Below are 72,089 nucleotides of genomic sequence, written 5' to 3' on the forward strand. Positions count from 1 at the left end.
GGCAGCCATCTTGTGCCTTGCAGTGATAATCAATTTGCATATTACTCTTTTTTAAAAAAATATATTTTATTGATTTTTCACAGAGAAGAAAAGAGAGAGATAGAGAGTTAGAAACATCGATGAGAGAGAATCATCGATCAGCTGCCTCCTGCACACCTCCTACTGGGGATGTGCCCACAACCAAGATACATGCCCTTGGACAGGAATTGAATCCGGGACCTTCTAGTCCGCAGGCCAATGCTCTATCCACTGATCCAAACTGGTTTCGGCTGCATATTACTCTTTTATTAGATAGGATTAGTTTATCTGGATATCAGATGGGCTGAGCCCCCAAATGGCACCAGCTCCCAGGAGCGGGGAGTCAGAGATTTTAAAGGACTCTAGGCAGACTTTTTCTGGGCGGAGAATTATCTGGGTGGAGAATTCTCTGGGCGGGTCCTATGGGAAAGATAATGGTCTTAGCAAGTGGAATGTGGTCTAAGCAAAAGGGAATGAGCCTTGTGAAGTGGCCTAAAGGGGTGACCATTCATTTATTTGACCAGACCCAACAATGGGGAGAAAGGTTCAGCAGTGACACTCCCCTGAACTGCCTGGTGGCCAACATCCTAGACCAGTTCCAGGTGAATCAGTGGCCCCGTGTGCAACCTTGGGCTCCCCTGCCACTTCTTATGAACCCCAGTTCCCCATCCCAGCATTCTGCATCATCTGCAAATGCTGCATGGAAAGGGCTCTGCCTTGATGTGAGGGAATGATCACCAACATATTGTTTGGGTGAGAGGAGATATTGATTTAAATAAGTACGGTATGATCCCCACTCTGTAACAGGAAATGTAAATGCATACGTGGAGAAAAAAACAACACTAGAATAGCCCACTCTCCAAATGCAATAATTTCCTAACCTCCTTTGAAATGGTACTTTTCACATGTACATGTGAGGAAACTGATCAGATTTTTTTTTTTTTTTCAACAGCCTAAAGAAGGTATGTGGTGTGCTTATCTTCCGGTGATCTTTTTTAAGCCAAGTGAGTTAAGCAGGTTTCGTTTTTGCCATTGCAGTTACATTACAGAACTAAAAACAATTGCCAACAGATTCCCATCCCAGTGGATGGGACAAATTTCTGTTCTTTTTGTATTAAAGCCATGGATTCATGTTCATCAGAACTTTTTTCTTAGTATCAAGATGCTTTGGTTGATGAATTTCATAATACTGCAGCATCATTATACACTCCATCCATATTAAAAATAGTAATCATAGCTATTATATTTTGAGCACTTACAACATCACAGGCATGTTCCTAAACCCTTTGGCTGGACCATTTGGCAACAACCCTGAAGTGGGCACTAGTCTCTCCATTTGCCTTTGAGATTTACTTGAGTTAAAGAGGGTAAGTACTGTAGAACCTCTCATCCCCAGATTTGCTCTCTGAGGGTTGTTATCTTAGTCAATTGCATGGTCAAAAAATATTAAATGGAAAATTCCAGAAATAAACACTTCATAAGTTTTAAATTGCACACAGTTCTGAGTAGAAAGGCAAAATCTCTCTCTGCCCTGCTCTGTTCTGCCTGGCACATGAATCATCAGTCCCATGCTGTGTTCGCTCCTGATGTATTAGTCACTTAGTAGCCTCTTGGTTATCCGATGGACTGTCCCAGTATTTGCATCACAGTGTTCAAGTCACCCTTATAGTAGCCTAATGTTATATCACAATTCCTATGTCATTCACCTCACTCCATCTCATCACATAGGCATTGTATCATCTCACATCACCACATGAAGAAGGGTGAGTATAGTACAAGAAGATATTTGGAAAGAGAGGCCACATTCACATAATTTTTATTATAGAATATTATTATAATTGTTTTGATTTTATTATGTTATTGTTGTTAATCTCTTTCTCTGCATAATTTATAAATTAAACTTCATCATAGGTATGTTATATGGGGTGGGGGGAAACACCTGTAGTTTATGTAGGGTTCAGATACGGGGATTACTGCAATGTGTCCAAGAAACTAGATTCTAATCCACTTCAGTCTGACCCCAAGCCCAAATTAACCACTTCCCAAATCTACCTCCTGCAGCGAAGGCAGCTCCATGCACAGCTGGGCTGACCCCCGGCCAGTTGTGCAGCACCTTGGATAACGTTCCATCCTGGCCTCTCTTTTCGAGGAGGCTGACTTCCCTTCTCAGGCGCTAGCCTCTGGCCTCTTCTTCAACACATAAATGGATTTTGAGCATGACTTGACCTGGTCTTTATATTTGTAATCTTTTATCTCTAACTGGGATAGGAAAAGTTCAAAAGGAATTTCATCCACCAGAGACAGAGATGTTGGCAGGGGACGGGGGCAGAGGAGGGGGTACCAGGTCTCAGAAACGAAATACTAGTTTTGCCTATCCTTTAGGTAAACCAGCTTTAAATCCTCTTGCGATCTTCAGACACCCAGAGAGATCTCCTGCCTCCTCTCTTCCCTCATTCTGGGTGGGATGATGGGTGTGTGGACGCACTGCTGGCAACTTAGCTTGGATTTCCCAGGCACATTCCCTTAACTGCTTCAGGCCTGTTCCTAAGGCACCGGTCACTTCTCATGAACCTCGGTTGCCCATTAACGTTCTCTTATTATATTTTCCCATTGATTTTTTTTTTCAATAGAGTAGAAGGGAGTAGAAGAGACACAGAGAGAGAAACATCGATGTGAGAGAGACACACTGATTGGTTGCCTCCTGCCCACACCCTGACATGGGATCAAGCCTGCAACAGAGGTTCGTGCTCTTGATCAGAATCGAACCTAAAACCCTTCAGCCTGAGGGTCGATGCCTTATCTACTGAGCCAAACCAGCTAGGGCCCTAAGATGTTTTTAAGAATGCAGCACAGATTTGAGGTCCATGTAAACACTCTCCCCACAACAGGAGTCCTCTGCCCAGAGCCTGCAGGCTGTAGCATGCTGGATGGAGCCCATTTTTTCCTGCTCACAGAGCCAGTATTCAACTTTCAGGATCTGTGAAGGCTGGTTCTTAAACATGGTCATTATTAAAAATGAAATTATATAAAATTTCAAGTAAATAAAATGTATATTTAAAATAAAGGTAATAAATATTAACCACTTACTACTTTCTGATTGTGTAATAAATTTTATTGTTTTCTAGGCTCTTTTAAAAAATATATATATTTTATTGGTTTTTCACAGAGAGGAAGGGAGAGGGATAGAGAGTTAGAAACATTGATGAGAGAGAAACATCGATCAGCTGCCTCCTGCACACCCCTACTAGAGATGTACCCAAAAACAAGGTACATGCCCCTGACTGGAATAGAACCTGGGACCCTTGAGTCTGCAGGCTGGCGCTCTATCCACTGAGCCAAACCGGTTAGGGCATTTTCTAGGCTCTTGAAATGTCTCTTCTATCTGTGTGGTGGAAATCTATAATAATAAAAGCATAAAATGCTAATTAGACCAGGTGTCCTTCTGGACTCCCTTCTGGGACGAAGGTGGGGCTGCAGCCGCGGGATTGAGGCAGCCACCTCAGCTGGGAAGAAGGGATCCAGGGCAGCCACGGCTGCGAAGGCCTAATCTTGCACGAATTCATGCATCGGGCCTCTAGTACTATATGACATGTTCCTCTACATTGCTTTCCAATATGAGGCTCCTGCATCGGGGGCCTCACCTTGGTAACTTAACATAAGCTGTGGTGGGAGTATTTACACCACAGAAACCAGCAAATGCTACAAGTCAGGGAAGAGTTTTCAGAGAGTTGGTTGTCAAATGTTTATCAGCCCTCTACTGTCTATAGGTAAATGTGATGTTTTCAGGCATTTTTGACACATTTTAGGTTATTAATTTTGTCTTTGTACTCTTATCTTTTCTGATGTTCATTAATAATTCATATTTCTCTTATTTCTACCCATGGAGAAAAATCTCTGACAATGAAGGGTGAGAGACCTGAACTGACAAGCAGATACTGTCTGGGTTTAGGATCAGTGTTTCCTATTAGCCTCATAGGAATCACCTGTGGAACTCACGTCCTCACTAGTTAAGTATACACTTTTACCTATATGTTCCCAAAAATTCTAGTTTAGCACTTCTTAGTTGGGATTCAGGAATCTGTATTTTAACAACTCCAACTCCAACAGGTGATTCTCATCATGAGAGAAGTTTGGGAAACACTGCTAGATGGAGGCCTGGATCCCTGAGAGCTGGAGTTCAAAAAGGGAACGTGCATGGGAAATCCAGGGCAGGTTAAGAGCACTTTTTGAATTCAAACCTCTGCTTTGACACTCTCTGTCCATGTGACCTTGGGCAAATTACTTAAATTCATAGAGCCTTAAAGATTTTTTTATTTATAGAAGGGGGGGAAATTAAAGGTACTTCATTTCCATTTACTTTTTATACTATCAAAGTTTTTAGCAACCTTTGACAATAGGGGAAAAGGCAAATCAATTACATGTGTTTATACTGTACTAAAATACTTCTGAAAAACATTTACTTGTTAGTCATTATCACTAACATAATAACCCTGAAAGTTGCTGAAATTAGCCTTGTTTTAGGAATCTGAAGTTTAGAGATAACTGTGCTAGGTACTCTGATAATATACAGTGCCAAAGTTTTAACCCAAATTTGTTGCTTTCAAAGTGATATAGCCATTGTATTATTATATTCTTGAACATATCAGGTGCTAAGTCACTCATTGGCTCGGTGGACAGAGTGTCATGTCAGCCTGTGGACTGAAGGGTCCCAGGTTTGATTCGTGTCAAGGGCACATACCTCAGTTGCAGGCTCCTCCCTGGCCTGGGCCCTGATCAGGGCACATGCAGGAGGCAACCAATTGATGTGTTTCTCTCACATCAATATTTCTGGCTGACTTTCCCTCAATCTTCCACTCTCTCTAAAAGTCAATGGAAAAATATACTCGGGTGAGGATTTAAAAAATAATAACCAAAGATGCTTATGGGGATCTATAGGCTCCAGGGATACAACCCACATTGTCCATCTGCTGCTCTTTACTGTCTGTGAAGCCACTGGCCAACGCTCCTCACTTCTGCCCGTAGCTCTGTTCTCTCTCACCTTCTTGTTTACTCAAAGCCTGCCCTGTGGGTGATTCTGCCTAAGTAAACTCATGGCCAGCTGCCCTGCTCTACTCATGAGATCCAAGATTCATGGAGGCACAGGCCTCCAGAGGGTCTGGAATAAAGAGATCTTATCTCCAGTTAATTAAAAATAGGGAAGGTCCTGATGACCCACGAGTTCCATAAGCACACCCCCCCCCCCCCATCTCAAATGCACAGGTTATAGCTTTAACTGCCCCCAGAGAAAAAAACAGAGTTTGGACTTTTTTAAAAATTTAAATCTAAAAAATTTATTTAATCAATAAAAAATTTTAATTGCAGCCGAAGCCAGTTTGGCTCAGTGGTAGAGCGTTGGGACTGAAAGGTCCCAGGACCGATACTGGTCAAAGGCATGTACATTAGTTGCAGGCACATCCCCGGTAGGGGGTGTGCAGGAGGCAGCTGGTCGATGTTTCTCTCTCATCGACGTTTCTGGCTCTCTATCTCTCTCCCTTCCTCTCTGTAAAAAATCAATAAAATATATTTTTAAAAATATTATTAAAAAATTTTTTAATTGCAAAACAAATCAATAAAGACATTCTGGAAAAATAGGGATAATGAAATTTATCCTCTGTTTTACTCGGATCAGAGGTAACATACTGTCAACATTTCAGTGAGCATCATTATGCTTTTCTTTGTAATGCACGGAAATTAAGATTTTACTGTCTTTATCTCTGGTAACTGCTTCTAAAATTAACTTTGCAAGTGAGAGGCAAAGAATAACCACCACATCATTTTAAAGGCAATCTCCTCACTCATTCACTCAACAAATATTTGAGTGTTTTATTAAATGCCAGTCATGATTCCAGGTGCTACAATAGAAAATAGGAGGTGACAAGCTCAATGGCCTTCAGGGAGTCTATAGCGTGGGGAGAGACAGACACTGTACAAGTAAATACATAGACGACTACAACTTATATCTGTAATACTATCAACAATAATAAAAAGAAAGACTACAGCTCGTGACAACTTCCTTCCATGAAGGACGTGAACAGGTGCTGAGAGATGCTATGGACTGGACCTTCCTCAGGCCAGAGAGGGCCTCCCTGCGAATGTGCCCCTCACAGAAAGGAGGAGGATGAAGATCACAGCAACCTGTTATAGGTCAAAAGTCATTGATTATCACTTAATCTATGCTTCAATTTTGTTGTGAGTTGATGTGGATAGATTCTCAAAGTAAGCAAAGATCTTAAAAGTGATTGAATCCAACACTTCACTTTGTAAGTGAAGAAAGTGGTCAAGAGGGTGAGTTAGCCAGAGCCACTAGCATATAACAGAACCATGTGCAGAAGCTAGCTTTTCTACCTACAAATCTCACCTACCATTCCTGTAACATTCAGCTCCTTTTAGAGGTGAATAATATAAAGAAATGTTACTCTGGCACATGCCAGGTTGTGGGCTCTATCCCCAGAAGGGGGCGTGCAGGAGCCACCGAGCAATGATTAACTCATCATTGATGTCTCTATGTATCTCTCTCCCTTCCTCTCTGAAATCACTCAATCAATCAATAAAAAAAAATGTTGCTCTGTACAGTTCCTATAAATACACTACAATAAAATATAATCAATTACATTGTATTTGTATTTTTTTTCCCCTGATGCAAAGTCTGGGGTGAAAGAAAGAACATGGGGTTAGTGTTACATTCCAACCAGATGCAATTTCCTTTCCTTTCCTCTTTTCTCTTTCCTTTTTTCTCTTTGCCCTTCCCCTTTCCTCTTTCCCCTCTCCCCTCCCCTCCTCTCCTCTCCCCTCCCCTCCTCTCCTCTTCCCTCCTCTCCCCTCCCCTCCCCTCCCCCCCTCTTCCCTTCTCTCCCTCCCATCCCCTCCCCTCCTCCCCTGTTCCCTCCTCTCCCCTCCCCTCCCCATCCCTTCCCTCCTCTCCTCTCCTTTTCTTTTGGGGATCAATAGGCTCCAAAGATGATACAACCTCTCTCTCTCTCTCTCTCTCTCTCTCTCTCTCTCTCTCTCTCTCTCTCTCTCTCTCTTCCTTGCCTTTTACTAGCTGTGTGATTTGGAAAAGATACCTAATCCCTCTTAACTTTAATTTCCTTATTTATGAAACCAGGGTGCTTAGTAAAGATGGTACTTATTCCAATGTTTAAATGGAAAAATATTAAGTGAGACTTTATGGAAACAAATGGCATATACTAGTATAGAGTGATAAAATGTAATATCTTCAAGCAGTAAACTTTAGGGCAGGCCTTGATGGTAGCTGGGTTTTTCTTTCAATTGACTAGGGTTTTGCTTAGTAACAGAAACTGCTAGTCTGTGCGTGGAGAAACCTGGGCAACCAGTTCAGCAGGTTGAAGCCATATCACTGTGGTTTTTCTTTTTAAGATACCAAACTTTTGGGTTTTCTCTAGTGGCTTTTTACACTTTATTGCATCATAAGCTGTGTGGTAGTGGTTTCATTTTTACCATGTGAATTGGATTATTCCACTACAAATCTCCCTGGGGTTCTTGGAAAAATATCTGAAATTGATAAGAAACAGGACATTTTTCAGGAAATACCCAACTAAGGAATTGTTGAATATTTTGCATACTTTGCAGAGGTCTTTAACTGTCTCTCTAGAAAGGTCAATTTAAGTGTCTATTTTTATGTCTCAGGAACTTTCATGGAGTGCTTATTTCTAGAACACTAAAACAGACAGGAGTCAGCCTAGTTTGTGATGTCTTTGGGCCTTACCTGGGAGGCTTCTGGGGCAGGCTTCTTTGTTCCTAACCCAGCTGGGTGCCACAGACCAAGCAGAGTGGCCTGATCTCTGGAGAAAACATGGGCTCCTCCCAAAGAGCGAGGAGGCCCCTGTCCCCATCCGCGCTGGTCTCCTCTGCGGGCAAACCCCTGGCAGCACTTCTGCCCACGGGAGGACAGTCTCGCCGAAGCTTGGCTGCAGCAGCGTTTCCAGAGGGGTGGACAAGGAAGCTAGTGATAGATGGCTCCGAGAGTGGACAAACAAGATCCTGCCCGGAAAGAAACACAGGAAAGCAATCTCACTTCCCTCTTGTCTCAAAGGAGCTTTTCTTCCTTCTTTTCCTCTTCCTTTCCTTTTTTAAAGAAAAGAAGGTATGATTTACCATTAAATATGTAAGAGTACAAACGAGTATTTCTATACTGATGTCCATGTGTCTGAGTTCATGAGCTTGTTGGGGTCTCAGTGCCTAAAACTCATGAAAACATGGGGTTACAATTAAAAGTCACACATAAGTGACTCAGTAAACTCCTTTGTAATCAGGGTAAAAATTAGTATCAACAAATTTAGCAGACATAGCAAATATTTTTATTTTAACAAATATAGCAAAAGAGCATTAACACATTAGCACATGCGTGTGCACACAAACATGTACACACACACACACACACACACACACACAGATGATCTCCAACAGCGGTTCTCAGGGTTAGTATACCTAACAGCTTGTAAAAAAATGCATACTCCTCAATAATCTGATTAATAAATAAGTCTGACAGTACAACCCAAAACATGCTCGCTCTCTCTTACTTTTTCTTATTTTTACATTATTTAAAAAAAATATTTTAATGTTCAGTGTTATTTTATACTAGAAGCCCAGTGCACAAAATCCATGCACAGGTCCCTAGACCTGGCCAAATATCAGGGCCAATGTACGGGGGTGACTGGAGGGTCAATCAGAGGGGCCCTCACTGACACCCGCCTTGGCTGGCCTGGTGCTGCCTGCTAGCTAACCTCCCCCAAACCCCTACTACCACCTCCACCAATTGGGGCTTGGGGCTGAGGGCAGCTCCTGTGTTGAGCATTTGAGCATCTGCCCCCTGGTGGTCAGTGCGTGTCATAGTGACCAGTCGTTCCATCATTTGGTCTATTTGCATATTAGGTTTTCATTATATCGGATTAGTTTCAGGTATACAGTACGGTGGTTAGACAATCATATGCTTTACACACTGTTTCCCCCATAAGTCTAGTACCCACCTGCGCCATATATGGTTGTTACATTATTGACTATATTCACTATGCTGTATTTTACATCCCTATGACTATTTTGTAACTGCCAATTTGCAATTTGTACTTCTTTTATTTTTTCATTGATTTTAGGAAAGTAAAGGAGACAGGTGGGGGGGGGGGGCAGATTTAGTCACTGTTCCACCTGTCCACATACTCCCTGGCTGACTCCTGCACGCATCCAGACAGGGGATGGAATCCGCAACCCTGGGGCACCAGGATGATACTCCAACCAACTGGGCTAACCAGCCGGGGCCCAGCTTGTACTTCTTAGTCCCTTCACCTTTTTTATTCAGTCCTCTAACTGCCTCTCCTATCTTTGCAATCATCAATCTCAGAACTCTCTATATTTTAGTAAGTTCACCAAATACTTCTGATGCCAGAATCAGGGCCCTGGATGAATTTTGGAAACCCTAGCTTCCCCCTAAAAAGAGAAGTAGAATTTAATGTGAAATATACAAAGCCAAAGCTGATGTTCACACTTCAAAATATTTGCTTACAAGCAGGTGTACAAGACTTTAGTGTATATGATTTTAAATCTGTCACTTTCTGTTCCCAAAATAGGGACATTTGCTTAGAGAAAAAAAAAATCACAGGGGAAAGAGAAAAGTTGTCAATGCTAGTTATTTATAAATAGCATGTGAGTGAATAAGATACAAAACTGTCAAATAAGACAACTTTGTATTGATAGCTGCGAGTTTGGTTTAGTTCATTGAACCAAAGAAATCCCTCTGGTCCTAATAGAAATATTTTCTATGATTTAAGGCCTGTCCATAAGCCTTCTGTATTTTGAGGTATCTGAATTATTCTTTTTCAGGGATTTTTGTAAGTTTTTAAAAACTACATTAAAAAATATTATATTTTTCCTTCACACACACACACACACACACACACACACACACACACAGCACGCACACACGCACAAGCTTGGACTGCTGGTCATCCTAATTACTCTTCTACCTCTACTTACAGCGTTTTTTTAAACTCTTGGCAAATTATTTGATTTCTCTGTGCCTCAGTTTATTTTTTTATTTAAAAATTGACTTTAAAGAGAGGGGAAGGGGAGGAAGAGAGAGAAACACGAATGTCAGAAATAGAAACGTTGATCAGTGAGTTGTCTGTAGTTTACTCCCCACCAGGAAAGGAAGCTGCGACCTTCAGTGCTCGGGCTACGCTGTAACCAGCCAAGCCTCCTGGGCCAGGGCAGGGCCTCATTACCAACAAAATAAGGGATGATAAAAAAGCATTGCACCTTAGATTAATTGGCAGCATTTTCTTAGTGGATGATGTCTTAGAATAAATGAAATATGACAATAATACCTATGTCCTTTTGTGAGTGGTTAACTGAGCCAAGAAACAAGATGCTTAGCATCATGACTGGCTAATAATGGTCACTGAGTAAACACAACCTATTAGTATTCTAATATGTTCGTGGATTATAAATGAACTAATCCCTCCTTCCTGAGCCTTTAGATTGTCTCCAGGATTCCTACTATTTTATACTGCACTGAATATCCTTGAATGTGAACACTTTATTTACATCTCTAAATATGATAGATTCCTTAAAGTGGAATTATTAGGTAAAACAGCATGAACATACTGAAGGGATGGACTTATAATCACAGTGACTAGAAAGTCTGTCAAACCTGGTTTAGAATCACTGCTTACCCCGTGATCTTGGTCATTTTACTGAACCTTTCTACATTTCAGTGTTTGCATCTATAAAATGAGAATAATGACATTCACAGGAATATTGTGAGGTTTAAATAAGATGGTGCAATCAGGCACAATACCATACTGCTGGCTTATAGCTATTCTTTACTAGTATAGAGAGACACCAGGGCACTGCGTGGCTTCCCGCTTGACTTGGAAGCATATGCACTGCAATTCATAAAACCACGTTTTCAACAGTGACCTCGTGTGGCTGCAATGGAAACAGCAGCAGCAGAAGTGTTGCCAGAAATGATCAGATCAATTCCTTAGTTTTTTCTCCTGGTGTTTGTTGACAAAATTGTCCATTTGCACAACAGAAGCCTGTGCCTGAGACTCTTAAACCATCTGAGATAGACAGACTCAGGATTGGGATAATGAACGCTGCCAATCTGAATATGAGAGCGAGCCTGAGCAATTGTTTTAGATACTGAAAGATGATATCATTTAGATCTCATAATAATAAAGGTGCAATATGCAAATTGACCAAACGACCAAACAGTGGAATGACTGCCCAGACAACTGTCCAGAAGACTTTGCCACGACATGCACTGGCGCCAGGCCAGCCAAGGTGGATGGGATGCGATTGGTGGTGGTGGTGGGGAGGGGGGCTGCCATCACCCCAGCAGAGAGAGGCCCAGGCCACCCTCTGTAGTGAGATTGATCGAGAGGGTGCTCTGTGATCGGTCGCCCTGGCAGAGGGAGGCCTAGGCTGCCCAGCCGGCAGCACTGTGCCCGGTGGGCAGGGCCTCCCTCTTGCGGGGCAACCACTTGCAGGACTCATGAACTGTGAGAGGGCACAGGCCAGCTGTGGGGAACCCCCCCCCCCCCCCCCCCCCCCCCGCCACACACACACCAAGTGCACAAATTTCGTGCACCAGGCCTCTAGTAGATATATATGAACTGGTAAAAGAATTTACCAACATTTCTACAGGAACAGCATAGGAATGTTTAACACTTTAAACAATATAACCATAAGAAATCATTTTGGCAATTTCGCTTGTACCCTATAAATTCCAACAAACTAAGACTGAATGTTAGTGAATGGTTGGGATTGGCATGCTATTGTTACCTAAGCATTAATTCATGAAAGGCCACCTGGCCTTGAACTTCTAGAGAAGTTAGAAGACCTAGTGTTTATAAACACAACCAGAAGTGATTATATAATGAACACATTGAATATATTAAACAACTGGCTTATCAGATTATGGATTTACATATTTCATAAATTTTATTTTAGAAAACATCATGTCAATCTTAATTCCATGGTTTCTACAATCTACTTATAAGATTAAATTAAAAAAATATGACTTTAAAGTAAGTTTTTACTTTATTAAGTCTACGAATATCTAGAACTATAGAGATGCAAGTAACAGTTGAAAGTTAATAAACCCCAAAGATATGGATATGCATTGTCAGTTGGGATTATAATAAATTTAGAATGTGTGATTATAAGGGTTTATATGATATTTAAAGGTGTTTAACCACATAAAAATTTATATAATAACGCCATTAACAAAGTTATAGGGAAGATCTAAAGTGTTTAAAGGTAATTCCTTTTCTACCCCTGTATATACCTGGTACAAAATTAAAAGGTAGACAGTGAAAAGTGACTTTCCCTGCCTTCCTGATTATTAAATACTTCATCTCCTCTGAAGCAAACTGTATATATGAAAGCATTTTATTTTATTTATTTATTTTTTTTGTTAATCCTTACTCGAGGATATTTTTCCATTGCTTTTTAGAGAGAGTGGAAGAGAGGGAGAGACAGAGAGAAACATCAACTGGTTGCCTCCTGCATGTACCCCTACCAAGGCCAGCAAACCTGCAACTGCGGTATGTGCCCTTGACTAGAATCAAACCCGAGACCCTTCAGTCCACAGGCCGGTGTTTTATCCACAGAGCCAAACCAGCTAGGGCTTCATTTTTTTCTAATAGTTAAATTTTTAATTAATAGCTGGATACTATACAAGAAAAAATGGTGACTGCAGTTATAGCAGCAGCTTGTATTTCTTTTCACTTAACCTTTGGTAAAAGAAAAAAAAACGTAGAGTAATTCTTGGTCAATAGAATACAATATTTTTCCACGTATAAAATGTTATTTTTTTCTAAAATCGTTAGACTGAAAATCAAGGGACCTCATACATAGAAGTCAGCGTAGGAGGGAGCCGCGCTGGTGCGTACCTGCCCATACCTTGTCAAACAGGTTTATTGTTATTGATGACAGCTGATACCGTAATTGAAGGTGAAGGTGGAGAGTGCACAGATACAACAGGGACCAGAGCATTCTGAGCCCATAAAGATGTCAAAAAATATAAAGATACTTACCAGTAAGCGATTATCTTATTCTGCAAAATTCAGCTGAATGTAATCAGCTATGCAAAAGAGCATGGAAACAGAGCTGCAGAGTGACAATTTGGACCTCCTCCCACTGAATGTATGATCAGGCAGTGGAGAAAACAGGAAGAACAACTCCTTAAGATGCCAAAAAGGAAGAAGGCCTTAAGAGGAAAAACCAGCAAAATGTTTAAAATATTGTGGGCACATCCCCAGTGGGAGGTGTGCAAGAGGCAGCTGCTTGATGTTTCTCTCTCATCGATGTTTCTCTCTATGCCTCTCCCTTCCTCTCTGTAAAAATTCAATGATTTCTTAATTTTGGGTTGGAAAAGTGGGGGGCGTCTTATACATGGAAAAATAACATTACATTTTCCAAAAGTATTAAATAATCTCCTTGAAGTTTTCCCAATATGAAAATAACATATGTTCAATATAGAGAATTTAGAGAACAGAGACAAAATAATTAAAATAAGAGCATTTCACATTTTTAATTTAGAAGTATTTTAAATAAAATTTAGGCCTAGCTGATACGGCTCAGTAGTTGAGTGCCAACCCATGAACCAAGAAATTGCTGGAATGATTCTGTGTCAGGATACATGCCTGGGTTGCGAGTTCAATGCAGCAGATTGATATTTCTCTCTATCCCTCTCTCTCCCTCGCTCTCTCTCTCAAGTCAATAAAAACATGTATTTTTTTTAAAAAAATCAATAAAATTTAGAATTATATGTTTAAAATATTTAAAAATTCAAAGGTATAATAATTATCTTTCCACATTTGTCTCCCAGCCTTTCAGTTTCATTTCCAAAATCAAACAAGGCTACCAGTTTCTTAGTAAATCCTTCCAGAGATAGTCTGTATGCATACAAGAAAATGTGTTTTGTGTGTGTGTATGTGTGTGTTTTGTTTGTTTTACTTAACAATTTTTTAAAAATATATTTTTATTGATTTCAGAGTGGAAGGGAGAGGGTATAGAAACATCAATGATGAGAGAGAATCATTGATCCACTGTCCTCTGCACGCCCCATACTGGGAATTAAGCCCACAACCAGGGCATGTGCCCTGACCAGGATTGAACTATGACCTCCTGGTTCATACCGTGTTTCCCCGAAAATAAGACATCCTCCAAAAATAAGACCTAGCGCATGGAAAGATAGGACGTCCCCTGAAAATAAGACCTAGCACAACTTTGGGAGAAAAAATTAATATAAGACACTGTCTTATTTCCAGGGAAACAGGGTAGGAAGACGCTCAACCACTGAGCCACGCTGGCTGGGCAGCAATTTTAATAATAAATTTTGAAGATGGCTCCAGATAAAAATAAAGAGCCTCCTTATTTATTTAGGTTATTAATTCTTGCTATAAGAAATCAGCTGCAAGATTGAGCAAGTATATCTACACAATACATTTCTAGAAGTAGAATTGCTGGGTCAAAGCTTATGTGCATTTTAATTGTGATAAATATTGCCAAACTATCTGAAGGACATTTTTAAAGCTTGTTCTTCAAGTGGTTCAAAGAAACTCAGACATGGCTTACATTTTAATTTTTATTACAAATTGTGTTTTCATAAATAATAGACTGGAAAAGGAACCTCTGAAATGTTTTGAAGAAAAAAAAAAAAAAGAATGGCATGATCACAACATTCTAGCCAGTGGGGTGAGGACAGACTATGCTGAGTATGGTAAAAAGGCAAGCTGAACGCACCAACATGTAAAAAGGATTATACACTGTGACACAGTGGGGTTATTGCAGGAATGCAAGGTTGTCAGCAAGATTATAAGATATCATATCAATATACAAAAATCAATTGTATTTCTATAACTTTGGGTAAACAATCCAAAAACAAAATCAAGAAAACAAATCTGTTTATAATAGTGTCACAAAGAAAAAAATACTTAGAAATAAATGTAATAAGATTGTAAGGCTTATACACTGAAAACTGAAAAACATTGTTAGAGAATGAAATAAATGGAATAACCTCCCATGTTTATGTTTTAGAAGATTTAATATTGTGAAGATGACAATACTACTGAAAGTGATCTACAGATTCAACCCAATCCCTATCAAAATCCTACCTGCTTTTTTGGCAACAACTAACAAGTTCAACCTAAAATTCATATGAAAATGCAGGGAACCTTAATAGCCAAAACAATTATGAAAAAGAAGAACAAAGTTTGAGAACTCACGCTTCCTGATTTAAAACTTTCTACAAAGCTACAGTAATTAAGACAGTGTGTGCTGGAATAAGAATAGACATAAAGGTCAATGAAATAGAGTTGAGAATCTAGAAATAAGCTCAGTGTCTATCTATGATCACCTGATTTCAATAAGTATGACAATACCATTTAATGGAGAAAGTAGAGTCTTTAAACAAATAGTACTGAGACAACTGGATATACATGTCCAAAATCATGAAGTTGGGCCCTTACCTCATATCATATACAAAAATTAACTCAAAATGGATCAAAGACCTAAATGTAAGAGCTAAAAAATAAATCTTAGAAATAGGTGTAAATCTTCGTAACTTGAATCAGGCAATGTTTCTTACATATGACACTAAAAGCATAAGCAATACAAGGGAAAGTAGATAAGTGGACATCATCAAAATTAACGTTGTTTCAAAGGACCATCAAGAAAGTGAAATTCATCCCTCAGAATGGGATAGAGTATTTGCAAACCATATACCTGATAAAGTACTTATATCCAGAATATATAACAAACTTTTAAAACAATAATAAAAAGACAAATAATCTAATTTTAAAACATCTGCTCTGAAAAAAAGGCATTTATCCAAAGAAAATGCACAAATAGCCAAAACTCACATGAGGAGAGCTCAACATTCATCAAATCAATGAAGTGAGATGCTACTTCATAGCCATTAGGATGACTATGATTTTTAAAAATGCAGAAAATAACAAGCATTTGTAATAATGTACAGAAATTGAAACCCTTGAACACTACTAGTGGGAATGAAAATGTGCAGCCGCTTTGGAAACTAGCCTAGTAGTTCCTCAAAATATTAAATATAGAGTTACCATATTATCAAGCCCTTCCACCCAAGAGAAGTGAAAACATATATTCAGCTGAAACTGGTTTGGCTCAGTGGATAGAGCGTCAGCCTGAGAACTGAAAGGTCCCAGGTTCAATTCTGGTCAAGGGCATGTACCTTGGTTGCGAGCACATCCCCAGTGGGGGGTGTGCAAGAGACAGCTGATCAATGTTTCTCTTTCATCGATGTTTCTAACTCTCTATCCCTCTCTCTTCCTCTCTGTAAAAAATCAATAAAATACATTAAAAAAACCCACACATATGTTCACACAAAAGCTTACACATGACTGTTCATAGCAACATTATTTATATTAGCAAAAAGATATAAATAATACAAATGTACATTAATGGGGGAATGGTTAACCATATTGAGGCATATCCATTGTTGAAAACAAGACAACAGGTCCAAAATGGACTTGCTTATGCTAAGCCCCAAGTCACCAAAACAACTTAATTACAGTGTCAGCTCCCCTAGAAATGGAATCAAACCAATCATCGCCTGATCGGCACTATTTAAGTAATCTGCCTGATAGATCCCTGCAGCCCTTCCCTAAAGTAAAAAAACTTTGCAATAACCAACCTGCTTTTTTGCTAGTATAACTTCCTTATTGTCCCCCCCTTCTGCCTATAAAAAAAGTCTTTCATTTTGTACAGCTCTTTGGAGCTCCTTTCTATCTGCAAAATTGGATACTCCCTGATTTAAAATAATTTTTGCTCAAATAAATGCAACATTTTTAATATGCCTCAATTTACCTTTTAACACCATATGATGAAATATTACTTGGCCATAGAAAGGAATAAAATACTGTCAGGTGCTGCAACATGGATGAACCTTGAAAGAAACTAGTCGCTAAAAAACAACATATTGCATGATTCCATTTATATGAAATGTATAGTACGGCAATTCCATAGAGACAGAAAGCAGATAAGTTTATTAAGGGCTGGGGGGAGTGTGGTGATGGGGCCTGGATGATAGGTAAGAGCACAAGGCTCCTTTTGGAGGTGATATGTAAAATGGCTGTGGTGCATTTTGCACAATTTTGTGACTGTACTAAAAATGAAAACTATTGAATGTATACCTAAAGAGGTGAACTGTTTAGTATATAAATTAAATCTCATTAAACTTGTTTACATGAGAAAAGAAAAATGAAGCCTGTACCACACAACCTAGGTTTACCGCCTATTTCTGACTGAGACTGTGAATATTAACTTGCACATGCCTTAATCTCCCATAAATAAATAGAGATTATTAACAGTTGTTACCTCTTACGGTTTGCCCTAAGGATTAAGAATCAATACATGATAGAACTTAGAACAGTATGTGGTAAAGAAAAACTGTTGTCATTTACACCCAAAGTATAAATTCCCAAGTCAGTACCTCTTCTTCACGACCTTGTTCTGTTTCTTTTCACCATTCATGGCTCCAACTATTGGTCTCCTTTTAAAAAATATATCTTTTTATTGATTTTATAGAGAGCGGAAAGGAGGGGGGGGAGGAGAGAGAGAGAGAGAGAGAGAGAGAGAGAGAGAGAGAGAGAGAGAGAGATATCTATGAGAATCATCCAAGGGACGCCTCCAGTACACCCCACACTGAGGTTGGAGCTAAAGCCCTTGGCACGTGCCCGGACCTGGAGTCCAACCAGCGACCTGCTGGTGCAGGGCCACGCTCAAAAACTGAGCCACGCCGGCTATTGGGTCTTCTTTTCCAGAACCGTGGGAGAGTGGAAATAAAACGTGTTTGAAAGCTCAAGCGTTTCATTCCGGGTGACTTTTCTTCTTCTTCTTCTTCTTCTTCTTCTTCTTCTCTTCTTCTTTCTTCTTCTTCTTCTTTCTTCTTCTTCTTCTTCTTTTTTCTTCTTCTTCTTCTTCTTTCTTCTTCTTCTTCTTCTTCTTCTTCTTCTTCCTTCCTCCTCCTCCTCCTCCATCCTCCTCCTCCTCCTCCTCCTCCTCCTCCTCCTTCTCTTCTTCTTCATTCTTCTTCTTCTTCTTCTTCTTCCTCCTCCTCCCTCCTCTCTCCTTCTTCTTCTTCTTCTTTTTTAAAAAAAATATATTTTATTGATTTTTTAAAGAGTTAAAAACATCGATGGGAGAGAATAATTGATCAGCTGCCTCTTGCACACCCCCTGCTGGGGATGTGTCCGCAACCAAGGCATATGCCTTTGACTGGAATCGAACCGGAGACCCTTCAGTCCGCAGCCCGAGCTCTATCACTGAGCCAAACAGGTTTCGGCTGACTTTTTTTTTTTTTTTAATGAGATTTTTTAAAAAAATATATTTTATTGATTTTGTACAGAGAGGAAGGGAGAGAGATAGAGAGATAGAAACATCAATGAGAGAGAGTCATCGATCAGCTGCCTCTTGCACACCCCCTACTGGGGATAGGCCCGCAACCAAGGTACATGACCTTGACCGGAATCGAACCCAGGTCCCTTTAGTCCCCAAGCCGACGCTCTATCCATTGAGCCAAACCGGTCTCTGCTCGGCTGACTTTCTTCTTTTGTAACCAAACGCCTTTCGCCTAGTTTGACCCTCTAGACTTTCCGTTCTTTTCGCCTCAGCGCGCCTGCGCGGAAGTGCTTGCCCTTTCGTCTTAGCGCCGCCAGCGGCTCTCACCATGGCGGCCCGCGGCGTGGGCCTGTTGAGCCGCTTCCCCTGTGTACGCGGAGAAGTCTAAACCTGCGTCCAATCCACAGGCTTCTGAGTTGTCCGGAAACCGCTGCCGCAGACGCCACGAGGGAGCGGCAGTCCTCGGGGAGCACGGAGACAGGTGATGGCGCCGTGTCCTCGGTTTGCTCTGTAGCCTGGTCCGACCGCGGGCGAGGGAAGGGGAAGAGACAGGGATCGCGGGCGAACGCGTGGCCCGTGGAGTCGCCGTGGAACCTGCGGCGATAGGGTGAGGCTGCGTCCTGTGTCCTCTGGTACGCTGGGGAGGGGGACCTGGGCGGCCCCTGTCGCTCGTGGCGGTGGGTGTGTGACGTCTTTGCGGACTCCCGTGCACCGCAATGCAATTGTTTAAACCTCTGAAGTTCAGGCCAGGAGCACAACTTGCTAGTATTTTACAGTCTGGCGAGATAACGTTCCCAATCATAACACAGAAGCCACATACCCAGTTGGCTACCTCATGGCTCACAGTTGTTTCTGATTTTGATACACATCGCTGATGGAGGCCACGTGTAAAGTCTTGGTGGATAACCACGATTCCTGGCTCCCACATGTAGGCTGTGCCTGTGAAGTCTACTGCTGCTGCCTTATTACTTTATCCCGTTTTGAGCAAAATAAATCCGGTAACAGATATGCATTCACTGGAGCAGGCTATTGCCCTGCAGGCATTCTAACCATATGTGTTTGTGTATGGACAAGCCACTACCATCGAACCCCTCTTATAATCCAAGAATTGTGTACATATTTACAATCCTTAAAACAATCTAGCAAGAAATGTGTCCGTGGATCCGTTTTAACAGATGTAGCAGGAGACTCAAAGAGCTGAATGCCTTGTGCAGTGTCACATAGCTGAGTTTAGACCTCAAGTGGAGCTGAAAACAAAATGTGTCGATTTCTTATATTTCTTGGAGCTGTAGTTTTAAAGTATGAAATTGTTTCTGGGAACAGTTTTGAAGCAGGCTAAACAAGCAAATTATTTTCCCATAAAATAAATGATAGGCTTGCTCTCCTCAGAATGTATGAAAGAATCCTATGGACAGTGAGAAATACTACTTAATATGACATTTCATTGGAATACTGATTGGATTGAACTTAGAAACTGCTTGTGTTAAAATTCTTAAGGAACTCTGAAAATTTAAGGATTATGCCAAGCAAGCTATTATAATTTAACATCTGTATGTGGCTTAAGTTTCAGAGTATTTTCGTGTGCTCTGAAAAATAAAATTCTTTAAAGTAGATATGGGAGGAATTGTTATTTATTTAAAGATGAGGAAACAGCTAATCCAAGTGGCTAGTTCAAAATTACCCAGCTGTTCAGTAGCTAAGATAAGAATAAAACCTTCTGATTCCAAGACTACTAACTTAATACAGCTTTATTGTTTTTCTTAGGAAATGTGTTTCAATTTTGTATATTAGGATAATATAACTGGCTAAGCATTCAGGGACAAGTAATAAAATCCTCATTTGAACTCCTTCAGTTTTAAAAAGGGAAGATAACTACACTTATACTCACTTAGAAGCATATAATTTTATAATTGAAAGGACTAATTCCACTTTTTATTCAGTGTGAGAACTTATTTCCAGAACATTCCTAGTAACATTTTCTAGTAACAAGGAAGACACTTGCATAAATCAGGCAATTTCATTTTTGGTCAGTCTCTAATGGTTGAAAAATGTTTATAATGGGCTAAAATCTACTAATTTCCCATTTCCATGGTAATCTTAGTTTTAACATAGCTTTCATGTGAGTGATGGAAAGAAACCTGATTTTAGAATAAAAATTATGTAGTATATTATTCAGGACTCTTGGGTGCAGATGACAGAGACTAATTTAAATTATCCTCAGTAGAAAAGGGAGGAATACCAACCTATGTAAGCAAACTCCAGAAAAAAACAGCTGCTTTAAGGTTGACTGGATGGATGTGGTCAGTGTGAGTATTGTTGTTTTCCTCAGCTGTAGTTTGGTGGCTTCATTAACTCAGATTCTTCTATTTGGGGATGTTGATGGTGGGGATCATGGCCACCAGTAGCTCCATGTCCATGTGCTCTTAGCTTTCTTCAAAGGGAAGAATAAAAATAATCTTTTACCAGAATTTGAAAAATTCTAAGAGCTTTTGATTAATAATCTATGAGGATGTTTTGGAATTTGCTGAAATCAAAGTATAGTGTATTTGCAGTATTTCCTTTATCAGTTTTTGTTTGGTTTTTTTTTTAACCCTTTGCACTCCGAACCATTCTGGACATTGGCTACCAGCTACTCGACGCTACTTTGCGGTGGAAACGTGCATTGAATTAACTCAATTCCCCGTCATCACTAATAAACTGCAAATGTCCCCCCTGAGAGGGGACATCCGAGTGATATGCTAGAATTCCGATGTCCCTGAGAGGGGACAGCGGAGTGCAAAGGGTTAATATTTTTACTAGAGGCTCTGTGCATGAAATTCATGCACTTGGGGTGTTGCGGGGGGGGGGGGGGGGGGGGGGTGCGCAGCCCAGACTGCACCATCTCACAGTCTGGGAGCTCTCAGGGGATATCCAACTGATGCTCTCCTCTGGGGAGTGGGCCTAAGCTATCAGTCAGACATCTTTAGTGCTGCTGTGGAGGTGGGAGAGGCTCCCACTACTGCTGCTGTGCTTTTGGCTGAACAGCACTCCCCTGTGGGAAGCACACTGACCACCAGGGGCCTGCTCCTGCATTGATCATCTGCCCCTGGTGGTCAGTGTGTGTCATAGCGACCAGTTGTTCTGCTGTTCAGTCAATTTGCATATTAGCCTCTTAGACTTAGCACATGTGTCAAACACAAGGCCGGGGGCCAAATCCAGCCCGCCAGGCCTTGCAATGTGGCCCACACCGCGCTGTCATCACTGCACTCCACTGTCAGTTTATGACATTGTCAGTTTATGACTGTTCAGTAAACCATTCGGCCGCGATTTAGGCTGGATTTTAGATTTTGGCCCCTTCTCTGATTGAGTTCGACACCCCTAACTTAGAGGAAGGGAGAGGGAGAGAGAGAATAACTGATTGGTTGCTTCCTGCATGATCCCTCTCACCCCCCAACAGGGGGGTCAGACCTATAACCTGGGCCTGTGCACTGACTGGGAATCAAACTGTGACTTCCTGGCTCATAGGTCATAGGTCAATAACTACTAAATCATGCTGGCCGGGTTATCTTTTAGTTTTATAACAATCTTTTGAAAGAAGATGATGTTAAAAGCCTCTTGATTTCAATACATCAGTTACATTTTTAATTTAATCTCTGAAATTTTTTGAGGGTGTTGATACTAGATATGGTGGATTATAACCTCTAGGTTATACCGTTCCAGATTTTTAGAGAAGCACTTTAAGCATCAACTATAAGTTAAATATGTTGGATTAAAAAATGAATTCCTAAGATTCAGTATTTGGCTTTAACTTAAATGATTTTCTTTTTCTTTATACTTGGTTGACTTGACATTTGGTTTATTTGTTGATCTTTTCTTTGTGGTCAGTGGATTAGTAGTATTTAATTCTTGACTATCACAGCTCTTGTTTTCTTCATTTCCTGTGATTATAAACCCCCTAATCTCTATAGTTGGTTTTTAATAAAGAAAATTTTACCCTCTTTCGTTAATAAAATTATCATGAACTCTTTATGAGCAGCAACTAGGTTTTAAGTTCTTTGATTTCCTGAGCACATGATAGTTGATAATTGTTAATTGTTTAAGCCTAATCCAGACCCTTGACGAAAAACTGTAATAACTTATTTCACTACATTAACCTCATTGTCTCATTAAACTCAAGCTTATAATAATTTTAGGCTATGGGATGTTACAACTTACACAGATTTTTTGATTTTTTATGTGTGTATTTGTGAAATGTTAAGTGAGTGACTTTACTTTCCTGGTTTTGCTTTTAAAATTTTGTGGAACTCTTTTTAGCACTAGGCATTGTATATATTATAGTAAATCAAAGCAGCCTTAGCCCGTTTGGCTCAGTGGATAGAGCATTGTCCTGCGGACCAAAGTGTCCCGGGTTCAGTTCCGGTAAAGGACAGTACCTTACCTCGGTTGGGTTGCAGCCTCTTCCCCAGCCCGGGCCCTGGTCAGGCACAACCAATGGATGTGTTTCTCTTACATTAATATTTCTCTGTCTTTCCTTCTCTTTTCCATTCTCTCTAAAGATCAGTGGGAAAATATCTTCAGGTGAGGATAAAAAAAAAATAAAAACAGAAAGTAGACAGTTGATATGGGAGTGGGGTGGGGGGAGCAATGGTAAGATATGTACACATATAATACCTTAATAAAAATTAAAAATTAAAAAAAGTGGACAGTTGAAGCATTTTAAAAATTTTATTGGTTGATTTTTAGAGGAGAGCAAAGAGAGAGAAACATTGATTTGTTGTTCCTCTTATATATGTAGTCATTGATTGATCCTTTTATGTGTCCTGACCAGGGATTGAACCTACAATCTTGGTATATTGGGAATAGTGCTCTAACCAACTGAGCTACCTGGCCAGCGTGGAAAGTGGGCAGTTTTAATGATAGTCAAAAGAAAGTGGTACAATGAAAATTGAAGTAGTATAGTTTCATCCTTAGAAGAGAAGAAGATGAGATTAGGATAAAGTTGGTTTTAGTTTGATGTAAAATTTTTATGTACTTGATCAAAAATATGCTTTAAATTTTACACGTGTACATGTGTTGGAATTGGTTTTGTCTCGTTCATAGGCTCTGAGGAAAGGACTCCCAAAAAGAGATTCTCTGAGGTACAAAAAGAAAGACGAGAACAGGCACAGCGGACTATTTTAATACTTTGCCCAAATAAAACCAGTGAAAAAAAGTTTCTCAAGTACTTATCCCAACATGGACCTATAAATAATCATTTCTTCTTTGAAAGCTTTGTAAGTATTTGAAAAAAAATAGTTATTATTTTTATTTCTAGCTCTTTTGCATCTTTGCATATGGTAAAGTTAAGTTCTCTTTGGCTATTCTACATTTTTCTTTATCTAAATTTCTCTAGGAGATTTATGTTTGAAATATGAGAATAGAACTCCTCATAGGAGGATTACAGAATTATAAACAATTCTGTAATTGCTTATAATTTAAGGATTTCATTATTTGAATACTTCAAATAATCCCATTGTTTTAGGGATAAAGACCAGTGGGAGGGATCTTTGTTTTGCTTTTTCATTTTATATTTTAACATTCTTTTCAGCTTCTCTTGACTATTATCACTTAATAATATTGCTTTTCTTATCTGTTTATAACGATTAAAACCAATGCTCCTATTAGAAGCCTATCATTTTTAAATTTTAAAAATTAATATTTTCTCATCTTATAGTAATTGCTTTGAAATATGAACTAAAATATTACTGTGATAAACATATCATTTTGAAATGTGTTCTGTTTTTTATGTTTTTGATATAGGGTCTTTATGCTGTTGTAGAATTCTGTCAAAAGGAAAGTGTAGCTTCACTGCAGAATTTAACTCGTACTCCGAACATGGGCACAGAAGCTGCAATTCCATTCAGATCACGTTTCTTCAATTTAAAGTTGAAGAATTCCTCAGACCAGACTTCCGAACAGCCATGTATGCCACGTTATAATCAGTCGCCTCCTTCAAGCAAGAAACTCTTTGAGTTACTTTGTGATGCTGAAAGTGTAAGTTTCTAGATATACTTACCCTACTTTAAAACATGTTTGCATTACTTTATGTTATAAGTTCTTATTAAATATTCAAACTACAGAATAAGTTGACTGAAAAATGAAAGTAATTCTTCCCCACTTCCTGACCCCATACCCCATTTGTTCTCCTCAGAAGTAGCCATATTCTTCCAAAATTTTGGGCTGGCTTGCTTCTGTCAACAAAATGACAAATTTGTAGGTGGCATTGTTCTCCAAATTTTAAAATATCTCTTTTTGTTTTATCTCTTTTGTTTCAGCTCTCTAATAATGTTTCTGTTAGTTTTCTTTTTTCTTAAGATTTATCAGAGGTTTAGCTAGTTTAGTAGTCCCTTCAAAGAATCATTTCATGGTTTTACTTATAAAAATAATATTGTGTGGTTTGATTTTCTAGTTTTAAAAATTTTACTTCTAACCTTTTATATTTCCTTTGCTTTTTTTTTCTGCTTTTTTTTTTTTCTTGAGTTGAATGCTTTGTTCAGTTTATTCTTATTTTCAAATATGGGCATTTAAGGCTATGATTTGTATTTTAAGTATTTAATTCCAGTGTGCACTTTCAAAAAGTAATCATTTTAACATCAGTTATGTGTGTGTGTGTGTGTGTGTGTGTATATGTCTGATGCTATATATATATATATATATATATATATATATATATATTAGTATATATGCACATATATATATATATTAGTATATGTGCACATATATATATATTAGAGGCCTGGTGCATGAGATTCATGCACAGGTAATGGGGAGTCCCTCAGCCCAGCCTGCACCCTCTCCAATCTGGGATCCCTCTTGCAATCGGGAATCACTGGCTCTTAACTGCTCACCTGCCTGATTGCCCCTAACTGCTCTCTCCTCCTGGTCTGATTCCCCTAATTGCTATCCCCTCCTGGCCTGTGCCCCCTCACTGCTGGCCTATCTGCTCTCCCCTGCCAGCCTAGACCCCTAATTGCCTGTCTGCTCTCCCCTCCTGGCCTAATCCCCCTAACTGTCTATCAGTTCTCTCTTCCTCTCCATGCCCTTCGGACCCCCAGCATAGGCGTGCTAAGAACTCTCCGCCATGGCCCTGCCCCGGCCCCATCCTGATTGGTTGTTACGTGACAGCATCCCGACCAATTTGCATATTCCTCTATTATTAGTATAGATACACACACTATATACTATTACTGTATATATGTATATATATGTATATATAATATGACTAGAGGCCCGGTGCAAGAAATTCGTGCATGTGGGGGTGGGAGGGCTTGTGTGTGTCCCTCAGCCCAGCCTGCACCCTCTCCAATCTGGGACCCCTCAGGGGATGTCCGACTGCCCCTTTAGACCCAATCCCGGAAGGATCTGGCCTAAATGGGCAGTCAGACATCCCTCTCACAATCCAGGACTGCTAGTTCCCAACTGCTCGCCTGCCTGCCTTCCTGATTGCCCCTAACTACTGCCAGCCTGATCACCCCCTGACTACTCCCCTGACAGCCTGATTAATACCTAACTGCTCCCCTGCCAGCCTGATTGCCCCTAATTGCCCTCCCCTGCAGGCCTGGTCACCCCTAACTGCCCTCTCCTGCAAGCCTGGTCCCCCCCAACTGCTCTCCCCTAAAGGGCTGGGTTCCCCCTCAACTGCCCTTCCCTGCAGGCCCAGTCACCCTCACCTTCCCTTTCTGCAGGCCTAGTCATCCCTAACTGCTCTACCCTGTAGGCTTGATTGCCCCCAAGTACCCTCCCCTGCTGGCCATCTAGTGGTGGCCCTCTTGTGTCCACATGGGGGCAGCCATCTTGTGTGTGGGAATGATGGTCAATCTGCATATTACTCTTTTATTAGATAGGACAGAGGCCTGGTGCATGGATTGGGGCAGGCCAGTTTGCCCTGAAGGGTGCCCCAAATCAGGATAGGGGTTCCCTTGGGGTGTGGGCGGCCTGAGTGAGGGGCCTGTGGTTGTTTGCAGGCCGGCCACGCCCCTCGGCGACCCAAGCAGAGGCCCTGGTATCTGGGATTTATTTATCTTCCATAATTGAAACTTCTAGCCTTGAGTGGGGGCTTAGGCTGGCCAGGGTGTGCAGAAAGCCTGGCTTCCTCCATTACCAGGGAAATTCAAGCCTCCTGCTCGCTCCGTAGCTGCAGCCATATCTTTTTTTATTGTTTTTGACCTCCTCTGGAACATTTTACTATTTTCATTTTTCTAAGAAAATATTTTGTACTCATTGCTAAGAAAAGTAGTAGTTTTAATTCTGGTTAACTTTTATTTTGCTAGTGTCATTATTTCTCAGTGCTTTTTTTTTTTTTTTTTTTTTTTTAGGGGTATTTAAAAAATCTCTTTTAAGGTTGAAGAAAAAAGATTTCATATTTTTAAGATAGGTCTCCAAAACTATTAAATCTCTAGAAGTAAAATGACAATTACTTCATATGACCTGTACATTTTCTATATTTTGTTGTTTTTGCTTTGGCCAGCTAGATAGATGATCAGCTGAACACGCTCTTGAAGGAGTTCCAGCTCACAGAGGAGAACACGAAGCTCCGCTATCTCACCTGTTCCCTTATTGAAGACATAGCAGCTGCATATTTTCCAGGCTGTGCAGTCAGACCTTTTGGCTCGTCAGTGAACAGTTTTGGGAAATTAGGATGTGATTTGGATATGTTTTTGGCTCTAGATGAAATTGGAAATTTCAATGCTCACAAGGTAATTAGATCACTAAAATTAATATAATAGAACAATAAAGAAAATCTTTTAAAGGAATTACAGCTGTTGATTTCTAAAGTCAAGAGTACATACCTGGGTTGCAGGTTCAATCCACAGCCCCAGTTGAGGCATGTGTAGGAGGCAACCAGCTGATGTGCCTCTCTCAAATTGGTATTTCTTCTCTCTCCCTTCCTCTTTCTCCTTTTACCTTACCCTCTGAGCTCCCCCTCCATCCTCCTGCCTTCCTTTCACTCTCTCTAAAAAAAATCAATGGAAAAAATATCAGTGGGTGAGGATTAACAAAACAAAAAAGAATATGGTCTATTTGCTATTGATTCTTTGAAATTGTAAAGTCTTTCTTTGTATTTCTCTAATATGTGATCATTTTTTGGTGAATATTTTATACATGTGTAATGAAATGGTTAAAGAGTTCAGTATTAAATCTGGAGCCTAGAGCCTTTTAGGAATGAGTTCTAGAAGAAAGGGTGGTTGAGGATAGGGACCCTCACAGGTAATGCTGCAGTGAGTGAACAGCTTTGTAAATTGATTCATTTATACAAGTTTTTCTTTGAGATAATGTCCTTGAATTGTAATGCCTATCCAATTATATTTAAAATTTCAATAGATATTAAAGTTGTCTAAAAGTATGTCTCAGTTTTCCCTTCTCCTGTCACTATAATACTATACATGCTTCCTTACAATTACCAGTGCTGATCCTGTCAGCCTTTTTGTCTTTGCCAGACTGATAAGTGAAAAGTTTCTTTAGTTTCTAGAAAACAAGAACATCTGTACTATGTTTCTTAGCCATTTTGTTCTGTTAATTTCTTATTCAAGTCTTTTTGCCCATTTTTAGAATTGGGTGTGTTTTCCTCCCTTTCATATGTACAAACCCTTTCTAAATTAGGAAAAGTAGACCTTTATGTGATATTTGTTTTATTTCGTTTTTTATCTAGTAATGAGTATATACTTTACCTTAAGATGATTTTAATTTTTCTTGTAATCATATTTTTTCTTTTGTGTGCTCTGGAATTTTGTGTGATGGTTAGAGAATCCTTCACTACTTGAGATTGTCAAAATATTCACTTAATTGTACTTTATTGATAAAACTTTTAAACTTTTTCCATTTAAATTTTTGGTTCACCTTGACTTTACTTTGGTTTTTGGACCAAAGTAGGATTTAAATAGTTTTGTTTTGTTTTTTTTAGTGGTCACTTGACTCATTTGTTGAATAGTAATTTTCCCCCTGTAACTTGCAGTTTATGTTATTAAGTGTTGCATTTCTATAAATAATTAAGTCTGTTTATACTGTCTTTTTCTTGTGTTGATCTACTGATCTTGTACATATACTGTCAAGTCTGCTTTTGGCTGTGTTTTTTTGTTTTTGTTTTGTTTGTTTATTTTTGCCAGGAATGAGTTAGAGCATTCTTTTGAAAAAGTTTATGTAAGAAATTCCTTTTTATGAAAAACTCCTATTAACAAATGTTTTTATTATTCAGACTTCAGGAAATTTTCTGATGGAATTTCAAGTGAAAAATGTTCCTACAGAAAGAATTGCAACTCAGAAGATCCTCTCTGTGATAGGAGAATGCCTTGACAACTTTGGCCCTGGTTGTGTGGGTGTACAAAAAATATTAAATGCTCGGTGTCCGCTGGTGAGATTCTCACACCAGGCCTCTGGATTTCAGTGTGATTTGACTACTAACAATAGGTATGATCTCTTTAGTTTATTATCTTAAATGTAAATATTATAAGGAATTAGTATAGTTTTTCTTAAACAGAACATTCTAGTGGCTTTGGATGCTTTAATAATCTTTTAAAGATTTGAACACTTGGATTGAAAAGTAGGAAATACTCTCTCTTATTCTATGCATATTAGTTTTTTGGCATTCAAAAATAAAATGTTAGGATATTGTGTTAAAATGTTATACATAACATCATCTTCTGGAAGAATTGCATTTTATTGTTCTTACCAATGCAGCTTGATGACAACATGTACGTACCTATAGTATATCGTTTTCTCTATATAATCTTCTCAATATACTTAGAAAATAGAGTAGCAACTTGAGTTTGACCTCTGAATTACCTATAGATATAATCAACTTTGTGTCCTAAACAAATATGGGATTTGCTTGTCTCAAAAAGTAGTCTTAGTGGCTTTAGACATGTAGTTTTTCTTTAGCAGTTTTCATACTTTCATTACTTTTTTTAATCTATTTTGTTCTCATTAAGGAAAACTTTTTGAGTTTATTTCTTAGCTTTAGTATTCTCATTTAATTAAACTCAAGTGTTCACTAATAAGACAGTGCTGAGTATTTCTGAATTTTTCTCAAATAGCCCATGGAGTAAAAAATAAATAAAATTATATACTGCATTTTCTAAAAGTATATTTGCTTTCTAGTATGTAAAATAGAACAAAATGGCATTTATATTTGTCTGTAATGGTGTTATTTTCATTGTTTTGTTAGGACAGGTTTTGAAAATTTGTTTTAATATGCTTCAGGTTTTTAATTTTACATTATTTCTTTATATCAGATATCACACTATTTGATATTTATTTTTTATCTTCATTTACATAGATAAAACACATTTTATCCTAAAATAAACATAACATTATTACTAGTTGCATAAAAACACAGAAAGCTTTTACAAAAATTATTTTTGACAAAAATATTTGAATCTATGTGATATTTGTAGGAACACCACACTATGTAGTTAAACATTTAATCACTGTGAATTTCTAATTTGAAATTTCTTATATTCTCTTTCAACTCAGGAAGTAAATGGCACTGTGGTACTTTCACAGACATTTTGAAGTGGATACTGTTAAATGATTTAGTGCCCTATGTCTGTTCTTTGAGAAATTACTAGATATGTTTTGATCAGGAGGAGCTTAAATATTTTAAAATATTTGTGATTAATAATCTTTGCATTATAACATTATGACTAGGAAACTTATATAAAATAGGCTCTGAAGTTTAATTTCTTAATAGACACTTTATACTTGTGGGTTTTGGCTTTTATAAGTAGTAGACAAGTAATTTTGACCGAATTTTAAGACATTTATACTTGATAAAATAAGTAGAATATTTACCTCTGTTTTAGGCTAATTTGTCTACCAAAGAACTAGATTAACCATGTGAAACTGATGTGCAAAGCCCCTTATTTACCTTTATTGACAGTTATTAAAGAGTTCTTATATATAGTGTGTTTCACTTAAGTCATGTTTAAGAACTTTGATTTAAAAATTCTAAGTTTTAGAAGTATATTGTAGCCGGGACCGGTTTGGCTCAGTGGATAGAGCGCCGGCCTGTGGACTGAAGGGTCCCGGGTTCGATTCCGGTCAAGGGCATGTACAGTAGTTGCGGGCACATCCCCGTTAGGGGGTGTGCAAGAGGCAGCTGATCGATGATTCTAACTCTCTACTCCTCTCTCTTCCTCTCTCTGAAAAATCAATAAAAAATATATTTAAAAAAAAAAAAAAAAAGAAGTATATTGTAATTGCCAACATTTAGAAGACTGTTTTAATGATAATGAATATATTTTATATTCAGCTATTTACGTTAAGTTTTATATTGCATATACACCATACTTTTTTGATTATCTGGTCTCATTGTTCTGAATACATTCATATATAGGAAGATGTATTTAGATAAGTTTCTAGGTGTATGTTTTATTCTATTTTGGGAATCATAATTTGAAAGATTGAAAATTCTTTTCATTATTTTCTTTGGAAGGATTGCCTTGAAAAGTTCTGAACTCCTTTATATATACGGTACCCTGGATTCACGAGTGAGAGCCATGGTGTTTAGTATTCGTTGCTGGGCTCGAGCACATTCATTAACAAGTAGTATTCCCGGTGCTTGGATTACAAATTTCTCCCTTACAATGATGGTCATCTTTTTTCTCCAGAGGAGATCACCCCCTATTCTTCCAACACTAGACTACTTAAAAACCCTAGCAGGTAAGACTAGAAGCAGTCTCTCTATTTTCTTTCTAACGTTTAGAGTGAATATAATTACCATGTCATATGTGTTTATTAGTCATATCATTTTTCTTATATATTTTTAAAGCCTTGTGAATCTAAACTTTTTCTAAATGCTTTTTATTTTTTTATACCCATGAGAGGTCATGAGATCAGATGACTTGCAAAACTGAGGCCTATAGAATTTTTTGAGAATTCTGTTGTTTTGTTTTTGTGTCAATTGACATGATTGTTTACAACTATCATGAGACAGTTGGAGCCTCTCCCTTAGTTTGACCAAACTTCGGGGGGAAAAAGCATATCCTAGATAAGTCATTTGAGTGGATTACATTCATAGATGGCTTTCTAAGTCTGAAGCTATTTCTAGATTTCTAATTGTTTCATGATGTTTTAAGATACTAAATTTTTTAAAGTTTATAAGCAATATTACTAGATAAATTTTAAAATTATTATGCTATTTAATTTATATTTAAAATTTTTGATAGACTGCTTGAGGAGATATAAAGTATTAAAATCCTCAATTCCAGAAGGAAGCTAATTTAGGGATACACTCAAAATGTACATACTGTAGTATGTACACTCTGTAGTTTACCCATCCTCTATATTGCTGCATGGCAGTTTTTTTTAAGTACATCTCTAAATCTTGTCAGTTTAAAGTAACTTTAAAAGGGATTTTATTCCTTATAGAATAAACCTCAGTTTACTTAGCTTCTTGTTTTAAGACTTTTACTTATTTAACCATAACTCAATTCTCCAACCTCTTCCGCCACCTTTAATGTGTTCGATATTCCTGCCAATACTGTGATTACTCTGATAACATTTTATCTTAGCTCTTTTTCGCACTATTTATTTTTACCTGAGTCTGTAAATTCTCCTCTATGCCATTTTTTCTCATTTATTCAAATTACAAATAGTCTTTTCTTTCGAGTAAACACTAAGTATAGCTTGAAATTGAGCTCTAAAAAGAGCTCAGTGTGATAGGTGAATGGAAAGTAGGAAGTTTTCAGGTAGAGTAGTGGCCATTTTTCTCACTTTTGAAATTGAAATAAAGGGCAACATCCATGTCTATATAGGCCCATCTCATTGTTTGGTGCTATTCATTCACTAAATATTGGTTACTTAGCATGTGTTTTGTGTTATTTTTGGTGCAGTGGTTATATGGACAATATTCTCAGGAACTCACTCTAGCACAGAGATTTAAAGTTCGGCTAATTATCTTGAGAAAAGAATATGATTTATGGACAAATTTAAAATGACATATTGTTTTTATTCCAAATCTATTTAAAAATAAATAGCTTTTCATTTTATTTTGTTTAGTCTCATGTTAAGAGTCCTTGCTCAGATGTCTGATAATCTTTTAATTTCTGTTCATGTTAGAGTTAGAAACCAAAAAGTTAATTTGAATCTTTGAGCTTAGTGGGGTTTGTTGACTCTGATTAATGTTCATTGTAAGGCAGTTTGGCTGGACTGTTTCATGTTGGGGGATCTTTACATGTCATTATCTCTGGGTCATTTCTTCTGAGCTATTCATATTCTCTAGAAATGACTCTGTACCTTTTTTTTTTTTTTTTTAATAGGCCTGGCTATTAACATACTAAAATTTTGGGGGAAAAAGAGATCTGGGGAAGACTTCAGGACTTCTTTAACCATCAAACTCCCAGTCAAAACTGGTCCTCCAATCCCTGAGCTGTCAGGGGCTCTGCCTTGTGTATATTTGGTTTTTTTCTTGGCTTGCTTTACTGCTGGTTGAGGATTCAGTGTTTTCAGATCTCCTAAGTCATTACTCCTTTTTCATCTGTCCTTCAACTTAAAATTTTTTATTGCTCTTTTCTGTTCTCTATCTTTAAGATTTTATATCATTTTACTCTCATTCTACTGATGTTTTAGGAGGAAGAAGGTGTTTATTTAACCATCTTTAGCCTGTGCTTTTAACTAACATATAGGCTGCCTCCCAGAGAGGATTAGTGTTATTGGAACATAGGCGTGGTGGGAGGAACACATAGCACTTTACCTTTTCTGTTGATTTATCTTGTTCCTTTTTCTAATTTCTCTGACAATTACAGATAAGCATTCAAAATCAAATATCAGTGATCATTCATTTTATTGGTTATGTGCCTGCTATATGTTAAACACTTATGTGGATTCGCCTGGATGGAGCGGCAATCATGGCCAGGACAGTGGCCTTTGTAGTCCCAGACTGATATACGGGAGTAGACAGTGTATATGCAATCAAAATGCAGTCAGATATGTGCTAAAGGGACAAAAGGGTGGAGCACCAACCTTGGAATTAATTGCTTTCAGGTTAGGTGGATGTTGATTCAATTTTTGAAAATTGGGAGTTTTCCTATAATATTGTACACTGGAAGGAAGGTAGATTAGAATGGTGAGGGGTTTTTTGATAGTTGTATATTTATTAATAACTAGGAGCCCAGTGCATGAATTCGTGTACTTTGAAAGGAACTGTGGGGTCTACGGCCATACCACCCTGAACGCGCCCGATCTCGTCTGAAAGGAACTGTGGGCCGCGAGGTTGTAGTGGGCACAGGGGCGGGTATCGGCCTATCCTCTGCACCCCTGCCCGGCCCTTCTCACTGGGCCCCTGGGCCCCTGGGCCCGTCTGCTGGCAGCCCTGCTTCCCCCACTGCTGCTCCCATGCTCTGACGGTGCTGGCCCTGCTCGCACCCGTTGGCACACACTGACAGCACGGAGCGATTGGGGCCGGTGCCAGCAGCTGGTACAAGCCTTGGCACAGGCTGTGGGTGCAGGTGGGGCCAGCGCTGGCAGCAGTTGCGATGTGCCTGGCAGCACCAAAGTGCGCAGGAGCAAAGAATTTTCAGTAACCATCAGAGGGTCGCCCCAATGACTGTGACCGTTACCCAGCCTTGGTCTGGCACCCCTGATCACCTGCTCCACCATCCCACTGTGGCTGATGCCCGCCATGTTCCACACTCTGCCACCTGCTGCTGATGCCCGCCATGTTCCACATGTGCCCCTGGTGGTCAGTGCACGTCATAGTGACCAATTTTTCAGTTCCACAATTTGGTCTATTTCCATATTAGGGTTTTATAGATAGATAGATAGATAGATAAGGGAAATGATTACTTCAAAGATACACACATACTCTGTTAGAAAAGGAAATGTTTACATGCAGTGTGCTGTTAAATTTGCTATACTGAATTACAATCTCTTTAAAGTATTTAATTGTAGAAATTACTTGTTTGTTTTTCAAAACTCTTAGAGTTTCAGTTGTGTCGTGGATATATTGTTGAAAACAATGCATAGAAAGGTGATAAGAATTGAAATGGAGATAAAATGAAATATTATTGATTAAAGATAGTGCCAAAATTTGAGTTGGTGAAAGATGGGCACTATCTGCATTTTCATTTATAATTAGAAAACTGATTATCAGATTAAGAATTCTTGGTTGTTGGTAGAAAATTATAATAGGCTAAAGTAAATGTAATGTTCTTTGCACTGTAGTATAAGTCTAAATTTTTTAAATCCCATTAACCGTAAATCCATAAACACTGAGTAATAGGAAACATTCATCTATAACGTTTATTAATTACATATTTATTTTCTGAAGTAGAAAATACCTTTGAAATATAATGTGAAACATTTTTTGTTTTTGTTTATGTAAGATGCAGAAGATAAATGTATAATAGAAGGCCACAACTGTACATTCATTAGTGACTTGAATAGAATTGAACCTTCAAAAAACACAGAACCATTAGGTAAGTGTTTTCTTTTTCTTTTTCTTTTTTTTTCTTTTTTTGTGTGTGTGTTCTATTTTGGATTGAAACAGTCTTTTCTCTTATTTCCTTTTCTTGCAGAATTACTACTGAAGGAATTTTTTGAATTTTTTGGAAATTTCGCTTTCAATAAAAATTCCATAAATATTCGACAGGTAAATAATATTTTAATATTTGGTGATTAGGTATCTGGTCTCCTACTATACTAATATTTAATTAGTTTAATGTTCAAAGCATCTAACAAATATCATTACATTTCAACTCTATAGTAATAAATATTAATAAGGAAATTGGTGCCTAGAGGAGCTACATAACTTGACTCAGATCAGTCATCTAGTTATTTTGGAAGAGGAGGAGCCAGCTCTTTCAATGTCTAATACTATATCTTTCAAAATGTTGAATATAATTCTGAAAAGTTTTCTGGAAAGCGTAATTTTATATACAGTTCTTTTAAAACTGGATTTGTGTTCCTAGAGAACAATTGGATATCTGATCTCAAAGATAGATTTTAGCGATTCCCTCAATTTGAGCCTTTAGGATTTAATTTATTTTGACAAGTGAATTTATGATTTTGGATCTGAATAGTTAGAATGAAAGACATTTTTCTAACAAGAAAATTAGAGTAGACACAGGCAAAATTTGTTTATAAAATGGTGGAGAAACTTGAGAAAGTTCTCTGTTTGGGTTTATTCTGTTTATCATTTGAACATTTGGTTACAACCCTTGTTAGAGTGATTTCATAAAGCACATACTTTTTATTTGCTGTTTCTTCAACTCAACTTTGTTCATTCTTCCCTAACTTTTGTCCTGCTGATGGAGATATTTTAAGAAGTGTGGGGAAGAGGAATGCAATCTGATTTGTAATTAGATTTCAGATTAGAAAAAGGTTACTGAACTGATGAAATTCTTTATCCTTTTTGTACTCTTACCCCTAGGGCTTAGAGATGATGGACAGGCAGGAGCCCTGCTGAGCAGTGACATGAGAAAAGTTAGGGAATAAACAGGTGCTCGCTCACATTGGAGACTCTTGACCATTTGTTTTGTAATTTTTAAGTAATGTGTGATATCATTTGAAAGAGAAGACGATAATATCAGTTAATGGATCACTGCTGCTCATGTGAGTCAGAGCGTCAGCTATTTTTTTTTTTTTCTTTCTATGAGATGCCATACCTGGCAGAGCCTTATTTTGTTGGATCTTTAGGAATGATGCAATAGGAAACAATGTTTTGAAATGATTAATGAATAATCTTTTGTTCCTTTTCTTTCTTTCTGACTTTATATTCAGGAAACATTAATTACTATATTTTATTTAAGGTTTCTAATTTTGTATGTTCTATTCTCAGTCTTTCAAACATAAATGTATCTTTACCTTATATTCTGCCATTTTTCTTTTTCATTCTTTTCTTCCCAGATCTGTCCTGTTAAGTAAAAGATTTGCTATTTTAAAAATACTTATTATTGATTGAATTAGTTTAGATATTGTCACCTGAGTAGCAGCATCCATAGCTCATCAACCAAATTAATTTTCCTCTCAAAAATACTCATAAAACTACAATGGAAAAGAAATAATTTAGAAATACACACACATATACACAAATGTATTCCTAATCCTCGTAGGAAAGAAATTGTTTACTCTGTAAACTTAATTCTGGTATTTTACATGTTTTTTTAATTTTTATTATTTTAAAAGAGGAACAGAGGCCCTAGTTGGTTTTGCTCAGTGAATAGAATGTAGGTCTGTGGGTCTCAGGTTTGATTCTAGTCAAGGGCACATGCCTGGATTGCAGGCTTGATCCCCAGTAGGAGGCATGCATTGATGTTTCTTCTTTGTAATAATCTATAGGGAAGAGAACAGAACAAACCTGAATCTTCTCCATTGCACATTCAGAATCCTTTTGAAACTTCTCTCAACATCAGTAAAAATGTAAGTCAAAGCCAACTGCAAAAATTTGTGGATCTGGCCAGAGAAAGTGCCTGGATTTTACATCAGGAAGAGAAAGATCACCCTTCCCCATCAAGTAATCAGCCATGGGGGCTGGCAGCCTTACTGCTACCTTCCGTAGCAAAGAGTACGTCTCATGGCAAGAAGAAAAGGAAGAAGCCTGCAAGTGAGAGAATTAAAAACTTGTTGGAGTCCATAAAAAGTCCAGAAAATTCCACAAACACCAATGGGAAAAGAACAGTTAGCACACAGGCATAATGGGTACTGCTTTGCTTCATGAACTGGTTTTATTCTATAAAATGGTCTTTGGACTGCCTGGGAGAAATGGTGTGGAATTTTTACAGAGCTCAACTTTGATGTGATGTCTCTTGATCTTCCATCTTCTTGCTGGACCCTTCCCCGGTCTGAAGTTCTGGGACATTTTCAGGCTGCTGCCCAGTGGCAGTTTATTAAAACAGCAGCCACAAGGAGGAGCAGGTGAAAGAAGATTTAGAATGTACTATAATAAAGGAACTGTACAGAGCAAATGGTAATTACTTTTAGAATTACACCATTGTTTATATCCATGTCAATTCCTGGTATGTATATATACATTCAATGAGTAAAATAAAGCTTTTAATTTTGGTAGTACTCATTAGTATATACTTTTGTATTCTTATATAAGTGCTCTTATTTAAATTAAAACATGTTGGTAATTTTGAAAAACGTTCATGTTTTTAAAAGATGGATTTAGATACTTCAGTCACTACAATCAGAGTATTCTATGTCATATCAGTACATTGTATTTTAACTATTACTTAGTTAATTTTCCTATTTTAAAAAAAGAAAACCATGCTTCTATTAATATGTAATATTAGTAGTGTTTCTTCAGTTCTCTTTTGAGAACTCTTCCTCAAGGAAATAGATGTGTATGAAAATATAATTCCATTACATTTCCTAGGGAGTAACTTCCATTTTAAGAAGCAAAAATTGTAGTGCTTGAAAACACGGACTTGAGCTAGACTGGCTTCCTGGTAAATGATTCAGTCTCTGGGCCCCCAGTTGTTTCATCTGTAAACTAGAGGCCTGGTGCATGACATTCATGCACTTGGAGGCGGAGGGGAGGCGAAGATGGTCCCTCAGCCCACCCTGTGCCCTCTTGCAGGGAATGGGCCTAAGCCAGTAGGTGGACATCCCCCTCAGGGTCCTTAGTGCTGCTGCGGTTCCCACCACTGCTGCTGCGCTTGTCAGCGGTGAGCCCAGCTTCTGGCTGAGAGGCACTCCCTGTGGGAGGGCAGTCACCACCAGGGGGCAGCTCTGCGTTGAGCATCTGCCCCTGGTTGTTAGTGCACGTTATAGTGACTGGCTGTTCTGTGGTTTAGTCAATTTGTATATCAGTGTTTTATTATATAGGCTGGTGATGTTAATGATGCCTACCTTACAGCTTGTGAAGATTGGATGAGTTACATAGAGTGTTACATCAAGAGTCTGGCACATAGTACTGGGTTCTTTAGCCTTTTTTGTTGTTGTTGTTCGTGGTATGTGACTATTCTTGGCTATTCAGAATTCAAATTTAGAATGTGTAGTAGTTTTCAAATTTTTAGTCAGAAACTATAATGAGCTCTGCTTGGGATATTTTGGGAAAGTCCCAACAGAATTGTTATGAAGCAAATAAGTTCTGTGCATAACCAACATCTGAACAAGTAAGTATTAGTATTTTTTATAGAAATGGTGTCTTGAAAAGCCATTAGGTTTATTTTGTTGGGCTAGAAATCTGTATTAAGAATTAAGTTTTAAAAGCATAAATATTAAGAGGTTCTAAAGATGATTTTTTCATTATTTGGACATTGTTTCTTCTGAATTGATATTATGTCTAACATGATCATATCCTATCTAATAAAGGAATATGCTAATTGACCATGCCATTGCAAAGGTGGCAGCACCCACAGCAAATAAGGAGGAAATATGCTAATTGACTGCCATGCCCTCGAAGATGTTGGTGCCCACAGCCACAAGATGGTGGCACCCAGTCTCCTCAGCTCCGCACACCTGCCTACTAAGTCCCCGCTGCCTGAGGCTCAGGTAACCAAAGTGGCAGCAGCAGAGGTGTGATGGGGCGTCGCCTTTCCCTGATTGCCTGGTTACCTCCCGCCCCTGAGGACTCCCAGACTGTAAGAGGGGGCAGGCTGGGCTGAGGGACCCCTCCAGTGCATGCATTTTCATGCACCGGGCCTCCAATAAATACATAAAGTGTATGTGTTAGCATTTTCTCTTTTGTAATTTATAAACAATTTTGATCAATAGGTCTACTTTACTTTTCAAAATCAAATTTATGATAAATTTTAAGATTTTAATGTTCTTTTAATATCAAGTTTTAATTCTAGTTAAGTGAATATGGATTACAACCAAATTTAATGTTTTCTCATAAGTTCATTGTGTCACATTCCAAATGTATTTTTTGTGTGTATCCTGTTTTTATTTTTTTAAAATCTTTGTTAAAAGTGTTATATATGTCCCTATCTTTCCCCCATTGACCCCCTCCAGCCCATCCCCACCTCTACTCCAGGCCTTCACCACTATTGTTTGTGTCCATGGTTTATACATATATGCATACAGGGTCTTTGGTTGATTACCTCCCACCCACCCTTTTCCTCCTTCCCTCCAAGATTCTGCATTCTGTCCCATGCTTCCATGTCTCTGGATCCATTCTGTTCAGTTTATTTTGTTAATTAGATTTCACATATGAGTGAGATCATGTGATAGTTATCTTTCTCTGATTGACTTATTTCACTTAGCATACTCTCCAGGTTCCTCCATGCTATCTCAAAGGATGAGATTCTTCTTTTTTACTGCTGCATAGTATTCCATGGTGTAAATGTGCCACAGCTTTTTTATCCACTCACCTACTGATGGACACTAGGGCTGTTTCCAGATCTTAGCTATTATAACTTGGGCTGCTATGAACATAGAGATGCATATATCCTTTCTGATTGGTGTTTCTGATTTCTTCTGTTTCTAGAAGTGGGATTATTTTACTTGTAAGGGGAGAAAGGAAGGGGAGAAAAAGAATCAAAGTATGGGATTGTTCATCTGCATGCCCCCTACCAGGGATCAAGCCCGTACATGCCCGGGAATCAAACCAGCGTCCTTTCAGTGCCTAGGATGATGCCCAGTCAACTGAGCCACATCAGCCAGGGCTACTCCACTAACATAACATTTTCAGACTTCTCTAATATGATATTTAATTCCAAAATACTGGTGCAGTGGAGTCATTTAGTCACTGAACATAGACTCATGCTTACTTACTACATGTAGCAGATACCATAAATAAAGCACTACTAAGAAATGAAAGGTTTGAATTGCTAGAAAACTGATTTTTATTATTGAATAAAAAGGCTAAGTATATAGAGTAATACCCTACATATATTTATAAATTGATGATGAAGTCAAAATCCTATAAGCATTTTTAGATGAAATTTGAAAGTCACCAGAAGTATATCTGGAAGAATAATTACACAAGAGTAACTAGGAGGGGAAAAATTAATTTTAATGAATACCATGAAAATATAAGACATAAGTAATTTAATGCTACTGATTTGAGGTAGATCAATAAAACAGTCTAGAAATATATTCAAGATATATTTGTGAATTTAGTAATATGCTAAAAGCATATACTAGTATTCTACTTTTTTCTTTTTCCTCTTCATTTTTTATTGTTTTCTCTTTTTTTATCTTCTTAATCTAATTACTGATTCTAGTCTCTAATGTTTTGTTCATTTATCTAATTTTCCCCTTTCCTTTTCCTACTTAATCTTTTTTTTCTTTTTTTTTTTTTCTCCTTTCCCCATATTCTTTTTATTTTCTTTTTTTTGATTATCTGGTTTCTCTCTTTTCCTTTTCAAAATGTGTTTCTTCTTCCTTTATTTTAAACCATTTTCTTTCCCCTATCACCTTAATTCTTCATATTTTTTTCTTTATTTCTGCATTGTACCTACATATTACTTTTGCTCTATCCCTGCCCTTTTTTTGTGTGTGTTTTTGTATTGATTTGTTTTATTTTATCATATTTTTTCTTTCATTCTTTTCTTTATCATTCTTGCTCTTTTTCCTCTTTTCTAATTTTCTCTTCTGGTGGTTCCTTTTGTTGATGCTGTGAGGGTCCTTTGTATGTTTTATTTCTTTTGTGTTGTGATGTGTTGTGTTACATTTTTTTCTGTTCATTCAGCACCTCCATGATAGTTTGCTTGCATGTCGTGGTCAGTGGTGAGCCACATAATCAGCTGGCCTGAGAGGAGATTTCATCCACAAATGGGAAAATACATTCAAGAGCCAACTACAACAGGTGAACACAAATAACCCAAGTAAGGGGCTTTCCGAGAGCATCCATCACAGAAGATCTTAACACATACCACTAAAAAAGAAAGGTGTGTGTGTGTGGGGGTGTGTGTGTGTGTGGAACTGCCAGAAAAGGAACTAAATAAAATGGAAGCAAGCAATTTGTGAGAGAAAGATTTCTGAGAATTGCAATAAGGGTACTCAAACAAATCAGAATTACAAGCAACTTCATGAGGATTATAAGGCTATACCAACATGAAAAGAGAAATTGATACAATGTAAAAATCAATTAGAAATGAGGAATTGCATAGCTGAAATAACACCCTAGAGGCATTCAACAGTAGACTAGAAGAAGTGGAGGACCGAACAGCAAATTAAACAGTCATGCAGAGCAGTACATGGTAAAAAATAAAAAAGCAGGAAGAAAGTTTAAGGGAGCTTTGGGACAACATGAAATATAACAATATTCGGATTATATGAGTGCCAGGAAGAGAAGAATCCAAGCAAGGACTAAAACATTTGGAGAAATTATGTCAGATATTTCCCTAACCTGGTGAAGAAAGTCATTGAAGTTCCGAAACACATAGAGTCCCAACAAGATGAAACCCTAAGGCACATATTAATTAAAATTTCAAACATTTAAGACAAAGAATCTTAAAGGCTGCAAGAGACAGTTACCTAGAAGGGAGCTTTCATTACAATGTCAGTTGACTTCTCAATAGAAACACTTTAGGCCAAAAGGGAATGAAAAGTATATAAAGTAATCAAAACCAAGGTACTGAACACAAGACTACTCTATTCAGCATGGCTGTCATTCAAAATTGAAGGTGAAACCAAGAGCTTAGCAGACAAATAGTATTGGTAAACATATTACTATGAGATGTGTCTTAAATTTTGCTGCCTATGATTTCTTCTAAGATTTTTATGGTTTCACAATTTACATTTAAATATTTTATTCATTTTGAGGTTTTTTTCTTATGTATGGTGAAAGTTGATGGTCTAGTTTCAATTTTTTGCATGTACCTGTCCAGTTATCCCAACACTATTTATTGAAGAGACTATCTTTACCCCCATTGTACTCTCTTGCCTCCTTTGTCAAATTTGGGTTGATTTCTGGGTTCTCTGTTCTGTTCTATTGACCCATAAACCTGTTCTTGTGCCAATACCAGGCTGTTTTGAGTACACTCACTTTGTAGTATAACTTGATATCTAGTATTGTGATTCCTCTCACTTTGTTCTTCTTTCTCAAGATTTCTGTGGCTAAACGAGGTCTTTTTTGTTCCATATAAATTTTTAGAGTATTTGTTCTAGATCTGTGAAATATGCCATTGGTATTTTAATGCCAATGCAATGAATCTATAGATTGTGTTGCTTGTATGGACATTTTAATTATGTTGATTATACCAATGCATAAGCATGGTATATTATTCCACTTGTTTATATCTTCCTCTATCACTTTTTTCAGTGTCCTGTAGTTTTCTGAGTACAAGTCTATTACCTCCTCGGTTAAGTTTATTGCTAAGTATCTTAATTTTTTTGTTGCAGTGGTAAATGGGATTGTTTAGTTTCTCTTTCTCAGAGTTCATTATTGGTTGTGTAAAAATACCATAAATTTTGGAGTGTTCATTTTGTATCGTGCTATTGATACATTGCTGAATTCATGTATTAAATCTACTAGTTTTTTGATGGAGTATTTAGGGTTTTCTATGTACAATATGTCATCTGCTAATAATGACAGTTTTACTTCCTCTTTTGCAATTTGGATGTCTTTTATTATGTTGAGGTATGATCCCATTTTGCTGTGAGTATTTCTTGAAAAAGGTTGTTGGATTTTGTTGAGTGCTTTTTCTGCATCAATTGATATGATCATGTGACTTGTCATCCAATTTGTTTAAGTGATGTATCACATTTATTTAGTTGCAAATATTGTACCATGGAATACCATGGAATAAATCCCACTTAGTCATGGTGTATAATCTTCTTATGTAGTGCTGGATCTAATTTGCTAATATTTTGTTGAGGATTTTAGCATATATGTTAGCTATGGATATTTGCCTGTAATTATCTTTCTTTGTAGTGTCTTTATCTTGTTTTGTGATTAGGGTAATGCTGGCTTCATAGAAAGAACTTGAAAGTGTGCCTTCCTCTTGAATTTTTTGCAAAAATTTGAGAAGGATAGGTATTAGTTCTTCTTTGAATGTTTGATAAAACTCACCTGTGAAGACATCCACACTGAGGCTTTAGTTTGCTGGGATTTTTTATTATTATTACTGCTTTAATTTCGTCATTAGTTATTGGCCTATTCAGGTTTTTTTATTCTCCCTGACTGAGTTTTGAAAGATTGTAATTTTCTAGGAGTGTGTGCTTTTAATCCAGGTTGTCCAGTTTGTTGGAATATAGTTATTCATAGTATTTTTTTTTTTTTTAATGAACCTTTGAATTTCTGTGGGGTCACTTGTTACTTCACCTCTTTCATATCTAATTTGGTTTACTTGGGTCTCCTCTATTTGTTTCTTGACGCTTTTGGCTAGAGGTTCATCAATTTTGTTTATGTTTTCAAAGAACCAGCTCTGGTTTTATTGGTCTTTTGTATTGTTTTTTACTCAGTCTTTATGTCATTTATTGCTACTCTGATCTTTATTTCCTTCCTTCTATTTACTCTGGAATTTTCTTGTTCAATTTCTAATTCTTTAAGTTGTGGCATTAAATAATTTATTATTATTTTTTCTTGGTCTTTTGACGTAGGCTTGTAGTACTATGAACCTCCCTCTCAGGACTGCTTTTGCTGTGTCGAAGAGGTTTTGCATTGTTAAATGTTTGTTTTCATTTGTTGCCAGGGTGTTGTTGTTTTTTTATTTCTTCTTTGATCTTTTTCATAACCCATTTTTTTGTTTAATAGCATGCTATTTAGCCTCCATGTGTTTGATTATTTTTTATTGTGGTTTATTTTTAAGTACATTTTCTATCTCCCAATTCTGGGCTTACTGTTTGGTGCTTAGGTGTTAACCACTGTCAAGCACCGTCTTTTGGCTTTTGGCAACCTGCATGATGCTTCAAGCGATTCACTGATCCACTGCTTGTGTCTGTCTCCACTGGCCTTGGCTGCAAGCAGGAGTGGCCAATCTGTCCTCTAAAGTAGGTTTGTTAGCAGCATAGTTCCCAGGGCTGGGTCAGGAATCTTTCTCTGGTTCCCCAGGCTCCACCTCTGCCTGCCTTTGCCTGGTAGCCAGCTATCATAATCGCTCAATAGTCTGTTTCTGAATGAGGTTTAGATGGTGGTGGTGGTTGGGGTGTTCTTTAGCCTTCCCTGTTCCATAGCTATTCTGCTCCTGGCTGGACAGAGATCCTTGTTTTGAGACCAATGGAGTGAGCTGGAAATCTGGTTTTTATCAGTTCTGTGCAAGCAAAATATCAGCCTGGTTCCTAAGATATTGTGGCAGATGTCCTATCCCCCAATCCAGTCACTGAGGTCTCCTTGAGATCCTTCAAACCCTTAAGGTTGGCCTATGCTTTTGTTTCCTCTGAAAAGCTCAACATGCAAAGTGTGGCATGCAGGGAACATGTGGGTGAGACAGGCTGTATCACCTAGGGTGGTTTTTTTTTGTTTTTTTTTTTTTTTGTGTGTGTGTGTGTGTGTGTGTGTTTTACCTGCCCTCTGGCTGCTAGGAGCAGCTAGCTCCTCTCAGTAAAGATTGCCCTTTTAGTTTGGGGGTCAAGACCTTATACTCCTGGCTGCTGCTTTTCTACCAGTCCCCACAATGCTCCCCACTCCAGCCCCTCCTTGGGCACCTCAAGGCTTTGCCTCCATTCCTGCACCAAAGCCTGTGATGAGTAGCTACAAATGAAAACTCCCATGCTCTGGATTTAAACAAACTAACACAAAAAATGAAATTGCAGCTTTCTCTCCAACCCGCTCCAGTCTCCAGACTCCACTGTAGCTAGCAGCCCTTCTTCCTTTCATGGCTGGATGTTATGTGGACCACGAGTCTCAGCTTTGGTGCTTCAGTCTGTGGAGCCCAACCTGAGTTCTGGGCCTCTATTTCCTAAGGGAACAGTCCTGTCTATATCCGATAGTTCCCTCCTCACTCTCAGCCTGTCACCCCTGGAAGCTGAGTCAGCGCCTCTTGTGACCTTGCCCTTCCTACCAGTCTTCAGGTGTTTTCTGTCCTTTCTTGATATAAGTATCCTCCTCAGCTGGACGTCAGTTGGTGAATGTTCTCCAATTTAGTTGTATTTCCAGTCTGGCTCTGGGGCCAGGTGCATGACAGGTCTCCCTATTCGGCTGCTATTTTTTCTTGACTCCCTTTTTTCTAAGTTTCTGACAAAATTCTCAATGTTGTCTGATTTTCTTGTATAAAATATATTTATTTTAAAGTCTTTGACTGACATCTGAATTATCTGGTTCCTCTCTTATTATGTTGATTTCTTTCCTAATACACCTAGTTGTTATTTTATATGTTGGCATTGTGTGTGAAAAATTGAGATTATTTCAGGGAGGATGATTTAGTTTTGCTTGGGGAAGGCAAGTAGGAGTACTCATGATCCTGGACCACTTGGATCTAGAAAGGCTTTGAGATTTTGAAGTTGCATTCAGTTCCAGATTCTGGTTCATCTTTATTCAGAGTGTGACCCATCCAAAGCCAAGACCTTTCTCCTTCATAGGCCTTGAACTCCTGACTCCAGCTTTGGTCCCCTTTTCTTGTGAGTCTTTTGAAAGTTAGATCAAGTCAATTTTGGGATTGCCTCATCAGCAGATGAACCTCTGGGGGGAAAAAACAGCCCCAAATGTTAGAATTACCTGTGTAAGTTTACTTCTTTATAGTCCTGTAATTTTTCACGGCCTGGTTAGCATTCAGGTTTTTGTTTTGCCCAGCTTTTATAGTTTTCAGTGAGAGAGTTGGTGTATATTAATCAGTTTGTCATTACTGGAAATAATTGAGTTCTTTGTGATTCTAGCTTTATGATCCTCAAATATATTTTTAACTTTTTAAAAAATATATTTTATTGAATTTTTACAGAGAAGGAAGAAGGATAGAGAGTTAGAAACATTGATGAGAGAGAAAAACATCGATCAGCTGCCTCCTGCACACCTTCTACTGGGGATGTGCCCGCAACCCAGATACATACCCTTGAGCAGAATCGAACCTGGGACCTTTCAGTCTGCAGGGTGACGCTCTAACAACTGAGCCAAATCAGTTAGGGCTTTCACTTTATAGGAATTATCTATATAATGCATTTAGTTTGCTTTCTTGTCAAGAGCTTTCAAATGGTATAATATTTCACTTGTTAACATGTGTTGAGTTGGGCTTTGAGTAAAAGTGCAAACACCAGACTGGAATGAGTGCCTAGTTCACCCCTAAGGAAACAGTTAAGTGACAGCATTTATTTCTGGACTGTGATTCCCTCATAGAGGATTTTATACATGCCAATTCAAAGTTTAAATTGATGCCATGTGTGAATGAGTACAAATGCCCAAATAAGAATGAAGAAAATATTTTCTTTTTCCAACCATATTGAGATACCTCAAACAAATATGAAATACAGTTTTTCTTCCAGTTTCCAAAAATATTTATCTGGCCTAGACAAGAATCATGCATTTTAGGCCAGAAAGCATCTTGAAAATTTTAGAAAGGATTTATAAGAGAAGGTATAGAAATTATCTTTTGAACTTTAATCCTATGTTATTATCAGGATTTCTTACCCATGAATAAATTTTTAGTGCATTTTTACACCAGTGAAATTATTTAGGTGTTTTTAACTTATGAGTCAGTTATTTCTCTAATGTTTGTTTCATATTGTAGTTTTCAGCCTTGTAGTCATTCTATATTTGTTTATGTAGCAGAAAAGAAGCAATTAAAAATAGCTGTCATTTTAAGTTTTAACTTGTATTTATAATTTGCTACAAATATTTTATTTATTTATTTATTTATTTATTTATTTATTTATTTTAAATAAATCTTTATTCAGATTATTACAAATGTTCCTCTCCCCCCCCCCCCACTCCATTGCTCCCCTCCACCAGGTTCCCATTCCACCCTCTGCCCTTTCCTCACCCCCCATTGTCCTCATCCATAGGTGCACAGGTTATGTTCAGTCTCTCCCTGCACTCCCACTCCCCTTTTCCTCGAGAATCGTCAGTCCATTCCCCTTCCATACCTCTGATTCTATTATATTCACCAGTTAATATTGTTCATCAGATTTTTTTAATTCCCTTGGTTTTTAGATTCACTTGTTGATAGTTACGTATTTGTTGATCATAATTTTTATATTTATCTTCTTCCTCTTCCTAAATAACTCCCTTCAGCAATTCATATAATTCTGGTTTGGCTATGGTGAACTCCTTTAGCTTTTTCTTATTTGTAAAGCTCTTTATCTGGCCTTAGATTCTGAGTGATAGCTTTGCCAGGTAGAGTAATTTTGGCTGTAGGTTCTTGCTATTCATCACCTTGAATATTTCTTGCCATTCCTGGCTGGCCTGCATGGTTTCTGTTGAGAAATCAGCTGACAATCGTATGGGTGCTCTTTTATAGGTAACTACCTGCTTTTCTCTTGCTGCTTTTAATATTCCCTCTTTGTCTTTTGCTCCTGGCATTTTAATTATGATGTGTCTTGGTGTGGTCCTCTTTGGATTCTTTTTGTTTGGAGTTCTGTGGGCTTCCTGGACTTGTAAGTCTTTTTCTTTCACCAGGTGGGGGAAGTTTTCTGTAACTGTTTCTTTCAGTAGGTTTTCGGTATCTTGCTCTCTCTTTTCTTCTGGGCCCCCCATAATTCTGATGTTGGTTCGCTTGAAGTTGCAGAAGCAAGAAGAGAAGAGAATCCAGAAAGTTGAAGATAGTGTAAGAAACCTCTTGGTTTCTTTTAAAGAAGCCAAGAATGAAAGGTGGTCAGTTAATTCTATCATAGGCCTGCAGAGGGAGCTCTGTGGACGTTTTTCTCCAATGTGTCTATGCATTGGTTAATGTAGGAGAATTTAGAATTCAGTATTCATCCACAGTGTCTTATGAACTACACGTCTTTAGAGAGTCAAGGTAATTTTTTCTTTCCCCAATGCTTCTCTATGTAATGGATTACCACCCTGGGGCAGGGGTCGGGAGGTGGGATCAGTATATAGACGGTTTTATCAAATGTACTCCACAGTATTTCTGCAAGGCTCTGAAAAATCTACCTTTTAGAGACAGACCATAAGAAGTCTCTGACTTCTTGGGAACTCATCATCCTTGGAGTCTCTAGAGAGAGCCATTGCCTTTTCCACATGGTCTGCTATCCCCTGTTAAGTTTTTTAAAATTATAAACGTAATTTATGTACATTGTAGATAATTTTGAAAATTGAAAGTACATTTAAAAAGAAAAAAAATTATTACCCATAATCTGCAATCACTATTAATGTATTTCCTTCTAGCCTCTTTATATAAAGCACTATTGCCTAAAATATTTTAGGCTCTGAAATGTCCTTTTTTTTCTTTTGAGGTATAATTTATACATCAATTTTAGGCATACAATCTAATCATTTGACATTTATATATGTATATTGCAAAATGACCACCACAATAAGTCTAGTTAACAACCAAAAATATACATTATTAAATTTTTATGATAACTTTTAATAGCTCTTTTAGCAACTTTTAAACATGCAGTACAGTATTATTAAATATAGTTGCCATGCTGCACATTAGATCCCAGGACTAATTCATTTTATAACTGGAAGTTTGTACCTTTTGACCCTCTTCATTCATTTTGCCAACCCCCGGCCCTCACATCTAGCAACTGCCAATCTGTTTTTCTGTGTCTATAGCTCATTTGTGTGTGTCTGTTTTGTTGTTGCTTTTATATTCCACATATAAGTGAGGTCTCATGGAACTTGTCTTTCTCCATTTGATTTATTTTACTTAGCACAATGCCACCAAGGCACATTTCTATTGTCCTGATGGTTATATTTCAGTCTTTTTTTATGGCTGAGTAATATTCTAGTGTGTATATCCATTCATCTGTTGATGAATATTTAGGTTATTTCAATGTCTTGGGTACTATATTCTGTGATACACACGGGGTGCATGTTTCTTTTCAAATTAGTATTTTTGTGTGTGTTTTTTCAGATAAATATCAAAAGTGAAATTGCTGGATTATATGGTAGTTTTATTTTATTTATTTATTTATTTATTTATTTATTTATTTATTTTTGAGGCAGCTTCATACCGTTTTCCACAATGGCTGCACCAATTCCCACCAACAGTGCACGAGGGTTCCCTTTTTCTTCACATCTTCAGCAACACTTGTTATTCTTACCTCTGATAATTATGTCCTGCAACTTTTACTTAAAAAATAATGAGCATTTCCACAGTGAAATCCATGTCAGGACCACATCCTTAGGTGGAGAGGGGTCATCCTGGCATCCACAGAAGGTTCTTTAATTGAAATCCAGATTGTCTGAAAATGCAAACCTTCCTTGATTCCCTGAATTCAGCTGATAACCTGAAGGTGAATGGCTTATTCTAGAGCTACTTGTGGCTCAGTTTCCCAGCACATGCTCAGATATTAAAAAGTCTAGTTCATGGTGCTTCTATTGTCCACGTAATGGCAAAATTTTGGTCACAACTTAAGATTTCATGTGATGTGGCAAAACTTGTTTAACTTTTGATGACACAAATGTTTTGTTAAAAACTTCAGCCAACCCATACCCTGTGCACTTGGAAGAAGTGAAGAGGGTGGAGACTTGAGCACTGGCATTTGCTAATGACTCTGGAGAGAAAATAAGAATTTTAAGAACTTTTCACTCACACTTCTCGCAGAGAGGAGATATTTCTGTACCACAAGGAAACTGGAAGAGATAGGAAATAATTGAGCAGCAGCGCCCTCTAGTGAGAATTGAGATCCAGATAGAAGCCCTTGATTCTTTAACATCTGTGACTTGAGGTTTGTCTTCCAGCTTCGAATGAATGGAGCCTTCAGACCACTGTGAGCAGGATGACTGAGTCTGAGGAAGAAAATTAGACAGAGGAATATAGAAAACAGGAATGGCCATGCTCCTTAGTTCCTTGGTCCAGTCGAATGCCACAGGGAACGCATGTTCCCTTCCTTCAATCTTTACTATGTAAGAAAACATATTCTTTTTCTTTAGTTAAAATTACTTCACATAAATCTTAACATTTTATTTATTGGTTGGTTGAGAGAGAGAGAGAGAGAGAGAGAGAGAGAGAGAGAATGAGAGAAAGAAACATCAATTTTTGCTGTTCTACTTACTTAAACATTCATTGGTTGATTTTTATATTTGCCCTAACTGGGGATTGAATTTGCAGCATTGGTGTATAGGGACAATGCTCTAACTAACTGAGCTACTCAGGCAGGGCTCACTGAAATATTTAATAACTATAGAAATCTCCCCATCCCTCCCCCCGAAAAAACAGGAGAGCAATCATGTACTTAGAATTTATGTTAACTTAGTTTAGATCAGTGTAAGGGTTAAAGGGAAGTAAAGTTTAAGATGACTTAGATGTTTTATAAAATAAATTAAATAAATAAATAAATAAATAAAATCACATGAAGTATTTAATGTGGAACATAGGCCAAGGAAAAATTTATTTCGATTTTTAATTTACATTTTTTCAGATTGATTTCTTGTTGACTAAATGTTTTTCTCTTGATTAAATGAAATCTCCTTAGCATCTCAACAATTGAGTATAGAATTTGTAAGAGATAAAAAGCTAAGCTCCATTTTCAAAGCAGCATTTTACTTCAAGGAAAAGCACAGCTATTGAACGAAGGGTATTGAACGATGTCAATCTAAGTGCTACTTTTATAATGTCAACCAATTGGTCTATGGTTGTTGGAGCCAATTCAATGCCAATAGGAATCCCCAATATAGGGTGCAGTGAATAAGGAAACTTTATTCAGAATAACAGCTCAATTGTGATACAGCATGAAATAGCATGGCTGTGAGGCAGCCCTGGGGCCATGCCCCTCTCAGGCTAGACAGCTCTGCTCTGCTCCTTGCAGGTCTGCTTTGCTCACACGGTGTGGGTCAGCCTCACTCTGCTCTAGGTGTTTCAGAGAAATGATGTCTTCAGTCTTTCATGGAATGGTAGAGTGCACCTCTCTAAGCCAGAGGGGGGCTGACATATGTAGACAGAAGTCCCCACCCTGTACCCTGATTGGTCTATCCCCATACAAATGAGGACTCCAAATCCTTCTTGTTGGATTGGTCCAAAAGGCACTGTCCTTTGGTCAAAATAGAGCCGCTCTGGTTGGGTGCAGATGGGCAGTTCCAACTGGATAAGGAAAGGCTCCAGTCCTATTGGTTGAAATAGGATTACAGGAACTCCTTTATAAGACTGGCTCAGATGGCAGAAACAGTGCAGGCAGGCGGTTCAGTGCAGAGGCAGGCTTCTCCCTGCAGTGTAGTTTCACTGAGAGGCTGTGTAGAAATGGCTGCTAGGCTCTGTTTTGTTGGTGTGTTTTTGTTTGTTTGTTTGTTTTAATTTGAGCCTGGTTAGCCAGCAGGACTCTTTCTTAGTAAGTTCTTTCCCAGAGTCCACAGTAGGAAGTGTTAGAAGGAAAAAATGTGATGAATGTAATGACTGAAGAATCTCTCCAGGTTTGCATCCAGAAAGGCTGAGGGTATTTCCTGAGGGTAGGGTTGAACTTGAAAGAGCTGTCAGCCTCCATCAGACTGCTGGTTCAGACTTGGGCCAGTTTAAGATGAAAAATGTGCTTTCAGCAGGAAGCATTTTCTAAATTTCCCTTATGCAAGACTTCTCCATCCAGAGGGGCCAACAGCTCACTGCTTAAAATATCTTTATTGCTGTGATCTTTATTTTTCTTTTAAGTACTAGAGGAGTGTATTGGAAGAGGCTGACTGAGTTTACTCTCTTTGAAATCAGGGTTGCTTGCCAGAAAGATGATGCTGTCAACATGGTAAGTATTCAGTAAATATTTGTTGAATGAATTTAATAAGTTGCCATTGTTTCCCAGTATGGACTGTACACCTGGGCCCATTTCCTCAGATGACACAAAGGAAATACCTGTGTGACTCTCCCAGTAATTCAGCATCTTCTTGGATTGGACCAAGAAAACAAAGGGTAGGCAGCTGACGCAGGAGAGCACCCAGCTGCCAGGAGACGCAGTTGGAGATATTGGGGGTTGACGGAAAAGAACCTAGCTAGCTTGGGTGCTGGGGAAATGTGGCATTAGGCTATGAGGGACCAGGAAACCTCAGAAACAAAGAAGTTTCCTGCTGAGGAGGCAGAAGATGTGCTTTCCCTTTGACTCTGACCCACCCCCACCCATCCTACCAGCCACATCAGCTTCTTTATTTTTGAAATCACAAGTTTTATTTCAAATCGCATAAGTAACAAAAGAAAGTTCCCCATAATCCTGGTACCCAGAGCAGAGATGGTTGATATTTCAGTAAAGATGCAGCCATGCTTGTTCTTGCCTACATATAAATATGATTTTTATGTGAACATACACAGTATGTGTTTGCAATATTAGGATTTACAATATGTATTATTTCATGCATTTAATGTTATGAAAACCCAGTATTCCTAGAGCATGTTTTGTTTTGTTTTGTTTTGTTTTGTTTTTGCTGAGTAATCTAACAAAAACATGTACCATGGTGATTCTGGTGACCCCACCCAGGTTATGGGAAGGGGGCATTAATTCTACCTCTTCATGAGGGAATAGTGAGGGTCTGGAAGAGTACATGAGATGGGAAACACTGCTTTGGCCGCTTATGGAAAATCTGCCCCAGTCCGTGTTCAAGGATTGGACTGTCTATCACACACACTGCAAAATCTTAACATTTTCCAATTTCCTTCTGTCTTCTGCAAAAGGTTAAGCCCTGGAATGATATAAGATTAAACAGAGGTGACAGAAATAAAGCAGCCTGGTTCAGGCTGAGGAAAGGAACTCAAAAACATTATTTATATACATGCTATTTTTGTTATTACCAAATTATCAGCATTATCTGTCTGTGCCCAGGACCTTTGACTCTCAACTGTGATGAGTATCCCAAAAAAGCATTTTGAAGTGGGAAGACACAAATCACTAAAGACAGTATCTTCCTAAAAAGAGAAGAGAAAAAAGGGGGGGGGGGGCTATTCCATTTGATCAATTTAGTAATTTGTGCTCAGTGACTAGGCAAAGTACTAAATTCAGTGTGTCTTAGTTTTTTTTATCTATAAAATGAGAATGAGTCTAGTATCTATATTATAGTTGTAATGGAGATTAAAATGTGTTAATCTGTAAAGCATTTAGAACAGTGGTTCTCAACCTTTCTAATGCTGCAACAATTTAATACAGTTCCTCATGTTGTGGAGATTCCCAACCATAAAATTATTTTTGTTGCTACTTCATAACTGTAATTTTGCTACTGTTAATGAATCATAATGTAGATATCTGTGTTTTCTAATGGTCTTAGGCTCTACAGCAGTGGTTCTCAACCTGTGCTGGCCTAAACAGGCAGTCGGACATCCCTCTCACAATCCAGGACTGCTGGCTGCATCTGCTCACCTGCCTGCCTTACTGATTGCCCCTAACCGCTTCTGCCTGCCAGCCTGATCACCCCCTAACCACTCCCCTGCCAGCCTGATTAATGCCTAACTGCTCCCCTGCCAGCCCAACTGCCCTTCCCTGCAGGCCTACTCACCCCTAATTGCCCTCCCCTGCAGGCCTGTTCCCCCCCAACTCCTCTCCATTGCAGGCCTAGTCACCTCTAATTGCCCTTCCCTGAAGGCCTGTTCCTCCTCCAACTGCTCTCCCCTGCAGGCCTGAGTCCCTCCCAACTGCCCTTCCCTGCAGGCCTGGTTGCCCCCAACTTCTCTCCTCTGCTGGCCTGGTCACCCCTAACTGCCCTCCCCTGCAGGCTTGATCACCCCCAACTGACCTCTCTTGCAGGCATGGTCCCTCCCAACTGCCCTCCCCTGCTGGCCATCTTGTGTGTTGGAGTGATGGTCAATCTGCATATCACTCTTTTATTAGATAGGATAGAGGCCTGGTGCATGGGTGGGGGCCGGCTGGTTTGCCCTGAAGAGTGTCCCAGATCAGGGTGGAGGTTCACTTGAGGTGTGGGATGGCCTGAGTGAGGGGCCTGTGGTGGTTTACATTCTGGCTATACCCCCTCATGACCCAAGTGGAGGCCCTAGTATCTGGGGTTTATTTATTTTCTATAATTGAAACTTTGTTGCCTGATATGGAGCCAAGCCTTCTGCTTGCTCTGTGGCAGCAGCCATTTCTGTTGGGATTTATGTATCTTCTATAATTGAAATTTTGTAGCCTTAAGCAGAGTCCTGGGGCCAGCCAGGGTATGCTGAAATCTTGGCTTCCTCCATCGCCAAGGGAAACCCTAGCCTCCTGCTATTTCCAGCTCTGTGGCTGCCGTCATTTGTTTGGATTTATGTGTCTTATATAATTGAAACTTCATAGCCTTGAGTGGAAGCCTAGGCTGGCAAGGGCAGGCAGAAAGCTTGGCTTCCTCCATTGCCAGGGAAACCCAATCCTCCCTCCTGTTCTCTTGTGGCTCTAGCCATCTTGGTTGGGTTTATTTGCATATTTGCTCCTGATTGGCTGGTGGGCATGGCTTGTGGGCGTGGCTTGTGAGTATAGTGGAGTGATAGTTAATTTGCATATTACTCTTTTATTAGATAGGATTTTAATACATATTTTATATATTCCATTTACACTAGTAAAAGAGAAATATACAAATCGACTGTCCCTCCACTATGCCCACCAACCAATCAGGAGTGAGTATGCAAATTAACCCAACAAAGATGGCAGCAGCCACAGAGCTGGAGTGAGCAGGAGGCTTGGGTTGCCCCCAGCAATAGAGGAATCCAGGCTTCCCACCTGCCCTGGACACTGCTGAAAGGATGGCTAGAAAAAAAAAGGAGGGGCTGTGAGCCTGGGTCACTCGGGGGCGTGGCAAGCCTGAGAATGGCTCTGAGCCCCTTACCCAGGCTAGCCAGGCACTTCAGTGGGGGCCCCCACCCTGAAGGGTGTGTGGCCACCCTGAAAATGGCTTCAGCCCCTCACCCAGGCTGGCCATACCCCCATGAGATAAGGGGCTCTACTAGGGGGCATGGCCAGCTTTAAAACAGCCCTCAGCCCCTCACCTAGTCTGACTACCTCCCCTCTGTGGGGATCCTCACCTCATGGATATGTGGCTGGCCTGCAAACCACCTCAGGCCCCTTACTAAAGCCACCCCATGCCTCAAGGGAACCCCCACCTTGATCTGAGACACCCTTCAGGGCAAACCAGCCAGCTCCCACCCATGCACCAGGCCTCTTTCTATACTAATAAAAGGGTAATATGCTAATTAGACTGGGAGACCTTCCAGACATTCTGGACAAAGCCATGGTGGTGGGGCTGAGGTAGAGGTGGTTAAAGGCCAAGAGTGGAGGACAGTTGTGGGTGATCAGGCCAGGATGGGATGACAGTTATGGGTGATCAAGCTGAGGGGGTGGGCGCGTTGGGGGTGATTAGGCCAGCAGGCGGGGCAGTTGGGGGTGAGCAGATTAACAGGGGGGCCAGTTGGTGGCGAGAAGGCCATCAGTGGGGGTCAGTTGGGGGTTATCAGGACAGTGGCAGGAGGGGCAGTTTGGAGTGAGCAGGCCAGCAGGGGGAGCACTTGGGGATTAACAGGCTGGCAGAGGGTCAGTTGGGGGCAAGTACATTGGCATGTGGGGCAGATGGGCATGATCAGGCTAGCAGGAGGCACATTTGGGGGCAAGCAGGCTGGCAGGCAAGTGAGTGGTTAGGAGCCAGCAGTCCTGGATTGAGAGAGGGATGTCCAACTGCTAGTTTAGGCCTGATCCCTGTAAACTGGCAGTAGAACATCCTTTGAGGGTTCCCAGATTGGAGAGGGTGCAGGCTGAGCTGAGGGACATCCCCCCGCTCCATGCATGAATTTTGTGCACCAGGCCATTGTATATGTTATAATTTAAAAACTTTATTTCTACCATATTACTTTGTATTTCTATTTATAATACATACATATATTATTGTACATAAATTTCTTTTTCTTTTTTTTCTTATTTTCTCCCTTTCTGTTTTCTGCTAAACTGATTGATGGTTTTTTGGTGTTTTTTTCTTTTCTTTTTCTTTTTCTTTTTCTTTTTCTTTTTCTTTTTCTTTTTCTTTTTCTTTTTCTTTTTCTTTTTCTTTTTTTTTTCTTTTCTTTTCTTTTCTTTTCTTACTTTGCTGCTGCTGCTTGGCAAGTTATATATTCTATTTTTACTCTTTTAGTGGTTAACTTTTAGTTTTTAATTTGTACCTGAATTATTAAAGTTTGTGCTTATTCATTCTTTCTGAGAAAAAGATAAAACACCTCAAAAATGAAACCAGACAAAAATAAAAATCAAGTAGAAATTTTATAAATAAAAATAGAGTAATTGAAATTAAGTAATTCCTCTTGCACAGCCTACAGCACTTTACTTTCTATCCATCCTTATTCTCCTCAATTAAACATATTGTTATTATCTAGTATTGTATTTTACTTTTTAAAAATATATTTTATTGATTTTTTTTTTTACAGAGAGGAAGAGAGAGGGATAGAGAGTTAGAAACATCGATGAGAGAGAATCATCGATAAGCTGCCTCTTGCACACCCCCTACTGGGGATGTGCCCGCAACCAAGGTACATGCCCTTGACCAGAATCAAACCCAGGACCCTTCAGTCCACAGGCCGACACTCTATCCACTGAGCCAAACCGGCTTCGGCTGTATTTTACTTTTTAATACCACTTTTCTAAAATATATCATTGTTTTTCATGCAGATGATTTTTTTCTCCATAATTTTAAATATTTTTTTATTGTCTATATGTCTTATTTTCCCCAATTGACAACCCCCTTCCCCCCAGCCATTCCCAACCCGGACAAGCCCCCACCTTCCCAGTGTCTGTGTCCATTGGTTATACTAATATGAATGCATACAAGTCCTTTGGTTGCTTTCTAAACCCCCCTACCCTACCATTTGACTCTGAATCTATTCTTCATCAAATTATGTTAATCATTATGCTCTCCAGTCTCATCCATGCTGTTGCAAATGGTAAAAGTTCCTTCTTTTTTTCTTTTTTTTATAGCAGCACAGTATTCCATTGTGTATATGTACCACAGGTTTTTAATCCACTCATCTGCTGATGGGCACTTAGGCTGTTTCCAAATCTTAGCTATTGTAAAATTGTGCTACTATAAACATAGGGGTGCATATATCCTTTTTGATTGGTGTTTCTGGTTTCTTGGAATATAGTCTTAGAAGTGGGATCACTGGATCAAATAGGAGTTCCATTTTTAAATTTTTGAGGAATCTCCATACTGTTTTCAACAGTGACTGTACCAGTCTGCATTCCCACCAGCAGTGCAGGAGGATTCCTTTTTCTCCACATCCTTGCCAGCATTTGTTGTTTGTTGATTTGATGGTGATAGCCATTCTGACACATGTGAGATGATATCTCATTGTTGTTTTGACTTACATCTCTCGGATGATTAGTAACTTTGAGCATGCTTTCATATGTCTTTGGGCCTTCTGTATGTCCTCTTTTGAAAATGTCTATTTAGATCCTTTGCCCATTTTTTTTTATTGGATCGCTTCTCTATCTTTTGTTGTATTATATGAGTTCTCTGTAAATGTTGGAGATTAAACCCTTATCAGAAATATCATTGGCAAATATGTTCTCCTATGCAGTGGTGGGCTTTCTTGTTGTTTTGTTGATGGTTTCTTTTACTGTGGAGAATCTTTTTATTTTGATGTAATATCATTTGTTTATTTTCTCCTTAGTCTCCATTGCCCTATGAGCTATGTCTGTAAATATATTGCTACAATTTATGTCTGCTATTTTGCTACCTATGGAGTCTTGTAGGATTTTTATTATTTCCCGTCTTACATTTAAGTCCTTTTTCCATTTTGAGTTTATTTTTATGTATGGTGTAAGTTTGTGATATAGTTTCATTTTTTTGCATGTATCTGACCAAATTTCCTAGCACCATTTATCAAAGAGACTGTTTTGAATCCATTGTATGCTCTTGCTCCTTTGTCAAATATTAATTGAACCTAATGGCTTAGTAAGTCATTTTCTGGGTTCTGTGTTCTGTTTCATTGGTCTATATATCTGTTCTTGTGCTAGTACCAGGCAGTTTTGAGAACCGTGGCTTGGTATTATAGCTAGATATCTGATTTTGTGATCCCTCCAATTTAGTTCTTCTTTGTCAGGATTGCTGTTGCTATTCGGCGTCTTTTTTTTAAATTTCAGAGAAATTTTTGAAGAGTTTGTTCTAGATCTTTGAAATATACTATTGATATTTTAATGGGGATTCATGCAGATGATTCTTGTCTAGATTTACCTGAATTCTTACCAATATCATGGCTTCTTATATAATGTTTGTTTCTTCTGAATTTGATTGCTTCTTTCTGAAGAAAATCCTTTAGTGATTCCTTTACTGAGAGTTAATAAGCTAACTGCTCTCTCAGCCTTGGTTTTTCTGAAAATATCTTTAATTTTTACTCACTTGAACAATAATTTTAGTGATATAAAAGTAAAAATTAAGAGTTATATTCTTTTAGCACTTTGAAGCTATTGTCCGGTTGTTGTTGTTTTTTTATATTACTGCTATTATAGTATATCTGCTATCAGTTTAAAGGACGTTCTCAATGGTTACTTTTTAAAAAAATGACTTTCAGAGAGAAGGGGAGAGAAAGAAAGAGAGAAAAATCAAATGCACTATGATCAGAGATCGAATCTGAAACCTGAGTTGGTGCCCTGACTGGGAACTGAACCCAGCACCTTTTAGTGTACAGGATGACACTCCAACCAGCTGAGCCACAGTGGCCAGCGCTCACTGGTGCTTTTAAGTTTTCCTCTTTTCTTTCTGATTTGCAGTTTTACCATGATGTGTTCAGATGCAGACTTGTCTTATTTATTTAGCTTAGAGTGTGTTGTGCTCCCTGAATTCACAGATTCATGTTTTTTATAAATTCTGAAAATATTCAGTCTTTTTTTTTTTTTTTAATGAATCCTTATTCTCCTTAGTCTCTTGATTATTTCTTTCTGCAACTTCTACTAGGTATGTTTGGAAGTTTTCAATCAATTTGAATATCTCCTACCTTCTCTTTGGTATTTTTTTAATCTCTTAATCTGTTTAGTACATATTTTATAATCCTGTACAATAAAGAGGTAATATACAAATTGACCATCACACCTTCACAAGATGGCTGCCTACGACTAGGCTGGGGTGGAAGGGGCAGTTATAGGCAACTAGGCTAGTGGGTGGTGTATGTAGTTGGGGTGACCAGGCCAGCAAGGGGGACAATTGGGGGTGATTAGGCTGGCAGGAGGGCAATGAGGAGTGACCAGGCCAGCAGAGGGGGGCAGTTGCAGGTACTTGGATGACAATGGGGGGCAGTTAGGAGCGACCAGGCAGGCAAACAGGTGAGTGATTAGGAGCCAGCAGTCTAGGATTGTGAGAGGAATGTCGAGGAGTCCTGGATTAAAGAGGGTTCAGACTGGGCTGAGGGGACCCTCCCTCTTCCCAGCCCCCCATGCATGAATTTTGTGCAGCAGGCCTATAATCTATACTAATAAAATGGTAATATGCTAATTAGTCTGGGAGACCTTCTGGATGTCCCTCTAGACCAGGCGTCTTCAAACTACGGCCTGCGGGCCACATGCAGCCCCCAGGGGAGTCTGATCCTGCCCGCCAGGTTTTTTGGGCAGTGAGCGCAGCCAAGGTGTTACAGTAGGAATTAGTAGTTCATATAGTCCGGCCCTCCAGCTCTCTGAGGGACCGTGATCTGGCCCCCACTTTAAAAAGTTTGAGGACCCCTGCTCTAGACAAAGCCATGGTGGCAGAGCTGAGGCAGAGGCGGTTAGGGGTGACTAGGCCAGTGGGGGGAGGGGGGAGTTGAGGGTGAGCAGGCTGGCAAGGGGGCCAGTTGGGGGCAAGCAGGCCAGCAAGGGGGGGGGGAGAGTTTGGAGTGAGCAGGCCGGCAGGGGGGGCAGTTGGAGGCAAGCAGGCTGATGGAGGGTGGGTAATTTGGGGTGATCAAACTGGCAAGGGGTAACAGTTGGGGGTGAGAAGGCTGGTGAGGGGGCAGTTGGAGGTGAGCAGACAGGCAGGCAGGTGAACAGTTAGGAGCCAATGGGGACATCCAGTAGTCAGACATCCCCCAAGAGGTCCCAGACTGGGGAGGGTGCAGGCCAGGCTGAGAGGAACCTCCCTCATGTGTGAATTTCGTGCACCAGGCCACTAGTCCCATATAATGAAAGCCTACTATGCTAAGTAACCAGTCGGCCGTTCAACCAATCAAAGCATAATATGCTAATGATAGGCTAAGGCCACTCAACTGTTTGCTATGACATGCACTGACCACCAGGGGCAGACACTCTGACTGGTAGGTTAGCTTACTGCTGGGTTCTGGCCGATGGGACTATCGTAAGTGGACAGGTTGGACATGCCCTGGGGCCCTCCTACAATCCCTCCCTGGCCCCAATCGTGCACTGGTGGGGTCCCTCGGCCTGGCCTGTACACTCTCGCAATCCAGGACCACTTGGGGGATATTGGAGAGCCAGTTTTGGTTTGATTCCACAGGCCAGGCCGAGGGACCCCACTGGTGCACAAATTCATGCACAGGGCCTCTAGTTTCCTCATATTTGCTTTCCAGTTCACTGATTCTCTTATCAGCATTGTCTGATCAGATGAAACTTATCCACTGAGTTTTTAATTTCAATTACTTTATTTTTATTTCTAAAATTCCTACTTAGTTATTTTTCATTTTTGATATGTTTTACTTTTTCTTATGATTTGATTTTCTTTTTGGTATACGTCAGTCAAATATTTTTAATTTTCATCTATAAAGTTATCCAATTATCTGAAATTCTTGGGTTATAATACTATTATTAGAACCCTAATACTATTATGGCTCTTAATCATAACATATTATTTCTTCAGGCATTTTAAGAATTTTGATTGTGAGCTCATCCTCTATAAAAATACTGTGCATCCCTAGTTCAGTGCCCTGGTGACTTATTGGCTGGAACAGTTTCTGAATTTTTTTCTTAAGTTGGGCTTTTTTGAACCATGCTGTTAATGTGAAATTGAACCCAAAATGTGCATAAAGTACAGTTATTAATTCCCAGGAAGGATTTTTTTTTTCTGACTACCAGTGCAGTAAGTGACCCACAAGCTTTCTTGCCATGCTTCTGTGATTTTATGTGGATAATTCTGTAGTCTAATTTTTTAAAATATTTATTTTTATTGATTTTAGAGAGGAGTGGAGAGGGATAGAGAGCTAGAAACATCAATGATGAGATAGAATCATTGATTGGCTGCCTCCTGCATGCCCCCTACTGAGAATCAAGCCTGCAAGCCAGGCATGCGCCCTTGGCTGGAATCAAACCTGGGATCTTTCAGTTCATAGGCCGACCGACACTTACCCACAAACCAGCTAGGGCTGTAGTCTAATATTTTATTGAGGGTGTTGTTCTTTAAGGGCCCATAATTGCTGTAACAATCTTGATTCCCCTTTACTTGAATCAAACTAAAGCTTTACCACCTATCTTGGCAGGATTATTGATATTCAAGCCTCAAGAGTTTGGGGGCTGACAACCCTACCTCTGGGGCATTCACAGTATTAGCTCAAATGCTAACTACTCTGGTTTTTAGCTTACTCTTTATTTCTTTTTAAAAAATATATTTTAGCCAAAACTGGTTTGGCTCAGTGGATAGAGCGTTGGCATGCGGACTGAAGGGTCCCAGGTTCGATTCTGATCAAGGGCATGTACCTTGGTTATAGGCACATCCTCGGTAGGGGATGTGTAGGAGGCAGCTGATGGATGATTCTCTCTCATTGATGTTTCTAGCTCTCTATCCCTCACCCTTCCTCTCTGTAAAATAATCAATAAAATATATATTTACCCCCTACCAGGGCTGTGCCTTCAATCAAGGTACATGCCCTTGACCAGAATTGAACCCTGGACCCTGCAGTCCACAGGCTGACGCTCGAGGGCTTACTCTTCATTTCTGACTTAATGTGATTCATTTACTTCCATCAAGCTGCATTTAAAATCATATTTGTCCTATTTGCATTACCAAATATTTGTAATGGTTTCATTTCTAGACAATTCTAATAAAAATGGACTTCATCCCCTGCTTTTTGTTCAGTTGCAGCTGCTATAATTTTTCCTGTATGATGTAACTGGAGTATGAAGACCCACCTCAATTTAGATGCAGTATTCCTGAATCATTAGGATGAAGGGAAAGCTTTTAAGTCACAGGAGAGCATGGCTATGTGTTCTGGAGTTGTGCAATAGGGTGGCCTTGAGAGAAGGTCAAAAGGTGCAGCTAAGTGGTGTCACTAAGTCACTAAGAGGAAGGGAAAAAGCAATGGCAGTCTCATCTGAGCTTGGAAATGCAGCTATCGTTCTGGAAACAAAAGTCCTTTGAAGAAACTACACATCCAAGGTGTCATCAGCCTTGGACAGGGGAGCTCACATAGCCTGCCTGGTGGAGGACACTGGTGAGAGATGCAGATATGGGATACTCACCTTTTAGTCAGAAGCTGCTAGAAAAACCAGTTTATGGCAGTTCTGCCTCTGAATCCGAATATAATGTGTTTCACTTCACAAGAAGATCTGTCATAGATGTCATGCCAGTGACATTTTGCAAGTAATGATAATTCCAGTTTACAGAACTGCAAACCACATTTGTTCTAGGCCAGCCAATGAAGTCAGAAAGGCAAACTTAATATAAGAAAAGATCATATGCAAAGGACCATTAGATTATTTGCTATTTTGAATGTCTCATCAGTACTTCCCATGCTCCTGAGAAATGCTTGTTACTAATTAATTTTTTAAAAGTTAAAATTGAACGCAGTTTTAGAAGAGATACTTTTAGGGAGTAAAATTTGACCTTAGAGTGACAAGTATTTTTATTAATAGAATTACAGAGTGCTTAGAATTAACTGAATCAGATAAAGGTTTTGGAAAAATTGATGTTCAGAAAAAGAATCAGTACACTTCCCAATAGCTTATTAGTTTGGGGCAATCTCTTTAACATAACCAGAATATTAAAGAGGGCCTAGAATCGTCCAGGAATGTGCTGGTGCCCCATATAGCAATGATGTCATTATTTGATCATCAGAAATTAATGCACATAGCTTTGTAGGATTTCCTGGCTTCAGGTAATGTGGCAAAATGTGCTATTCTGTAAAATCTGTGTTTGCCTTTTCTTCCTGAACAGACATCTAGACTTGCTTTCTGAGACTTTCTTGCAATTCAGTATGATCATATGACTGAGTGAATGTATGGAATGTGAGTAGGAAATATGTGAGTCACTTCCAGGCCTGGACTATAAAAACTTATTCACTGACATGCTCTTTACCTCTTCTGGGTGACTGGAATGACAGTGCCCAGACAACTTTGGAGGCTACATATTCAAGATGGCGGAGCCACTATCAGCTTGGACTCTTATTTGACTATGTGGAGTAGAGCTGTCTACCTGAACCTCCATAGAGGTTACATTTTTATTGTGTTAAGCCATTGAATGTTGGTATCTATTTTGTTATGATAGCCTAACCCAGTTGAGCTGATGCAGACTATAACAAGGACACCAAGAATATTAGCCACCCATGAGACCTTGGTGTGTGTGTTTCCAGATATAATGCTTTTCCCTAGTGTGATTTTGAAAGGTGCCTGGCAGTGTCTCTGACCATAGTCTTCTGGAGAGGGGTCCTCTGCAGCCCCCCTGTCTCCCAGAGCTTGGGATCTGTGCTTGCTGTCTCTGTGATGCCCATGGCAGCCAGATCGTCAACCAGTAGTTGCTCTAAATGCATGTAGCTTTTGGATACCTGATTATTCAAATTCCTGATCATATGAAACTGGGCTATGTGTTCCCCTGATACACCTTCTTAGAGCACTGGGTTTTATTTGAAGATTCAGAGGAGAAAGTATCATTTTCATATTAAAATAAACAATGGGAAGAATGAAAAATTGGATGAATTTCAAAGACCAAGTATAAGACTTCAAAGAAATTTCAAGTTTACATTTGCAGTTCTGGATCAAGTGCATAGACCTCCCCTGGGGGACTTGTCCACTGTGTTTTATTTATTGTTATTCTAAGGGTTTTTATGTTTTAGTCCAATGGCCAAATATTTTCTCCCAATTCAGGGAAGATATGTAATCCAAGGCTTGTCAGATTTGTTTTTGGCCTCCTTTCTCTTACCATTCACCATTCCAACCCCTGCCCACACTTTCCAAAAAAGAAGGAAAGAGATAAACTTACTACCCAAGCATATAAACTATGAAGTAGCTTTAAATGTGCCTCCCAGACAAACAGTGGGATGAGCCAGGTTCCCTTTCAGTCTGTGGCCTCAGAGACCTCCTCCCATCTTAGCTCCCCCTTTTCTATCCCCCACTTGTCAGGAATGTGGGAGGGGTTCTCAGGCCCAGGTCCCACTGCATTTCCACTGTTAGCCCAGAAAGGCCTGAACTTGTGAGCTGGAGTTGCATGTGATCTGGCCACCTGGCACAGAGTGGCTGGCTTCTGCTCTTGGAGGTCTTGTGTTTAACACCCGTTGTGGGCATTTTTTTTTTCTTCTTCTCCAAAAATGTCTGTCCTCTTCTGATAGGCAGTGTATTTTCAGTTAGTGCCCACTCGGGAAGGAAACAACTTCTGGATATGGCAGCAGTTTAGCAAAGACCTTCTTACTTTCTCGGAGTGGACGCCCCAGCAGTTCATTTCGAGCTCATGGTCCGCATCTCTCTTGCACATTCATAGTCCTGCCTTGTCAATGTCACCTTCTTCGATTTCTGGCTGAAAGTTTACTTGACTCTGGTGAAGATAAAGCTCCCAGGGTCAGCTTTGCTTCCAGAGAGAGCCAGAATGAAGTGGTGCTGTCATTTCACCGTCTGAGAGGTTCAAAACAAAACTGGAGTCAAGACCTTGACTGCAGCTGGGAGAGATCCCTGAATGGTGAGCCATGGCCAATATCAGAGGAGCAGGAACCAGATTCTCCGTGTCTCACTTCTTGGTGGGTTCTTTTGCAGATATTCTTCATATATATATATATATATGTATGTAATTGCTTTCAGAGTGGATAGAAACATTAATGATAAGACAGAATCACTGATTGGCTGCCTCCTGTATGCCTCCTACTGGGGATTGAGCCCGCCTGGGCATATGCCCTGACTGGAAATCAAACCGTGACCTCCTAATTTATAAGTCCATGTTCAATCACTGACCCATGCTGGCTGGGCCAGCTCTTCCAGGCTTGTGTGATGGAGGGATTAGGACCATGCTACAGGCAAGCAGGAATCCTTTGACTGGGGTCTGTGAGTTCCTGAAACCTTTTCCCCGTTGCTCCCTGAAATGAGGCCTTTTCTACATGTTTACCTTTCAGCGTTGCCTCTTGTGCTTCACAAGATCTCAGGCTAAGCCAAGTCCAAGAAAAGTCCCACACTGGCTCAACACCTGTGGTCTCAAACAGGGCCTTTCAGAGAGCCTGGAGGGCTGAGTGGCACCAGTGTTGTCAGAGACCTGTGCCCATCTGCTATTCCTTTGGAGCTTCATGCCTCTTCTGGTCCTTCCCTGCTTTGGTGAGTCCTTCCTTATACCTGTGGTTCAGGTGACAATTCATTCCTACTTGTGTTTCTATTTCTTATTCTCCTTGTTGTTTTTCAGTGATTCACAAAAGAAAGGGGATCATGATACTTTCTCCAGCTCCGTCTGTTGAGCCTCTTTCTGTTCAGGTCACTCTAGGGCCGTGTACCAGTGATAGGCACCTTACGTTAGACACCCCTGAAGAGATGGTATTAGTTCATGCTGGTTGTCTAATATATACTAAAATGAACATTTATTCATTTAAACCAGAACACCTTTCCTGTAGGTGCATAGGGTCTCAACCCCACATAAAGACCCAACTCAGAGCAACAGAAATGAGAAGAGGAGACTGCTTGGCTTCTGTAGTGAGTTGTAGGAATTTGGTTCACTGGAGGCTTGTACTGCACCCTCCCAAGGAAAGAACACTCCTGAAGTTATAGCACCAGCCCGGAGAGTTCACTGTGGACTCTGACTGCTGGGGAGGCCACGCTGCCATGACTGCTGGCTATACCCGGCTGTGACTATAAGGGACCCTTTATTTTCTAGGGAGCTTTTGTTGTTGTTTTTTTTCTCACCCAGGGATATTTTTTCACTTTTTTTTTTTTTTTTAATAGTGGAAGGAAGGGAGAGGAAGAAAGAGAGAGGGGGAAAAGGCGGAGAAAGAGAAACTGATATGAGAGAAACACATAGATTGTTTGCCTCCTGCAGGCACCCTGACTGGGTCCAAGGATCAAACCTGCAACCCAGGTACACGCCTTAACCAGGAATTGAACCCGTGACCCTTCAGTACATGGACCAACTCTCTAACCATTTAGACACACCATACAGGGCTGTTTTGGGGAGGCTTTTGGTGGAGACCCAGGCTAAACTGTATGGCTTGGAAAAGAAGAACAGTCTCCCCGACCTGGAGCCCACTCCACACCCTTCCCACAACTTGATGTGCCACTTGTCCTGCCTTGTCCTGCTGGGTTTGGCAGCATAGGGGAGCTGGACTTTTTGTTCCATCTTGCTGGGTTCAGAGCCTGAGCAGAGCTTGGACTTTCAGTCCCACCCTGCTCAGACCAGCCATGCAGAGAGATCAGAGTGCCAGGCAGGGCTGACCTTGGGCCCATTCTACTTGGTTTTGTGGTGCAGGGGTTGGGCTGGGGAGTGGGGAGCTGCACAGAGCTGGGATTTCTGGACTCTGTCTCCCAGAGAGGCTTCTGTTTTGGATGTAGAGGGATGGGTACTGGACTATGTGGCTGCATTGCAGTGAGGCAAATCCAGGCTTCTCTATGAGTTAAGCCTGCACTACCCCTGGAAGGAGAAGTGTGTGATCCCCTCCTACAAATTGCAGTATCACCCCCAATGGGAAACTGTTTGGATCAGCCCTGGATACCCCTGCAGGGTGCAGTTCCACAGGGGAAGGGAGAGTGGCTCAGAGTGAGGACATTCAAAGTGTGAGACCCGCAGCAGCTATTGCCTGGGACCAGGACAAAGTGCTTAGCCTTCTTCTGCCAGTTGGGCCAGCATCATCCTCAAAGGGAAACACTTTTGATCTATCCTCCTGAACTAAGAGTGGCTGAGTTTACTTCTCCCAGAGTACCCAGATATTCTTTCTGATGTCCAGGAAGAAAAAGACATTATTTATAAATATGAAGTATATGAAAAGAATGAGTAATGTGAAGGTGTTTTCTGACTCATTTCAAGTTTATGTATTTAACATTAGAGAAAGATATTTCTGTTAATTATATCTATGAATATTTCTTTTAAAGAAAGAGAATACAATGGGAGGATAAAGAGGTTGGATGAAGCAGAAAACTGAATCAGCAATTTGGAAGACAAGGTAGAAAAAATATCCAGTCAGCAGAAAAAAATTAGAAAGAATGAGGATAGTTTAAGGGACCTTTGGGACAGCATGAAACCTAACAACACCTGCATTATAGAGGTGATAGAAGGAGAAGAAAATGAGCAAGACATAGAGATGTTTGAAGATATCACACCAGAGAACTCCCTAACCTGGTGATAGAAAATGTCACACACAAGTTCAAGAAGCACAGAGAGTCCCAATCAAGATGAACCCAAACAGGCCCACATCAAGACACATCATAATTAAAATGGCAAAAGTTAAAGATTAAGAGAGAATCTTAAAGGTAGCAAGAGAGTTCCCATAGAGCTGTCAGCGAATTTCTCAAGAAAAAAGCTTCAGGCCAGAAAGAATTGGTATGAAGTATTCAAAGTAATGAAAAGCAAGTACCTGCAACTAAGACTACTCTATCCAGCAAAGCTATCATTTAAAATTGAAGGAGAAATAGAGAATTTCACAGACAAAAACAAAACAAACAAACAAAAATCTGAAAGAGTTCATTATCATCAAACCAGTATTGCAAGAAATGTTTAAATGGACTGCTTTAAAAAGAAGAAGAATTAGAGGGAGAAAAAGAAATCATTTTGCATTTACACTAGTAGTGAATGAGTTCCTGTTGCTCCACTCCCTCATCAGCATTTGGTGGTGTCATTGTAATTGTTTTGGACTTTGCCATCCTAACAGGTTTATAGTGGTATCTCATTGTGTTTTTAGTTTACATTTTCCTGATGACATGTGATGTGATACATCTTTTCATATGCTTATTTATCATCTGTATATTTCTTTTGGTTAGGTGATCCACACTTCCAGGGTTTAAGATATGATATTGCATATTAACACTTGTGAATCAAACCATTCAACTAGCCTTACAGAGATTGTAGAAAGTAGATATAATCTGTTCCTTAAGTGTTTTATGGAATTCACCCATGAACTCAACTCTGAGTTTGGTACTTTCTGTTTTGGAAAGTTATTAACTACTAGAGGCCTGAAGCATGAAATTTGTGCAAGAGTAGGCCTTCCTTCCCCTTGCTACTGGCACTGGCTTCCCTCTGGCACCCAGGACCTGAACTTCCCTCCAGCCACCAGAAGGCACCCTGGACCATGGACCCTGGCTTCCTTTGCAAACCCCCCCCCCCCTCCCCGCTTCATCTGGAAAGTTGTCTGGAAGGGCATCCGGTCTAATTAGCATATTAAGCTTTTATTATTATAGATTAGAGGCCCAGAACACAAAATCATGCAAGACTCAGATCCATGAGACTCAGATCCGCCATGACAGCGAGACCCCATACCCGCCCTGCTTGAGCCAAGGGACCCCAGTCCCATCCTGCGCGAGTGACAAGACCCCAGACTCTCCTTGTGCAAGCTGCAGGACCCCAGACTCGCCCTGCGTAAGCTGCAGGCCCCACCATCCCCACATGAACCCCACCTTGCTGTGTGAGCCATGAGTCCTGGCCTGTGAGAGGTGCTCCATGCACATGGTAACCGGTTGTTTGGTCATTTTGCCATTTCAGTGTCACAACCGCAGGCCTTTTATGATATAGATTGGTTCAATATCTTTAATAGATATATACCTAATCAGATTCTCTATTTCTTCTTATCTGAGTTTTGGCAAATTGTGTCTTTCAAACAGATGATCCATTTTATCTAGGTGATCAAATTTGTTTCTATAGAGTTGTTGAAAGCACTTTTTAAATTATGAAGAGCTGTATGAACCTGAGGGCGTTTTATTGTTATCATTGTTATGTTATTAGTCTAAGTCATATCTTTATTCTTTAAGAGATTAATTAATTAGACATTTATTGAGCATCTAATCTGGGCCAGACTTTGTTTAGAACTGGAGGTCAGAACAGTCAGGAGCTTTTGTCTCCCTCCTGCTTGAAAAAGAGAACTACGTACTCAATTGCCAGCCCTCTCTGATGTCCATTTTGCCTTTTAGTTGTAGTTTTGAAGTTGTTGTGTGAGGCACAAGTTCAGGTGTTTACCTATGCCGCCACCTTAGTTTCTCCTATCCTGAAGAGATTTCATGGGAAGAAAGTAGGTGTCCTGTAGGGCCCAGTGACTCAGCCATCCTAGTCACCTGAGCTGGGCACTCTAGGTCTGCTCTTGTTTGGGCTGTATGCACTGTATTGCTGTAGTTTCTCCTTTTTGAACTCTGTATCTACCGTGTTTCCCCGAAAATAAGACATCCTCCAAAAATAAGACCTAGCGCATGGAAAGATAAGACATCCCCTGAAAATAAGACCTAGCGCAACTTTGGGAGAAAAAATTAATGTAAGACACTGTCTTATTTTCAGGGAAACAGGGTAGTAGTTTTCTTGCTTCCATTTCATTTAGTTCTCTTTCTGGAGATTTCTTCTGTTCTTTCATTTGTGACGTGTTTTATTGTCTCTGCATTTTGGCTGCTTCCTGTGTTTGTTTCTATGTATTAGGTAGAACTACTATGTCTCCTGGAATTGGTAAAGTGGCCTTGTATAGTAGGTGTCCTGTAGGGCCCAGTGGCTCAGCCATCCTAGTCACCTGAGCTGGGCACTCTAGGTCTGCTCTTGTTTGGGCTGTGTGCATTGTCTTGTTGTAGTTTCTCCTATCCTGAAGAGATTTCATGGGAAGAAATGAAGTGTCAGGGTGCCCTGCCTGTTTTCTTCTCTGAAGCATTCTTCAACCAGCACCCATAAGTCTTATTTACCCTTCATGGCATAGCAAAGTGCAGAAATAGAGATATGGGGTTTCCTATCCAAAAGTTATGTTTTATAACAGCTAGCTTTGACCATACCCTTTCAAAGTTATTTAAGTTTTTCCTTATAATATATTAAAAATAGTCACTCTGGCAGAGAACTTGAAAAATACAGTAGTTTTCCCATACTCCTGGTTTTACTTTCCATGGTTTCCGTTACTGCAGCCTGAAAATATTAAATGAAAAAATTCCAGAAATAAGCAATAAGTTTTAAACTGACTTTTTTCTAAGTAATGTGATGAAATCTCCTGCTGTCCAGCTCTGTCCTGCCTGAGACATGAATATTCCTTTGTTCAGAGTCTCTACACTGCAGATGTTCCCCAACCTTTAGTCACTTAGTAGTTAGTATGGGTGATATTGATCAACCGTTGTGGTATCATAGTCCTTGTGTTTAAGTCATTCATATTTTACTTAATTGTCTCAAAGTATAAAAGTAATGATGCTGGCAATTCAGATACACCAAGTAAAAGCTATAAAGTGCTTCCTATAGGTGAAAAGGTATGTATATGTAGGGGAAAAACATAGTATATATAGTGTTTATAACTAATTGCTGTTTCAAGCATCCAGAAGAGGACTTGAAATGTATCCCATGTAGATAAAATATGAATGGACTGTCCGGTTGCTGGCTTCAGACTTCCCTAAAATTTCTCAAACAATTTAATATTTTCAGGCTGCAGCAACTGGTGTCAGCTGCCCCATATTTATTAAGAAGAGGCCCAAAGCCTGGCACTAGCAGCAGCCTGCCTTGCTTCACTGCTTGACCTCTCCTGGACACTTCCAAGCCAAACATAAGAACAGCCATCTGAAGATCTCTCCATAGCTCCTTCAGGTACCCCAGAGAGTGGCTGACTTTGCACCTCTTTGGAGGCCCCAGAGCACCCAGGGGACAGCTTCATATCATTCCAGATGATGTGTAATCCCAGTTGATGCTGTGAAACCATGATTTTTTTTGCTTAGCTGGGAATCTCTCTCTTTCTTTTAAAAATCTTTATTGAAGTTCATAATTTCTTTCTGATGCCTCCTTTCCTCTGAGATTCATCAATCTATTCCATGTTTCCATGCCTCTTTTATTTTATTCATCAGTTTATTTTGTTCATTAGAGTCCTTGTAAGTTTATTTCTTTCACCAGGTAGGGGAATTTCTGTCAGTATTTCTTCAAGTAGGTTTCTAATATCTTACACTCTCTCTTCTCCTCCTGGTACCCCCATAATGGGAATATTGGTATGCCTGAAGTTGACCCTGAGGCTCCTTGTACTATCTTCCTATTTTTGGATTCTTTTTTCTTTTTGCTGTTCTCATTGGATGTTTTTTACTTCCCTATATTTCAAATTGCTGATTTGATTCTCAGCATCCTTTATTCTACTGTTGAATCCTTGTAAATTATTCCTTATTTCAGTATGCTTATTTTCTGACTGGTCCTTTACATGTCTTTGAAATTTTCACTAAGTCCTTGAAATTCTCACTAAGTCTCTTGAAGCTCTCACTAAGAGCCTTGAGCATATTTATAACCATTGTTTTGAACTCTGTACCTAGTACTTTTCTTGCTTCCATTTCATTTAGCTCTCTTTCTGAAGAGTTCTTTCTTCTTTCATTTGTGATATGTTTTGTTGTCTTTGCATTTTGGCTGCTTCCTGTATTTGTTTCTATGTATTAGGTAGAACTGCTATGTCTCCTGGAATTGGTAAAGTGGCCTTGTATAGTAGGTGTCCTGTAGGGCCCATTGGCTTAGCCATCCTAGTCACCTGAGTTGGGCACTTTAGATCTGCTTTTATTTG

At 39.4% G+C, this 72,089-nt stretch overlaps 1 protein-coding gene across 1 annotated transcript; it reads left to right on the top strand.

Moving 5' to 3' along the window:
• The first annotated feature begins 18,762 nt into the window (after positions 1–18,762).
• On the top strand, positions 18,763–37,473 carry MTPAP (mitochondrial poly(A) polymerase). The gene is given in 10 exon segments (XM_084895651.1): positions 18,763–18,815; positions 18,818–18,934; positions 23,533–23,705; positions 24,232–24,465; positions 26,943–27,167; positions 28,664–28,875; positions 30,902–31,128; positions 34,791–34,883; positions 34,983–35,056; positions 36,745–37,473. Coding segments are annotated over 10 exon segments (1,746 nt in total). The 5' UTR covers positions 18,763–18,781; the 3' UTR covers positions 37,102–37,473.
• The last annotated feature ends 34,616 nt before the right edge of the window (positions 37,474–72,089 follow it).

The sequence above is a fragment of the Pipistrellus hanaki genome, assembly GCF_964339955.1.
Source record: "Pipistrellus hanaki genome assembly, chromosome: 1".
NCBI classification, from domain to species: Eukaryota; Metazoa; Chordata; class Mammalia; order Chiroptera; family Vespertilionidae; genus Pipistrellus; species Pipistrellus hanaki.